Genomic DNA, 72,089 nt, shown 5'->3' on the forward strand with positions numbered 1-72,089 from the left:
ATGTGATTCTATTCAATCAACTTTCAAATCATTTAAATCAATGCTAGCATGCCTGAGAGTAATGTAATGCATTAATTAAGATATTTTTAAAACAACCCACCAATACACTTTAAAACTCCTTGAATGCCTTCATTTAAAGACATTTAATACATCAAACATCTTATGTAATTAAGAGCCAATATAAACTAAAATAATCACATAAACTTCAAATATTCAATAACTTATAGATTTTGAATCATAATATGAAAACCCATAAAATTCACCATTTGAAATTGAGTTGCTAGTTTAGGAAAATACTTGGACTCCATGGGTGGAAAAACCATGAATGAGACTCACATACCTTGGGGAATAAAGCCCTAATGCAGATTTGAAAGTGGAGACTTGAAGATCATGAGATGGAACCCTAGGCTTTGCTTGAGATGAAAGAGACTTTGGAATGAGCTTTGGGAGAGGAGGGTTTTGTGAATTTGGGACTAAGTGTGAGAATAAGGGGTGTGGAATAGCTTAGGGTCCTTAGATATGGTCAATTCAGTCCCCAAAATGACCACACTTTGATGTTAAAATATGGAAAAGGACTAAAATGCCCCTTTAAAAATTGGTCGAAACTGACCTTACGACTCTTTTTTATGAATCATAGAAGTACCTACAACTCGTCGGGAGGACTCGTCCTATAAGGTCTGAGAAATCTTTGAGGACTGAACCTCTGAAGTTCCACTATGACTTGTTCTTACGAGTCGTAAACACTTCTACAACTCGTAGAAGTAACTCATCATGTAGGGTCTAAGGTACCCTAGGGATTGAGTCTATGAACCTCTTTTACGACTCGTTCTTATGAGTCATCAACTTGAAGATGAGTCATAGACTATAGCCATTCTACAGGGTTTGGACAACCTATAAATCTATGCCTCTGAAGTTTCTTGACGAGTCATTTCTATGAGTCGTCTAGACTTTTACAAGTCGTAACCTTGACTCATAAACTTGCCCCTCACTTGGTACAATTTTCTTTCCCTCAGTACCCTCTCTACGAGTCATTCCTGCGACTCATAGAAGTAGCTATGACACATAGGTGGACTCGTAAACTTGGGGGTAGATCACTTTTCAAAGGTTTTTCCTTTGTTTCGACTCTTCAACTTATGGGTCTTATAGATATGGAAGATTGGGTTTACTTGAAGATTTCGTCCATGAAAAGAGTAATGTATTTTGGAAAGAAGGGGAAGCTTAATGCATTTTGGAAAGAAGGGGAAGCTTAGTTCCCGATATGTAAGCCCATATAGAATTATAAAGCGTATTGGTAAGTTGGCCTATGAACTTGATTTGTCGTTGGAGTTAGTCTTGGTTCATCCAGTATTAATGTATCAATGTTGAGGAAATGTGTTGGTGATCCCAATGTCATTGTACTTTTGGGTAATGTGAGTGTTGAAGAAAACTTGACTTATGAAAAGGTTGAGAAATAAGGAACTTGCATCCGTTAAAGTATTGTGGAGAAACTAAGAAGCTGAAAGTGCTACATGGTAAGCGAAAGAGGACATGATGAAATGATATCCTTATCTATTTCCTTCCACTTTGACCTAAGGTATTCAGTTCTTCCTACTTGAATCCTCCAAACTCGCACGTTCCAACCTCTCTATGTCTTATTACATGCATTCATGCTCATGAACTTGATTTTAAAAGGATATTTAAGAATTTTATTATTGCATTCATGTTGGGTTGTTAGCTATACACTCCACTCTATTCAAACTAGTTCCACCTCATTCAAGGATGAATGATCCCAAGGGGGAGATATTATAATATCCTGAGTATTTGATGGTTGAAATATGATACAATAATATTAATCATTGCAAAAATGGTTTCGGCGGATTTTTAAGACCTGTATTTTGAAAACAAATTCTAAGAAATTGCTTTTCTAGAAGGGTGTGTGATAGGTCCGTGTCGCCGACCTGCTCCCCCATAGTGTAAATTTTCCTCAAGTCAAAATCTGGCCAAAATCTCATTCACTCAAAATTGGCTTGTCAGGAAATAAGTCCGCGTTATGGACTTGGATTGGATTTTCTGTCTGAATTTAGTTTTTAAGTGGAGACCCTTTAGATATTTTCCTAACTATTAGTTAATGAACCTGGATGTTTTTAGGACCTAATTCGGTTCTATAAACTAATCAAAACCTCTAATTTCCTTCATTGTTCTACAATTCACCTATTCAAATAATTCTCTCTACAAAAGATCTCAAAGACTTCATTGAAGATTCTCAAAGAATTTTCTGAAGTTCTCCATTGAAAGTCCAAGTTTTCTCAAATTGCTTTGGTCTTCTCACTCAAGAAATGTGGGTATTTCATCCTATAGGGTACTTTTACTCATTAAGACCAATAAATTCTCTACTTTTTCAATCAATTAAAGAATGTATCTTTATGGGTTTATGATCCTTATCTCAATTGCATGAATTATGATTTTAAATCATGATTATAATCCTATTTTACTATGAATTGATGATTATTGCATTGAATTGAAGAATTTTTCTATGAATTTTACTACATTGATCTTTAGGGTTCATGATATAAATTATGAATATTATCAATCATACATCCAATTGATATTATTTTTATGAATTATGCATGGGTTTATATAAAGTATATGATAGAGCATGTTTTCAATCCAATTTAATGATTTTCAAGACAATTAATCATGTATGCATGTTTCTTCCTTAATTCCAAGTATAAGTCATGATCACGAATTTAAAGTATGCAAGCAAGTTTTATGAATAAGGGTGACTTAAGACCCTAATGATATTTTATGAAAAGGATTTGTAATGATGGAAGGCCTACACCCACATTACATGAATCATATGATGATGATCTATTCCTATGAACAAGTTATGAAGTATGATTATGAAAGGCTTATGATTTATGACAAGCATGATTTATGATTATGATATGAAATGTATTCCGTGAGATGTTGACTAAGCACCGATAGGACTTTGAGGTGAGGGCTTGACCTAAGTCTTAGTAGCAATATCTAGTCCCTTAAACTACGTTGCCACCGTAGGTTTGTCAATATGTCCTAGCTAGTAGATCCTCATATAGCACTCAATGATGATAATGTTGGACAGAGTCTACCTTGGCAAGTATCCTCCCCCCTTCTTGATGCGAGAATCATCAGATTCCATGTAATAGCTCGCATGATCTTATTGTCTATTACGGTTATCTCACATATATGTATGGTCCTTATGATGTTTTAAAAGACTATTCATATCCTTTATTTTTATATGATACCCTTATGGTCTATTGTGCACCGACTCTTCTTATGCCTATTTATGTTTTTACTACTTCTCTTATCATGCTATTTAAAAGGGTTATTTGCACAATATAATTTAATTATGCATTGCATTGCCTACATACTTAGCACATTCAAATGTACTAACACATACTTTATTACCTATATTATAGGGAAAGACGTTCCATCTTACTCTTGTGGCTAGTCGGTGATCTATTTGAAGAATTGAGTGGTGAGTCCTCATGTTTCGTAGGCAAACCGAGTTTATCTTTCATCTTATTGTCATGTCATTACTTTCAATTAAGGGTGAGCTAGGAACATGTTTTAATCCCCACCTATGTAGTCATGTAGAGGCATGTTGGCATATGTGTAAAGTCTATGTTGTCTTGATTCTCTCTCTATATGTTATATCTATTTGGACTTTTATGAATTTTCGCTTATTTTTTACCTTATGCATGCCTATGATATGCTAAGAGGCTTGATTGTGGTCTTTCTGGAAATTCTAATCGTCGTGTCACATCTAGGCCCTAGTTTGGATCGTGACATAAACTATAGCATAGATGATGGAATCTCTAGAATCTTGAAATGTAAGTTGTAATGTAATCTGCTATTCAGAGTTTGATAAAATCTCCACTTGAATATTTTCCTAGACAAACACCCAAATTTTACCATTCTGATTGTAATTAGCATATTGGATACCCAATTTTATTTTATACTTCTGAATGTGTATTATATGTTGAAAAGGCTCCATTAGTGCTATGAGGAAGAACTTGTGATGTTTGTTAAGCATTTGAACCCTATGAAAAACATGTTGGGTTCTTACTGATCTAATATTCCATACAAGTGCTTTCTGAATCATTTATAAATGGACCTAACACATTTTGTGTTATATTCCGTATTTTCATACATTGAGTTATTCACAAGAGAATCGACTCAAGTTAAAGAGGGGATCATTTTTGGACACGAAGTAAAAATCTTTAATTTCCAATTCTAATTAGAATATATTTTGGAGACTAGAAATTCATTTAATTGGGATTAGATGACTAGGTAAAAATTAGTGATTTATTAAACTAATTAACCTAGGTACTTGTGTGGTCCCCTCCTAAACCAGTTAATTAATAAAATGTGGATAGATTCTAGTTAATTAATAAAATAAATAGAAGACATGTAGAGGATGTCACGTGGAAGGCTAGGGGTTGCACATAAAAAGCATTCAAAGACTATACTTTAAGGGATAAAGGCTGAAAAATACATTCATTCCATTCTTTTTGACCAAATCAATTTAGAGAGAGAAGTGAGAAGTATAGAGAGGTAGAATCTCAGCCAATGTTAAGCTTGAAAGAGAAATTAAGGGGTTAAGGGTGGTGATTCTTCAAGGTTATGGCAGTAAGGAGGGAGTCTTTAGGGCAACAAAAATATTGATGAACTAAGCTGTCAAGTTCCAAGCAAGTTGTGTCACTATAACCTAAGGTAAGATTTTATCTCTTTTTTTCCTCATCTTGAAGGTAATTTAAACTTGTGTGAGTTGATAAATGAGTGATGAATGTATGAAATTATGGGTGTTGATGTTGAGGCATGGTAGAAGATGTTTGAGGTTGTTTGGTATGAAAATGATGAATTGATTTTATTTCATATTTGGTTGTTGTTATCATGAGTTATGTGAGGAGGATGAAGGAATTAAATGGTTAAAGTTGAGGTTGTAATTATTTGTGGGTTGTTGTAGAACTTGGTGTAACATTAATATAGTTTTCTTACATTTAAATAAGTGATGTTGCTTCCATGGGGCTGCTGCTATATGTCATTAAAATAGATGAAAAGATTTTATAAAATAACATATAAAAATTGGAGGTGGTTTTCTTGGCGTGTTGTAGGTGTTCATAAGGTTTTTGAGCATCTTTATGTGGTTAATTAGGGGCTGTTTTGGTATGTTGTTGTTGCTCTTGTTGAGCTTGGAATATTAATGATAGTTAAGATTATGTGTTGTGTTGTATGTTGGTTGGGTCATTGTAGCAATGTTTCGATGAAAATGTTAAGACTATGTTCATTAAAGATGACTTAAGATGTAATAGTTGTATGTGGATTTGGATGGTTGTCGGATGTTATGAATGTGGGCTGCCTTAATCTAGAAATAATATTATGATGAAGAGATTAACTTGTATTAGATGGAATTGGATGAAAGAAAACTCTATGTTTAGTATTGGTGTTGAAATGGATAGAATTGGAGTTGCTTGAATTACATTGGGATGATTGTTGTTGTTGCTATTGTTGTTATGGATTATGTGTTAAAAGTGAAGAGATTGTATATGTTAATGTTAAATCTTAGTTTAGGTCATGTTGGGGCTATTCTAAGCTAAGAATGGTGGATTAATTTCGATTAATGTTGTAGTTATTATTGTGGCTGATTATATTATGAAAATGAAAGAATTTGATATGTCAAGTTGGAGTTGTAATTGATTTAAGGATTGGTTGTAACTTGTGATTGCTTGTGTTGAATTGAAAGATAAAGTGTAGTTATGATTATGCATTATATGATTAATTTTTGGGTTATTATAAATCATTTCGATAAGGTGTGATGGCTGCAACCTATTAAGAGTAATTCGATAGCACCGTAATCATCATGTAGATAATTAATGAAAGTTGAATGTTATGTGGGTTATTCTGGGTATTTTTGAATATCATCTTGGCTTGTCTTGACATGGTATTTGAATGTGTGATTGTTGATGTTGCTTGGTAATTGTATGGCTGATTTGGAAGTGGAAAAAGTGAGCGGTATAGGGGAGGTGCTGTTCAATTTTTTAGAAATAACCTACTAATAATACAATACGTTTTATGCCTTTCCATAGCTTAACCGTAGTGCTTAACATTTTAATATAGGTTGAGAAAATATTGGACAGCATATACGTATTGTGTGCAAGTAAACGCTAAAGGTATGTAAAGCTAATCTTTCTTTCTTTTGGCATGATCCATATGAAACAAACGGACGACGAATGTATAAATTCCAAAGAAGCTCTTATTCTTAGATATACTAGGATGACTAATGTTCTTGATTTTCAGAATTTATATCGTTATGTCTTGACTCATGTATATGATTTCATCCATCCTAGTTGGTATAATTCATATTTTAGTATAATTCATATTTCGGTGTAATTCATATTTGGCATAACTCATAACGACAACCGAAGAGTACTAGAAATGACTATCGTCTTGATTTTCAAATGATAGTTTATTTTGATTATTCCATTACTCTCCAATAATGATCAAATTACACATGGTTGCTAATGATATCCTATTCATGAATATTATTATTGTATTATTCACCGAGTCCTACGATAGGCCAGGTATGTTATCATGTATGGATTCCACAACATTATTCACTGAGTCCCTTACTAGAGGGTTGGGTACGTAATATGGTAATACGATATTATGATGATATGATTATGGCACCGACTCCCATGACGGGCCAAGTACGGTATACGTGTACACAACTTTATTCATCGAGTCCCATAATGGGTCGGGTATGGCATATGATCACGATATGTATGACTTCATTTATAAAATACAGGTACAGTGATTTCTTGATTATTATACTTTTCTCCTGAATCTCTATTTCAGTTGTGATATCCTTTATAGTATTTTATGCTTTATATACTCGGTACATATTTGGTATTGACCCCTCTCTTCGGGGGGCTACATTTCATGCCCGTAGATATAGATACTCATTTTGGGAATCTGCCAGCTTAGGATTTTCACTCAGCTGTTTTGGAGTGCTCTATTATTCCGAAGCATAGACTTTTGGTACTGATCTCTTGATGTATATATTTGTTTGTTCAGGGGTACGACGGTGCCCTGTCCCGCCATATGCTACTGTTAATACTCTTAGAGGTCTGTAGACATGTGTGGGTTGTATATATATGTTATCCAGCTGTGCTAGTATGACTTATGTTTTGGGACGTTCCCATTCGTAGTAGCAGCCTTGTCGGCTTGCGTATGTACATGTTTATTTTGGAATGTGGTGTGTTGTGGCAGCTTTATCGGCTTGCGTTTAAGTATATAGTGGGACATTCCTACTTGTAATGACAACCTTGTCAGCTTACGTACTATGTTATCTTATATTTTGACAATGGTGATTCTCCAAGAGACAGGTGGTTTTGGTATGTATATATATATGTGACAGTTTTGAGACGATGCTTCATCCGTATAAATTCAATATCATGTTAGTGTTGATCGATTATAGATATCAGGTATGTATATGAGTGTCTAGTTTGGGCATCAGTCATGGTCTACGGGGTTGGATTGTGACATTGTATTTAGGAATAGTTCTTGTAGGCTTACTAGTTTCAATATTAACCCTATTTTCTTCCCTTTTGACTGAACATTTGAAGATAAATCTGCCACATTCATAACATGATTAAGATTGTGCTGATTTTGATCTTCATATGCTTTTTCCTTGCTTATTTCATTATTAATTATCACTTGCTTTTGTTCATTTATCTCATTTATATTGTGTGCAACAATGTCATGCAGGACCTTAATAGGAGAACTAACCATTGAAGCCACAATTGGATGTGGTATTGGTTCAATTTAGCCTTCTATATCCGTCTTTTTTTCCAAAATTTAATGCCATGATTGAGTTTTGTCTCCACCTTTGTCGACTAGCTCATTGTCTACTTCCGTATATGCATCTTCACCTTTATCTCCACCATTTTATTTATTTTACTGTCCTACAAATTATTTACATTATTGACCACATCTAGCTACTTCTGAATAGGTTTTAGATCACTTCTATTACTATCCTTTTCAACATTAATTACTTGTTGCTATTGCACATCATTCTGCAGGTTACTTTCTTCATTGGTATTCTCCAAGTTGTCAAATATTGTTTTTGTTGTTGATGTTGCACCTGCTCAGTATTCATTTTTTCATTGTTATGCACAAAATTATCATACCACATGTCACTATTTGCCTTGCTAAACTCATCAGCTCCCATCTCTATATTGTATGATGTTTGTTGCTAATTTTGTTGCTGTTGTTGCTCCTGTTCTTTGTCACTACAAATTGCTACAGTTATATCCTTACTCATAATAGTTACAACCTCTGTTGTATCAGTTGTATCATCTCCATATTTTCCTTGTCCTTTTGCTACACATGCTTCTCTCATACTTGGAACTATAACTTTCGAGCTGAGGGTCTTTCGAAAATAGCCACATTTTCCTTGTCCTTTTGCTACACATGCTTCTCTCATACTTGGAACTATGACTTTCGAGCTGAGGGTCTTTCGAAAATAGCCTCTCCATCTCCATGAGGTATTGGTAAGGTCTGCGTACATTCTACCCTCCCAGACCCCACTTATGGGATTCCATTGGGTTGTTGTTGTTTTGCTACACATGCTTTCCAATAGTGAGAGTCCCTTGCTGGTCACCACTTTCCTTCTTAGCATCTTGAGTTGGTGCTCTCCTCTTGTAAAAAGATTGATTAACCCAATTTTTTGTGGTATGTTTTTCCTTGTTACTTGTATTTATGTTATATGCTTCAAATAACTCAATCTTCTCTTTCTCTTCTGAATACTCTACTTTTTGTCCCATATCATCATCTTCAGGTAAAATCATCAAAAGGACTTTTAATGCTTATATAATCTTTTTTTGGCTCTCTTGCATTATCAATTTATAAAGTGAATCTTCTCTTAGTTGGATTTCGCCGTTGAAAAGTTCTTTATTGATTCCTGTGTACCTCTTTCACCTTTGTTGGACTACTTCTGTTGCCACCTCAATCTTATGTCCTTCAATTTAGGAAGCAAAACACTGCAATCATCTTCATTATGCCCTTGTAGTTTATACTTTTTGCAATATTTTGGTAAAATGTCACAAAGCACTTTAATTCTTTCCACTTTTGAAGATTGAGATATAAGATCCTCCATCTCCAATTCTACAAATTTGGGTAAATCAACAAGTAAGTCCACTTGAACTTTCACTCTAGCACAACCAGGTCATGTCTTATTTATTGTTGCCATATCCAAATAAATAGAATTCCCTACTACAGAGGACAATGAGAATAAAGATTTCTTAACCAAAAAAGTTGGCCATAAGTCAGAAAAGGAAATCCAAGCCATGACTTGAGTCATTTCCTCATCAACTTTAAAGTTTGCATTGTATATGAGGGGTCGCATTTGATATGCTGTACCATCCTTGCCAGTGATGTAATATGAATTCTTCGACATCATATTCACAAAATCTTCAAATAATTCAAATCTCATTAATATATGTTTATTTTTTAATAACCCAATATTACATCCACCTTTCACATTGTACTGTTTGGGAATTTGAATCAACAAATCATCTATCTCTGACCACCATAGGAAAACTTCCCTATCACCGCATATTGCAAGATTTCAATGGTGTTTATTCGCTTAACTTTAATTTCAGTCCATGTTATTCTTGGAATACCCTTGATATACGAAGGCTTCTTCATCGGAATAGGTGTAACAACAAGAGTTTTAATGTTTAAGATAGATTCATTGTATTAGGTTTAAGAAGATCAACATATTTGCCTCCTTTAGCAGATTCACAAACCAAATCACTAGGAAACTTTTAGGTTCGTTAGAAAAAATAGGATTATCCTCCATTTTAGTATCTTGATTGCTAATGGGAGTTGAATTGGAGTTTGATAGGGAAGGGAAGTGAGAACTAGAATTGAGAGAGATTTGCTGGCCAGCCGCCGACGCAGGCTGATCAGTATCCGGAATGACCATGATCGTTCTGATACTTTTATTTATTTATTTTGTGATTGTAATTTATTTTTTCAGAAAGTTTATTTTTGATGTCTACATATATATTTATTTTATATTTATAAATTTGTGCCAAATTTTTCATTGAAATGAATATGTAAAAATACCATTACACTAGTAGAAGAGAAAAAAAAAGGAAGAGAACGTGGACGGGAAGTTAGGCAGTTGAGTGGGCATTAAACCGTAGGGACATAAGTGTAAAAGTAGCGAGGCTAACGTTAGAAATAGAATATAGAATAAGGTAGCACACTAGCATTTACATTCGTCGTCGAAATCCTCGAAGAGAGGTGGGGAAAAAAATGGCTGGCAGTATGTGGCGCGCCACAGCCAAGCTGTTAGTGGGCACCACCGCCCTTGGTGGTGGAGCAGCGGCGGCCACAATTGCCAGCTCCGACGACCCAGCCATGGCCCTCAAGCTTTGCACAATTGTCCCTCTCCGCCTCTGCCGCGATTCCGTCACGGCTGCCACCATTGCGTTCGGTACGCTTCTGATTCAATCCTGAGAATCTGTAGTCCTTTTTTGTGTTTTTTCCCGTCCTTTGAAGTTTGTAGCCATGGCTAGAAAGGGACAACTTTATTTATATTAATTGATGCTGGATCTGCATATTCTTCTCTCTATATATCCACAGGATGGGGAAACATATGAGAAGAAAGACTTGTAAGTTATGTGGTTTTGAAAATTTGAAGCCCTGTTGCTTATGGATTGTGTTTGGTCAGTTGATCCTAACGTTTAAGAACGTGTGACTCTTAACTTCACTTATATTCAATTTTGGTACGATCTTGTTGAGCTAATTTATTTTTGTGGGTCTATAGTGCTTTGTTCCCTGCGACATTGGCCTAGTCATGAACAATTTTTTTTGAGTCTTGCGCATTGAAAGTCAGAAATTCTGTGAAACTGAATCAAAACGAATGGTGATTGTATAAAGGCTAGCACACTTTTAAAAAGTCCCACTTAATTCGCCTACGTGCTATATATCCCATCTATACAAATAGGCTTTGTAGCTTCTGCTTGTTCATGGGTTTTAGAGGTACCTTCCCCACTATCTTCAACTCTGTCAATGTCCCTTGCAAAACTCCACCATTGTGTGTGCTTCACACCAATACAGATCTCTATACATAAAACCCACATCTGCTATTTCAACAAATTTAGGGATCTCATCCAGAGAACCCTTTTTCTTGATCCGAGCCCTTATCAAATGATTTTTGAGGTTGGCTTCCTCCTTGATTTCCATCCAGCTACCACAATAATGGACAATTTCCTTCATAATATTGTGAGACCACCGATGAAGAGGGAGGCCAATGTCTCTGATCCAGGGCCAGTCTCGTTTCTTCCATGCCGACAAACACTCTCCAGTCGGAGACCATCATTTGAGATACCATGTTGCTGCCTTTATTCCACACCACTAACATAGTGTGTTCAGCCATTTTCCTTGTTGGAAACATAAAAAAAAGTTGAGAACCATACATTTCATAAATTTGAATCCCTCTTATATGACTCCATTTACTGCTGACCACCTCCCGACACCAGCGCTAGTGGGAATTCCTGTTTCATGATCGGAAAAAACCCCAACCACACACCTATTTAGCAGGTCTCTGTCTGAAACCTTTGATGAAACAACTACCACCACTTCTGATGTTATTGTTCTCATTACTACGTATTTTGTCAAATTTTTATCAAGTAAAATTTTACATTAATTGTTGGGCCAAAACAAAAGCGTTTGCATACAAGTATACCAAAAAAGTAAACCTATAGGAAAATACGGTCCTTATGAAAGACATCCAATCTTCTGTACAGTAAGGAACTTCATGGGTTCACCAAAAGAAAACTAAGAGAGAGGAGGCTACTACTCAACTGAACAAATGTCATCTCTACCTCTTCAAAAGCTCTTTTATTACTTCTCTCCAATCAACCCATGAGAGCTAAAGGAGCAAACCATGCCTCACCTTTTCCTCCTCCCACAATTCCAACTAAAGATAAGCTCTTTAATAGTACTTGGCATCACCCATGAGGTACCAAACCAACTAAAAATTTCCCACCATCTCGAGGCAAGACGACAATGCATAAGTAAATGATCCACATCTTCATTCCAACTTGCACATTAAAGCATGCACTAAATTACCCAAACAACCTTTTATTTCCTAATATTCTCAGTTGTCAAGAACGCCGCCCTAGCTGCTAACCAAGTGAAGAATATACCTTCTTCGGAACCTTCAGAATTGGAATTGAGATATATGGAAAAGCATCCTCCTCCTTTGTCAAAAGCTTTTCATAGAAAGACTTAACGAAAAAAACTATGTTATTCACCAACTGCGACCTCCACCTCCACCCTTCAAGGCTCTAGCGGTATGTATTAACTGTGGAGCAAAGCAAACAATCTATGGAGCTCAAACACCTCCCAGTCATGGAAATTCCTCCTAAATTTTAGGTCCTAGAAAACCGCTCCACCTCGTATCCTTCGAATTTGTTGGACTGGAAACTCCTTTTGGCAAGGTACTATGTAAGTGATTGGAAAATTATTTTCAACATGTTGTCCCCGCACCACCTATGTCCCCAAAAGCTAAATCTCCTTCCATCTCTTACAATCCCACTAACTTCTACCATACCTTCATAATGTTCCTCCATAACCCACAACCATATGGCATGTTGACATCCTTCGTTTTTTCCACCCCCTTTTCATGACCCTAATATTTATCTACAATCACCATTCTACAGAATGCTTGTTCCTTTGCTAGGAATCTGGATAATCATTTTTCTAACAATGCTTTGTTGAAACCCTTAAATCTTTAACTCCAAGCCCTCCTAACATGTAGGAGATGTCTCAATCCCCCACTGAACTAAGTGGAACTCCTACTTAGAATTCAAAACCTAAGCAAGCGTGACAATATCATCCACCTCGTGAACGGGTATAATCTCACACTTGCTGAGATTAGTTTTAAGGCCTGACACCACTTGAAACTAAGTTTGCACTTGCCTCATGTATTCCAGCTGGGTCCTATTTGCATCACAAAAATCAAAGTATCATCCGCAAACAAAAGATGAAAAACTGAAATGTTGCCGTGTCTGCCAACTGCTACATTGAAACCCCTTAATTATCCGCCCATTAAGGCTCTATCCTTCATCCCACTCAACACTTCCTCACTGAAGTGCAGAGCATATATGTATATTTTATCATGTACATATGCCATCGTTATCGCTTAATGGAAGTTCAGTTGCACCTTGTTCCACGAAGTTTTCCTTAAAAGACAAATTATCTCACCTGCCCATTATAAGCGAAACACTATCGACCGACAAGAAGAAGCGTATTAATTGACTTAATGAATCTTCTACCCAAGATAGTTGGGAGTCATCTTATAGGCTCCAAACTCAACTCATATCATGAATGATATTTGCACTTCATATAGACACGTTCAAACTTATTTCCAAATATTTATCGCAGAAGAGGATTCAGTTAATATCAAACACTTCATATTTTGAGCTTCAACTACTAAGTAAAGACATTTTCATTATCAGCCGGCTATCACATGTTCATTGTGAGCTAATTTTTCCCCCATATAAGGAAATAGTTACTTGGTTGCCAAGGGTAAATGGGATAGAATTTAGTATCAGAAGTATAGTGTTAACTCAGTAAATCCCACCTCTGTACCAAGATTATTTGTGCATTAATTGGTTAATGATGACTGTTAGAATCAAGCTATGCCATTGTAATTTTCATGAAACCAGTTGAATACAAAATCGAAGTTAAACTGCAAATAATGTATCAGTGTCCAAAATACCACGTGTAAATAGATTTAGATGCCAAAATTTGTTCTATCTGCTACAAGAAGAACGCTAGATTAAGCATTGAGCTTCAATGACACTCCATCGCCAATCAAAAAGTCTTTGCTACAAGGATGATCAAAATGATAGTCCAAATTTATAGCTCTCCACTTAACAACTTGAGCTAACCTTTTGGGTTCTCCTTTATTTGAAACTTATTGTGGATTTTTTAGTATATAATTTTTCACCCCTTTAATAACCTTTAGCATGAAAAGGGAAACTCAAAGGTACAATCTCATTACTTTCTTATATTCCTGATTCCTCTTAAGGCAGCGCAATACTCAATCTTGAGTTTAAGTGACCTAATATCCTGGTTTAGTGTATATCAGAAAGGGTTTGCATCCACACCTGTGAGAAACACCATTTAACCAAATGAAAGACACACCATATGAGCACACTCCCTGTTACAACCTTATATATATATAACGGGACCGACGGAAGATATAACAATCTTTCACAAGTTATTAAATTCTAGCTTCACAGAAATTCAACAAATTTTATGAAGCTAATGTGTTCCATAGTTGACTTTTATCTATTGACAAATTTCTCAAGAGAAAAAGTTTCAAAACTTACACTTCCTAAAGATTTCAATTAAGATTGATCAACAGGACAATTTAGTAGGACGGGAAGGGAGGGGGACACACTTAACAGGATAGGGGGATGGACTTAATGAGATAGGGGTCAGAACACTAGTCCCAACCCATCCCACTAAACTTATGGGATGGGGACCGTAGTGAGGTTTTTTTTTTAATTTGCATTAATTAAATATTTAAGCACTAAAAATTATAAAAAGATGATAGTGTGATACAAGACTACATGTAGGATGGTAGGGGCCGAGCTACAGTGTGTCAAGGGTGGTCAGGAGAACACCCTTCGTCGAAAAATCATTACACAAGTAAAATGTTTCTTGATATGGAGTATATTGTATTTTGAACACCTTGAACACAAGTTGATGAGGTAGCTCAGTGGTCAAAGTTGTTCAAGAAGAGCCAAGTTGCTACTGCGCACGTGTCGTAGGATAGATTCTCACTAGCCTGCTAATTTTTACTGTTATGTTTTGTTTAAAGAGAAACACGCAACTAACCTCACAAACTAACTCTTCCACTAGTAATAAATTAATAAGGATCAAAATTGATCCCTACATGTAAGCAATATTGTGCACGTAATAATTAATATGTTATTTATTGATAATCCTCAATTAGTTTTATGGTCTTTTAATAAGAAATTTTCATTTTAAGGCGTGGATTCAGATTTCCTTTAAGGCGTTATCTTACAACACGTTGAAGTTGTTCTTCAACAAATTGTGTTGTTTACTTTATTCAGCACATTAGAGAGTTCCTCTAAAATTTCTGCTGCATCAATTTGGTATCAAAGGCGGTTGATCAAGCTAGACTTGTTGTTATCTCTTGAAGGAAATATGCAACAAGCTATGGAGGATCTTACAACGAGGATGAACAAATTAGAAGGAAGATTGGATCAACAAAACGCTACTCTTCGTGAAGAACTCACTAAGAGGTTTGAAGAACTTATTGTATTAGTGAGAAACAATCAAGGAGGTGTTGCTGGAAATCAAGGAATCAACATCAACAGAGCAGAAAATCAACAACCACAACAAAGAGCAATGGATGTAAACGTCAATCAGAGACAACATCGAGCTCAAATGTGGAAGAGGAAGATGATGTGGAGGAGCATGATCTTTATGCACAACCAAGTAGAGGTTATGCAAATGGTGGAGATATGTACAAGATTAAGGAAGAAATCCCAACTTTCAATGGTAATGTAGACATCGAAGGGTTTCTTGATTGGATCTACGAGGTGGAGACATTCTTTGTGATTATGAATATCCCTCCAGAACGTTGAGTACCCTTGGTGGCATATAAATTGAAAGGAGGTGCTGGAGCTTGGTGGAGTCGTCATCAAGAAGAGCTTCGTTTTAGGGGTGAAAATCGCGTAAGATATTGGCCACAAATAAAAGTACTTCTAAAGGCTAGGTTCTTGCCAGCAGATTATGAACAACTCTTGTACCTTCAATTCTATAATTGTGATCAAGGCAATCAATCTATTTCTGATTATACGGAGGAGTCCTTAAGGTTACAAGTAAGGTGCAACATTTTTGAAAATGAAGATCAACAAGTTGCAAGGTATATCAATGGGCTAAGTGATTCTATCCAAGAACGTCTTGGCATACAACAAATTTGGTCTATAGATCAAGCCCAAAGTCTTGCCTTAAAGGCTGAGAGATCTATACAGACCAAGAAGCCTTATAGAGCCCTGTCTTATTCTCATCCTCAAAATATATCCAGAAATTCTCCATGCAGAGAGGGGGAGAAATCTATTCCATCTAAAGAGAAGAAGACCGATGAAGGACCATCTTCTAGCAGAAACCTTGATAAGCAACCATCTAATATAATCAAGTGCTATAAGTGTTGAAGAGGTGGAAGAATATGAAAGTGAAGGTGAGCCTGAACTATGTGAAGAAAAGGGAGAAGAAATTGTATGTGTGGTTAAGCACTTTCTATGCTCAACCATGCAACCAGAAGAGTCACATAGGAAGAGGATATTTGAAAGCAAATGTACTGTGAATGGGAAGGTATGCAAATTAGTAATTGATAGTTGTAGTTGTGAGAATTTAGTTTTTGAAAGCATGGTGAAACACTTAAATCTTGAGACTCATGATCACCCGAATCCATATACTATTGGATGGCTCAAGAAAGGAGTGAAGATCAGGATCACCAAACAATGTTGGTTACCACTTTCATTGGGTAGGCATTATCGCTCAAATGTTTTATGCGATGTGGTTGATATGGATGCAAGTCATGTTCTTCTGGAAGACCTTGGCAATTTGATGTGGACACCACACATAAAGGAAGAGACAATTGGTATTCTTTCATTTGGAACAAACGAAATATTATTATACTTCCGAACAAAACTCCTAATAATGCTTCTGAAGTAGATGAGAAAAGTATGCTAGCTATTACTCAAAATTCAAAAGGATTTGTTCAACATTTGAAGGAGTCAAATTATACGCCGCATTAGTTGTAAAAGGAGATGAGAAACCTGTGAAAGAAATTCCGGTGGAGATGCTAAGTCTGTTATCTGAATACCAAAGCATACTTGGGGAGCCTCAACATCTACCTTTTACGAGGAATATTCAACATCGAATTGACTTTGTTCCAGGTGCTAGTCTTCCTAATTTACCACATTACAGAATGAGCCCAAAAGAGCATGCTATTTTGAAGGAGAAAGTAGAAGAGTTATTGCAAAATGGGCATATTAGAGAAAGCATAAGTCCATGTACTGTACCAGCACTACTCACGCAAAGAAAGATGGGTCTTGGTGGATGTGTGTGGATAGTAGGGCTATCAATAAGATCACCACCAGATACAGATTTCCTATTCCACGTTTGGATGACATGCTTGACCAATTGAGTGGAGCAAAGGTGTTTTCGAAGCTTGATCTAAAAAGTGGGTATCATCAAATACGAATTAGGCCTGACGATGAATGGAAAACTGCGTTCAAGACAAAAGATGGGCTATATGAATGGCTAGTTATGCCATTTGGTCTTTCGAATGCTCCCAACACTTTCATGCACTTACTGAATCAGGTTCTTCGTCCATTCTTGTCACAATTTGTAGTTGTCTATTTTGATGATATACTGATTTATAGCAAGAATATGGAGGAACATTTTGAACATAATAAGAAGGTGATGGATGCATTGAAGGAGAATGAACTCTACGTCAACTTGAAGAAGTGCGTGTTCCTGAAACAAGGCTGGTTTTCTTGGGCTTTGTTATTTCAAGTGAGGGAGTTCAAGTTGATGAATCTAAATTAGAGGCAATAAAGGGCTGGCCAACTCCAAAGTGTATCTCTAAAGTGTGGAGTTTTCATGGTTTAGCCACTTTCTATAGAAGGTTCGTGAAAAACTTTAGTACTATCATGGCACCAATTACTGAATGTCTAAAGAAAGGGAAGTTTAAATGGGATGAAAAGGCCGAAGCTAGTTTCATGGAGATTAAAGAAAGGCTCTCACAAGCTCCTGTTTTAGCATTACCAAATTTCAACAAGATTTTTGAATTGGAATGTGATGCTAGTGGAGTAGGCATTGGGGGTGTTTTATCACAAGAAAGGAAACCCATTGCTTTCTTCAGTGAGAAACTAAGTGAAGCAAGAAAGAAATGGAGTACGTATCAACAAGAGTTGTATTCTGTTTACAGGGCATTGAAGACATGGGAGGTTTATTTATTGCCTAAGGAGTTCATTGTCTACACTGATCATCAATCTTTGAATCATTTTAGAAATCAAAAGCATGTGGATCGCATGTTGGCAAGGTGGGCAACCTACTTAGAGAGATTTAATTATCTTATTGTCTACAAGTCCGGAGAAATTAACCGGGTGCTTTAAGCCGACGTGTAAGTCTCATAGTTTCTTTTGAAGCTGAGTTACCGGAAGTAGATCAAATAAAAGAATTGTATGAAAATGATGGACTTTGGGGGAATCTGGATGAAAAACATGAAAGGGCTACCAACAAGGGAGAATTCAAGATCAGCTATGACCTTTGGTGACAACTATTCGGAATTATTTAAAGAGGTTCAAGATGTATTAGAAGCATCAAACAAGAAATACAAGCAGTTGGCAGAAAAGGAAAGGAGGCTAATGTCATTCCAAGTTGGTGACCAAGTAATGGTATACCTTAGAAAGGAGAGATTGCCTACTAGTGTTCATGGAAAACTAAGGCAAAAGAAATATGGCCCATACACTATTCTAAAGAAGATCAACGATAATGCCTATGTGGTAGATTTGCCAAGTGAGATGAATATTTCAAATACTTTTAATGTGGCTGACCTATCACTCTATCATCTAGAGCAAGCACTTTACAAAGAAAACTCGAGGTCGAGTTTCAAACACGTAGAGGAGAGTGATGAGGAACATCAAATTCCTTAAAATCCAAGTCATGAATATTCAAGAATCAAAAATCCATTTTGTTACTTCAAGAAAGAGAAAGCCAATTTGAATTTTGCTACTAGTTGTCAAGTTTATCTTTTACATAACTCTAGAATACTTAGCTATTAAGAAAATGAGTTGTCAATGAGTTGTGTATGAGTTGTCATTAAGTTGTACAAGGCTTTTGAAGCCTATAAATAGAGGCAATGACCTCTAGCTAGGTAGTTTTTAGTTTAATCTTCTACTAATGAAACTTTGAGTTTTCTTTTAAGATGGATTAGATCTTGTGTTTTAAGGGTTTTGGATTAAGATCTTGTTTTCCGTGGATTTGGATTGCCTTTAAGGCGTTATCTTACAACACGTTGAAGTTGTTCCTTCAACAAATTGTGTTGTTTACTTTATTCAGCACATTAGAGAGTTCCTCTAAAATTTCTGCTGCATCAGTAAAGAATAGTTGAAATGTTTTTCTTATTTCTGTGTTGTGTTGTTTACTGATTAATGTTAGGAAAGTTTCTGGGTTCCTAACACTGCCCCTTTATGTGATAATATAGGATTTTTTAAATAAGTGCATTTCGATAAACTAAGAGATGATCCAATTGTGATTTGTTGTTAGATTATGAATACTCACTCTGGGGACTGCCAGAAGGTAGCACAGAGAGAGCAAAAGCGAAACATGAAGTTCACATGAGGGGTGCACGCAGGCTAGAAGAACTTTGTTTCAGAAATGGTGGAATTTACATTAAGCTTGGTCAACATTTAGGACAGCTGGTTTGCATCTTCTCTCCTTGGGTTATTGTATAGATAATTGTGTCATATTTATATTTATTCTAAGGTACAAGAAGGCCCTCACTTCTACAAGTAATTGCCCAACACTTTTGGGCTTATCCAACTTGACCTTTGGTTTTGCTCAGGAGTACTTAGTACCTGAAGAGTATGTTTGTATAATGAGGGAATCAATGTTAAATAGATGTCCTCATTCTTCTTATGATCAAGTGCATGAGGTTGTCAAGAAAGAGCTTGGAGGTGTACCTGATGAAGTATGTTTTAATTTGATGGATTCTCCTCAAAAGCAATGTTTTGGTTTAATATAGCAGCACAGTCAATTTGATGAATATATGGCTTGCATATTCTTGGACTTGGTTGCTTTTTTGTGCACTCAATTGAATTAAAACTTTTGTCTGCAGATCTTTGATGAATTTGATCCCGTACCAATAGCAAGTGCTTCTCTTGCTCAAGTCCATGTTGCTCGAACACATGATGGTCAAAAAGTAGCTGTCAAGGTCCTAAATGTTGATATTGTTATAAATTGGGAGTGGAGAATTTTACAAAACTTATAGGTCTCTCATTTTGGTTAATTGCAGGTTCAGCACACACACATGACGGATACTGCTGCAGCAGATTATGCAACTGTGGAGTTGATAGTGAACACATTGCATCGATTTTTTCCTTCCTTTGATTACAGGTTAGAAATATTCTCCTTTTTCACCATGTTTCATGAACTCGTAATATATTTTTTCCAGAAAGAGTTTTTTCTTTTATAATAACTGGTAATACTCACGAGCCAGTGAGGCACGGTTCAAAAATCGGTGGATAATGTTCCCTACTACTACTTTTCCCCAGGAGAGTATTAAGAACTTAGCATCATGTATATCAATCAATCAATATCAATTAACTACTCCTCAATCCCAAATTAGTTGTGGTCTGGTATCTGAATCCTCTCATATACATTCTACTCTATTTAGGTCTATCTCACCAATATTTATTAAAAATGGTCCATTTTACTCCGTACCAAATAAATGTCTTTTAAGGAAAATTAGAGTTTCTCTAAAATTAGTGTTTGTCTATGGCTCAAACTTTTCCCTATAGGGACATCCAAGTCTCTTTAGAATAAAAGGACTCCTGATAAATACTTGACACAATGTAACTGTAACAACCACAATGACTAGTCACTAGTTATTTGAAATATTGATCCTTTGTGTCCCGTTATGTTCCATGATTTGATAAGTCCGCATCATTTTGAGTTTTAAGGTCTGTTAGGATACCATTTCTTTATGTGCTTTTCACATTCACCATGTACCTTTTATCGCCTTCAACTATGTATTATACGGTTTTCTCAGATGTCTTCTCTCATTTGATCATCGATGCATGCTAATTGCATCCTCTATAAAATGTAATCTTGTTGTACATTCATCCGAACATGTGCATTTATGTGACATTTATATTGTTGATACGTTACAGCCTAATAGGCCTAACATTCACCCCGAAACAACATTTTTGGTCTTACTACCGATATGTTAACCTAGTTTCACTTAGTTAGGTGTATGCATATCGCATTGCATTCCCATATCACATTAATTTTGGCGCTATTATTTGAATTCCACTTGTTATATTGTCATATCATGCCATGAATTGTCTACATTCAGGCACAACAATCCCATTAAATCTCATTTCGGCTTCATTCGTCTTAAGGAGCTAAATTTGCACCGAATATTTTATGCCTTTCAGCTCCTCCATTTCAACTATCTTTAATTCTATGCGTTATTCTTTATCATTTTTGAAAATTCAAACGTAGATGTCAAGATTGTCTGTATTTAGACTCACTTCATGTGCATCTTCTTATAGGGGCTAAGTTTACCATTACATATTTTTTCCTATGAGTATTACTTTTTTTTTGATAAAGTTAACGGGTATTATAAACAAAGTAGTACCCAATAGTGAACTCGTGTAGTAATTACATCAAAAGTATAGAGGGAAAGTCAAAAAGAAACTAAACACCTATCTCTCTCATAAACTATCTAAAAATAGGGTGATGTCCCCTGGATCCTTAGGTACATCGTGGATACACCAAAAATAAAAGGTCACTTGGCAATTCAATTTAATGCTTTGGAATGGGATGCTCTTGTTCTCATAACATTTCTAATTCCTTTCCTTCCATATAGTTCACCAGATGCAGGCAGGGACAATCTTCCATCTCTCTTTGTGTTCTGACGGATTTCCATCTCTTTTCCAACATGCTAGAACTTCTGTATAGTATTCCTAGGCATGGTCCATCTAATACCCCTCATGTTAATGAAAAAATTCCATAGTTTCTTAGTCACTCTACAGTGCAAAAAAAGATGGTTTATTGTCTGTCTCAGATTCACAAAAAGAAACATGTAGAGCATAACTGTCTTCCCCTTTTCATTAAGTTGTTGTGAGACATACAGATTGTCTTGCAACAAGCCATGTGAAACAGACCACCTTATGTGGTATCTTCCCTTTCCAGATCATCTTTCAAGGCCACATCTCCTTGGCTTTGGTTGAAATGTCTAGTAGTTTGTAGGCTGATTTCACCTTGAAACTGCCATCTTTATCGAGCTTCCATGTCAATTTGTCTTCCTCATATGTGAAGTTCTTGGTTTGTTCCAAGATGCTGTAGAATTGAATCATTCTCTCCACTTCCCAGTCATTGAGGAACCTTCTAAAGGTCAGGTTCCAGCCTTGTTCATTTCTGACTTCTAGAATTGTAGCTATTTTCTGCTGATTGAGAATGCAGATGTCTGGAAACTGTTGTCTCAGAGGTGTTTGTCCCACCCATATATCATTCCAGAATAAGGTTTTCCTCCCATTTCCCACATTGATAGCAGAATTACTCCACATTCTTGGCCAATGATTTCTGATAGTTCTCCATAAATCCACACTATAAGGAATATTGACCTCCTTAGTAGTCCAAAATCCTTCCTTACCATATCTTGCAATGATGATTTCCTTCCACAAGCCATGATCATCCGTTGCTAGTCTCCAAAAGCCATTTTAATAGAAAGTTCTTATTATGGGCTTTTAGATTCTTAAGTCCTAAACCTCTCTGTTTTTTGTTGGTTATGCAAGTTATTGTTTTTGTCTTGTAAATTTTGTATTGCATTTTATTTTTATTTTTATTTCTAATTTTATATTTATTTATTTATTATTTTTTAATTTTTTATTTATGCTATATATATTGTTTTTCTTTTCTCGTACTTGAAACTGTGACTTTCAAGCCGAGGGTCTTTGAGAAACAACCTCTCTATCTCCATGAGGTAGTAGTAAGGTCTGCGTACATTCTACCCTCCCCAGACCCCACTTGTGGGATTTCACTGGGTTGTTGTTGTTGTTGTTGTTGTATGCAAGTATCCCAATTGACCAAGTGAAATTTCTTTCCCCCTTCTCCATTACCTTGCCAGAAATTCCTTCTCATGGCATCCAACTTTTCAATGATCTTCCTAGGCATAGGGAAAAGGGACATCATATAAGTTGGCATGGCCTCAAGAACACTGTTGATCAGTGTGACTCTACTACCCAGGGATAAGTATTGACTTTTCCAATTAACCAATTTCTTTTCACATTTTTCCACCACTGAGTTCCAGATGCTCAAGGATTTACTCTTTGCTCCCAAAGGCATGCCAAGATAGGTAGTGGGAAGCTCTCCTATCTTTCCCCCTAGAATGTTTGCCAGTGAATACTTCATTCACAGGATAAATAAAACACTTTCCTCAATTTATATGAAGTCCAGATATTGCTTCAAACAAAGTGAAAATATCCCTTAGGTGTTTCAGTTGTTCACTCTCTGCATCGTAGAACACTAATGTGTCATCAACATATTGTAAATGGGATATAGACACTCCCAGTGAATCCCCCTCACTCACCTTGAAACCCCTAATTCTGTTGTTAGCTTGAGCAGTCTTCAACATATCACTTAGACCTCCCATAGCTAGGATAAATAGAAAAGGAGAAAGGGGATCCCCTCATCTCAATCCTCTCTCAGAGGAAAAAAACCAGATGGTGAACCATTGATCAAAATAGAGAACTTCATTGTGGTCACACAAATCCTTATCCATTTTATCTAGGTATACTCCACAAATATTCCCAGTTCAAATGATCATAAGTTTTCTCTCTGTCTTGCTTACAAAGATTTCCTGGGACATTGGATCTGTTTCTCACATCTACACATTCATTGGCCACCAAAATGGCGTGCATAATTTGCCTACCCTTTATGAAGGCCATTTGTTGATCATCAACTAACTTTGGCATAACTGGCATAACCTTCTTTAGTCATTTTGTTAGGATCTTTGATATGATATTGTAGAAGCTCCCAATTAGGCTAATTGGCCTGAAATCTTTCAATTCAGATGCTCCCACTTTCTTGAGGATTAGAGCTATGAAAGTAGCATTAAAGCTTTTTTCAAATTAGCCCTGATCATGGAAATTCTGGATGGCAGCTACCACTTCCTCAATCACATCCCAACACTGTATGTAAAAGGCCATTGAGAAACCATCAGAGACTGGGGCCTTATCCCCTGCACATGAGAACACACTGACTTTGATTTCCTGTTCTTCCAATTGACCTTGCACTGCTATATTATTTTTCTCTATTTTTGCCTTGAATGCTGATAATGCTTATATATCTCCCCTTGTTAAAATTTCTTGCACAAAATAAATTTGTAACATGCTCCTGTCTTCTTCATCTTCTGACTGCGTTTCCTTTCACCTTCGATGCCTCCTTTAGGATCGAGCAGATCAATTCCATCGACTTCTGACTGAAGCTTGCTCTGCTCGTCATATTTCTTCCTCTCTCAGTCCAGTCGTACCACATCTCTGCTCGTGATACATCTCTTGCTATGTCATAGGACTTGAAACCTATTGCAAAGAAAATCATATCATCCTCCATTGATAAGGAATAGGAATAAATGAAAATAAAAGGGGTATATCTGAGGGAAAGAAAGAAAGGAGAGAGTGAGGATTCCGGTGACAGAAAACTTTCTTGTATTCCTAGATATTATATTTTATTCTTCTCCATTCCATCCAGCAAAACTAAGAAGCTTGAGAATCTAACCTATTACTAGTTTACTATGTTTCTATGTCAGTTTCAACTTTTAGTTGCCATCCTTTTTTCATCAATTTACGAAATATTGCATGTTCTATAGAACCTTGTGTTAAATTGGTTACTTATCCATCATGAGGGTAAACAAGTATAGACTAGCAGATGCTGTGTAGTGTGTAAAGCTACAGTCATGGACAATTCTTCTAATATCTCCTCCTACATTCTCACACTTGTGACCCCATACTTGTACTTCATCCTTATGGTGTACATATTTTGATATGAATTCCTTTTTCTCATGTGCCGACTAATGAACTTTTCTTGGTACTCCATCATACTTCCTGTCTAGGTCGATAAGTATCATTTGAAATCTTTCTTCCTTTCCCTATACATCTCATCCATATTCATAGCAAAAATATAACCTATGTTTTAGATTTACCAGCATAAGTTCAATATGGTGCCTTGTCAACTTTGTAATATTTCAAGTCTATACTTTATCAGTCTTATTCAAAGTTGCGTTGTATGACTCACAAGTTCAATACTATATTAACTCGTACAACTTTGAATATCCTCTTTATTTTTGTATATTGGAATCAAGAGTCTTTCTTCCGTCGTGTGACATCTTAACTACTTTATATACTAATCTATATTTTATTAAACGCATGAAGGTCCTTAGAAATGTTGACTGAACGAAGGACTCTACAATAGACAAAATTATCATTTACTATTTTCCTCAAATTATTAATTGATTATCTTTATAATATTTAAAATTATGAAGTTTTTTATATTTATGGTTAGAGGTTTTAGGAGAATTAATAATCAAGCAATCCTAAAATATATGGTTGGAGGATTCATTTGGGTTCTACTCTACTTATTCACAATTTCGTCGTCAAAAAAAAAATATATGGTAGGAGGAAAATATATGGTAAGAGGCATATGGAGAATTAATAATTAAGGAGTACTAAAATATATGGTAAGAGGAAAATATATTTTAAATATTAAGGAATCCTAAAATATATGGTAAATACCAACATAATTTTGACTTTTGATATCAATGAAGAAATTTTGTTCACTACATTTAGTTTTGTCCATAAGGTGAGGATGGTCAAGGACCTATAAAGAGGCAACACTCCATTTTCTCAACCAATTTGAGATAGTCAACCATCGCACGCCAAGGACTGAATATTTGGATCTGTGGATAACATTAAATGAGGCTGCAACTTTGTGTAAACCAAGAGTGCGAATGGGTCTATGATAAGAATCGAGTTACTTGAATAAAAAAGAAACTGATGCGGAAGTGAAAATAAATAGATTAAAGTCAAGAATTAAAAGATATAATATTTTGGAGAAGAAAATCCTCAAATTCACAAGATGTGCTAAGAACCCTAATTGATCTTAGTATTTAAAAGTTAGTTTTCTAAAGCTAATTTATGTACTAATAGAGCCAATTCAAGAACTTAGATAAAAAAAGTGATCTAGACCCCTATTTCAAAGAAACTAGAGACAGTAATTAGTATAAGACTAATTACCTTCTTTAATTTATGAATAAGAACCAAATATATCAAGTTAAAGAATTAATCTTACCTTCTAAGAATTGTTCTTAGGGAAAATGTCCTGATATACCCCTCAACTTTGCCATTAGAGCTGATATACCCACTGTTATGAAAGTGACTCATATATACCCCTACCTTACGCATATGGCTCACATATATCCCACCTTTACAAAAATTGCTCACATATAACCTCCACCGTTACAAAAATAGCTCACATATACCCTTTTCATCTCAAGGAAGTGAAAAAATATTTTTTTGATTTTTAATTTCAAAAATAATTCATGTATGGGGTTTATATTTTTTTGAGAAAGTAAAAATAAAATAAAATATATATATACCCATACATGTGATTTTTTTTAGCAAAGTTTAAGGGGTATATATAATCTTTTTTACGCATGAATTATTTTTTGACTTCTTTGATTATCATTATTTGAGTTTTTAATTCTTATTTTATTTTTATTTTTTCATTCTTTGGTGTAAATATAAGAGAAATTAAAAAAAGTGTGAATGGAAAAAGAGAAAAATTTAAAGTTATTTTTTGCAGCTATATTGTAATTTAAAATTAATTTTTTTGCTGCTATATTGTAATTTAGTTTTTGCATCTATAAAAAATATTTAGGGCATGTGTAATAAAATTTACAATAAAAGTGGTGAGAAAATAAATTTGACCATCAAAATAATAAATTCAAATTAGTCGTTGTATCAAAAAAGTCAAAATAATAAATTATGTGTGAGAAGGATCAAATATATCCCTATATGTATTATTTTTCTAATAAAAAACTTCAAAAAAATAAATTTAAAATTAAGGTTTTCACTTCCGTTAGAAGAAAAAGGTATATGTGAGCAATTTTTGTAACAATAGGGGTATATATGAGACACTTTCATAATGAGGGGTATATCTGCTCTAAATGACAAAGTTAAGGGGTATATCAGACCCTTTTTCCTTGTTCTTATAAGGTTGTAAGATAAATCCCAAGTAGCCACACACAAAAGTGTAAAGAAGAGAAACTCTCAATTAATAATAATTTGTCTCCTCAAAATAATAAAACCCACTTCTATATATAGGGAAAAAACTATCCCAAATAGAATGGGATTAGAATCTACTTTTATGAAAATAATAAATAAAACCTAACTAGGAAAGCATATAAAAATAATACCAAAAATTCTCCCCTAAGGAAATAAGAAAAAATTTCCAACTTTGACCAAAATATGTGGGCCCTTCCCAAGTCACTTGCACGTGACTTTTTCTCCTTTTTAGGTGAGGATTTTAAGCTCCATTTTTGGGCAGAAATTCAGTCCCATGTGGGCCCTAATCTTCTTTCATTTGGACTCTGACTTGAATCATAAAATATGTGTAGTACTTGGTCCATTCTTCACTACAATTCTTAGACTCGTTCTTGGGCTTTTCTTCCGTGATAAGCATCTTCTTGAGTTCCCATTGAAGCCCAAAAATCTTGGCTTGCAACTCCTTATCTGGGAGACCTTGATGATTATCTTCTTAGGGCTTCTATAGCATCATCCTTATCCATGGAGCTATCATCCCCCTCTTCTTGAAAAGAATTCGTCCTCGAATTTGACCCTACATCAAACAAGGACAAGTCAGCAACATTGAAAGTAGCACTTGATACTCACCGGGCAAATCCAATTTGTAAGCATTTTCTCCAATTCGCTCGAGAATTTCGAAGGGTCCATCGCCTCTAGGATGCAATTTAGACTTCCTTTTGGAAGGAAACTGTTCTTTGTGCATGCTAAATCTATTATAAGCAAATTTCACCCAAGGCAAGTGATCCTCCCAAGAAGTTAATTTACCTTTCAAAACAGCCCTCAACATGTTACCTAAAGTTCTATTCACCACCTCAGTTTATCCATCCGTTTGTGGGTGACAAGAAGTAGAAAACAACAATTTGGTTCCTAACCTTCCCCAAAGAACACACCAAAAGTGGCTTAAAAAAACTTAACATCCCTATCACTAACAATAGTTGTAAGTATGCGATGTAATTTCACAACTCTTTAACAAACAAATCAGCCACATGAGAAACATCATTAGTTTTCAAGCATGGAATGAAACGAGCCATCTTGGAGAATCTAGCCACCACAACAAAGACACTATCCTTGCCATACTTCGGTTTTGGTAAACCTAAGACAAAATCCATAGATATATCTATCCAAGGTGAAATTGTAACAGGCAAGGGAGTATACAAGCCATGTGGTAAAACCCTAGATTTAGCATGTTTACATTCTAAACATTGTGCACAAAATTTTTCTACATCCTTGTGGATGCCAGCCCAAAAGAAATTTTCAGCAAGTATATCTAAGGTTTTTGGCACTCGAAAGTGTCACATAAGACCCCCACAATGTGCTTCTCTTACAAAAACATCATGCAATGAACATATTAGCGCACACAACTTATTTTCCTTGAAAAGGAACCCATCACACAGAGTGAACTTCTCAAAAGGTCCCTTCAAACATGCAACATAAGCAATCCCAAAGTCTGAATTATTAGCATACAAAGTTTCAATGTGATCAAATCCCATCAACTTAGAAGTAAGAGTAGAAACAAGAGCATATCTTCGGGACAATGCACCAGCCACCACGTTATCCTTACCTTGTTTGTATGAAATCACATAAGGAAACGTCTCAATGAACTCTACCCACTTGGCATGTTGTTTACATAACTTAGCTGGGCTTTTCAAGTACCTTAATAATTCATGGTCAATCTTTATCACAAACTCATGCAACCACACGTAATGTTGCCAAGTAGCCAAAGCCCTTACCAAGCCATACATTTCACGATCATAAGTAGAATAATTCAATGTAGCTCCACTCAATTTCTCACTAAAATATGCAATAGGCTTTGAATCTTATATTAAAACAACCCCTATATCTTTTCCACTAGCATCACATTCAACTTCAAAAGCGTTGGAAAAATCAGGTGATTGTAACAAAGAAGAAGAACTAAACTTATCTTTCAAGACATTAAATGCATGCTCTTGTTCTTTTCCCTAATTAAACACCTTATCCTTTTAGACTTTTGTTAATGGTGCAGCAATTGTACTAAAATCCCTCACAAATCTCCTATAAAAGCTAGCAAGTCCATGAAAACTCCTAACTTTAGTCACACTCTTAGGGATAGGCCATTCTTTTATTGCTTTAATTTTATCCTTATCAAGTTCAACACCATTCGAGCTAACAACAAAACCAACAAAGAGGACTTTATCAACACAAAACGTGCACTTTGATAGATTAGCATACAATTGTTGCTCCCTAAGCACATCAAAAACTAACCTCAAGTGTTCCACATGTTCTTCAAGAGATGTAGAGAAGATCAGAATATCATCAAAATATACCAAAACAAATTTGCCATGAAAATCCTTAAAGATATGGTTCATTAGCCTCTTGAAAGTACTAGGTGCGTTAGTTAAGCCAAATGGCATCACTAACCACTCATACAATCCATACTTAGTTTAAAAGCAATTTTCTACTCATCTCCAAGATTCATTCGAATTTGGTGGTATCCACTTTTTAAATCAATTTTAGAAAATTTTAGAGCCATGCAATTGGTCAAGCATGTCATCTAGGCGGTGAATAGGATGTCAAATACTTTACCGTTATTTTGTTGATGGCACGACATTCCACACACATCCTCCAAGTTCCATCTTTCTTTGGAACCAAGAGCACGGGAACAGAACATGGGCTCATACTTTCTCTCACAAAGCCCTTTTCAAGTAATTCCTCTACTTGACTTTGTAGTTCTCTTGTTTCATCGGGATTGCTCCTATAACAAGGCCTATTCGGAAGGTGAGATCCAGGAACAAAGTCAATTTAATGTTCTATTTCTCTCAAAGGAGGTAGTCCCTTAGGGGTCGTTTGGTTGGGATACAAGTTATGATGAGATTAGTTATGATAGGATAAGTTATGCTTGGATAAGTTATGATGGGATTAGTTATGCTAAGAGTAGTTTTTATTGCTTGTTTGGTTTGCCATATTCAAAATTATACTCATTGCATAAATCTAAGAATAAGTTGTTAGTTTACATAAATATCCTCCATCTTATTTAATTTTTTTTTCATTTACTTAGCATGCTTTTAGTTATTCATTCTTAAAAATAAAATTTTCATTTTATTTAACTAGAATATTTTTGTGTATGCATTTCCATGGTTGTGCCGTGTTGTTTTAACATTAAACTTTCATCTTATTTAGCTTAAAAATATAACTTCTATTTTATTTAGGTTTAAATAAAATTTCCATCTTATTTAATTTAAAAATAAAACTTTCATCTTATTTAGCTTAAAAATAAAACTTTCATTTTAAGTTTGTTAAAGTAAAATAAGTTTTATTATTAAAGTTATCTACATTTTAAAGTATTTATATTTTAATTGATATATAAAATATAATTTTAAGTGAGTAATAAACTACTTAATTAAAATACGTAATTTAGTAGTGAAGTGAATATTTTAAGAGAAATCAAAATATAAATAAACATAGGAATTAGACAAATAAGTTCAACTTATAATATATTCATAAATAGAAATTTTATTTATAAAATATAATTTTTTAAAAGAAAAATATATTATCATAAAAACTACGATTAATTAAGTTTGTGAATGTTATTATAAATGTTGTTAAAAATTATGCTAATATACAACGACAACCACAACAACCACCCAGTGAAATCCCACAACGTGGAGTCTGGGGAGGGTAGAGTGTACGCAGACCTTACTCCTACCAAGGTAGGACGGCTGTTTCCGAGAGACCCTCGGCTCAAAAAAGACATAAAAAGGGGGTCAGATAAGGTTAAGAAATTCAAAGCGCTATAGGAAAATAAATAACGAAGGCATCACAGATAAAATAGAGTAATCACAAGTACTGAAAGTAATAAATAGTAACAGAAATAGCAGAAATGAGAGCACAAGGAATTGTAATGTGCTAATGCGCCTACGAATAGGGAAGAATAATGAGACTATGTACTAGCCTTCTACCCTAATGTGGGTTCTCCACACCCTCCTATCTAAGGTCATGTCCTCGGTAAGCTGTAACTGAGCCATGTCCTGTCTAATCACCTCTCCCCAATACTTCTTCGGCCTACCCCTACCTCTTCTGTAACCATCCATGGACAACCTCTCACACCTGCTCACTGGGTCATCTGTGTCTCTCCTCTTCACATGCCCAAACCATCTCAGTCGCATTTCCCGCATCTTGTCTTCCACCGAGGCCACTCCTACCTTGTCCCGAATAGCCTCATTTCTAATCCTGTCACTCCTGGTGTGACCACACATCCATCTCAACATTCTCATCTCGGCAACTTTCATCTTTTGAATGTGAGAGATCTTAACTGGCCAACACTCTGCCCATACAACATAGCCGGTCTAACCACCACTTTGTAGAACTTGCCCTTAAGTTGTGGTGGCACCTTCTTGTCGCATAGCACTCCGGAAGCGAGCCTCCATTTCATCCACCCTACCCCAATACGATGTGTGACATCATCGTCAATCTCCCCGCTGCCTTGCATGATAGACCCAAGATACTTGAAACTACTTCTCTTTTGAATGGCTTGGGCACCAAGCTTAACTTCCACACCAACCTCCTGAGGTGTCTCACTGAACTTGCACTCTAAGTACTCTGTCTTGGTCCTACTCAGCTTAAACCCTTTAGACTCCAAGGTATGTCTCCAATCCTCCAGCTTAGCATTAACTCCACTACGAGTCTCATCAATCAGGACTATGTCATCCGTGAAAAGCATACACCATGGCACCTCACCTTGAATTTGTCGCGTCAATGCATCCATCACCAAGACAAATAAAAATGGACTAAGAGCTGATCCTTGATGCAACCCCATCCCAATTGGGAAATTCTCTGAGTCCCCTCCTACTGTCCTTACCCTGGTTTTGGCTCCCTCATACATATCCTTGATCACCCTAATGTATGCCACAGGTACATCTTTAGCCTCCAAACATTTCCATAGTATCTCTCTTGGAACTTTATCGTAGGCCTTTTCTAAGTCGATGAATACCATATGCAAGTCCCTCTTCCTCTCCTTATATTGCTCCACCAGTCTCCTCATAAGATGGATGGCTTCTGTAGTTGAGCGTCCCGGCATAAATCCGAACTGGTTCTCTGAAATAGACACGCCTCTCCTCACCCTCATCTCCACCACTCTTTCCCATACTTTCATAGTGTGGCTTAGTAACTTGATACCTCTATAGTTGTTGCAACTCTGGATATCCCCTTTGTTTTTGTATAGAGGGATCATTACGCTCGACCTCCATTCTTCGGGCATCGTTGCCGTTTTAAAGATGACATTAAATAACCTAGTCAGCCACTCCAAACCTACCGAGCTGGCGCTCTTCCAAAATTCCCCAGGAATCTCGTCAGGTCCGGTTGCTCTTCCCCAGCGCATCCTATGAACAACACCCTTAACCTCTTCGACCTTAATACTCCTGCAATTTCCAAAATTTGCAACGCCTCTCTGTATGTTCCAAATCTCCCAACACAAAGTCTCTGTTCCCTACGTCATTCAAAAGTTTATGGAAGTATGATTGCCACCTCTGTTTAATGAGAGTCTCTTCTACCAATACTTTTCCATGCTCGTCCTTAATGCACTTCACTTGATCCACATCGCGTTCCCTTCTCTCCCGCGCCCTGGCTAGCTTGAACAATTTCTTATCCCCACCTTTTTCTTCTAGTTCAGCATAAAGGCGTTCAAAAGCTACCGTTTTTGCCGTCGAAACAGCCGACTTCGCCTCCTTCTTCGCTGTCTTATAAAGTTCCTTATTCGTCCACTTCTCCACCTCATCCGTGCTTTCTATCAACTTCGCGTACGCCATTTTCTTTGCTTCCACCTTCCCTTGCACTTCCCCATTCCACCACCAGTCCCCTTGATGTCGACTACGACTACCTGTCGAGACTCCCAACACTTCCCTTGCTACAACCCTAATACAACTAGTCGTCCTATCCCACATACTGTTCGCATACCCACTACTATCCCAGGCCCCCATGTCCTTCAATTTCTCTCCCATCTCCAGGGCACTAGCCGTGGTCAAACTCCCCCATCTGATCCTAGGTCGATCATTCCCGACCCTCTTCTTCCTCGTCATCTTGATCCCTAAATCCATTACCAAGAGCTTATGTCGAGTTGTAAGGTTGTCTATCGGAATGACCTTGCAGTCTTTGCACAGACCTTTATCATCCTTCCTAAGGAGTAAAAAGTCTATCTGAGTCTTAGCCACCGAACTACTGAAGGTTATCAAGTGGTCCTCCTTTTTTGGGAAATTCGAATTAGCTATCACCAACCCAAAAGCTATTGCGAACTCCAAAAGTGAAACTCCTCCTCCATTTCTGTCCCCGAAGCCAAAGCCTCCATGCACATCGTCATACCCTCCCGAAATAGACCCGATGTGCCCATTGAAGTCCCCTCCCACGTAAAGCTTCTCAGTAGGCGGTATGCTTCCCACTAACTCGTCCAAATCCTCCCAAAAGCGCCTCTTCTCCTCCTCTGCTAAGCCCGCTTGCGGCGCATAAGCACTAATAATGTTCAAAGTGGTCCCTTCAACGACCACCTTAATCGACATCATCCTATCAGTGATTCTCCTAACCTCCACCACCTGATCCCTTAGATCACTGTCTACTAAAATGCCTACCCCATTCCTATACTTTGATCTACCAGAGAACCAAAGCTTATACCCGTCTACCTCCTTAGCTTTAGTACCTACCCATTTGGTCTCTTGGACACAAGCTATATTAATCTTCCTTTTCTTAAGAATCTTAACTAGCTCAATTATGCTAATATACATTAATGTAAAAAAGTGGTGTGTATAAGAGAGTTTAATGGGGTATTTTAGTTATTTAATAAACCTTATCTCATGATAACTTATCTTGGGATTACTATTCCATCCCCAGAAAGGGATTACTATTCCATCCCCAGAAAGGGATAACTTATCCCAGTACTAATTGTTAATCTTGGGATAAGTTATCCCATCCTTTAGAACCAAATGAGGAATTGAAGGACACTTAAAAATTATCCTGGGATTAACCCCTTTTATCTATCACGCCAAACGACCCCTTAGGGATATCAAGAGGAAATATATCGCCAAAATCCTGCTAAAGTTTTGAGACAACACTAGGCAAAGGAGGAGTTAAATTGTTAGTGTTAATCATAACGTTCCTATAAGTAAGGACAATGGGCAGCCCCTCTTTTTTTTGCAAGTAAACACTCTTTGACTTTTGCAACACTCATTATTTTTTCACACTTAGCCTCTTTCCTCTCACCTATTCTTTATTTTTTATCACTCTTTCCCATCTTTTCTTTTCTCTCATTGCTGCCCTCTATCTCTCCTCATGCCTCACTTGATTTTTTTCCTCTCATTTTTTTCACTCTTTTTTTTGATCCCTCCCCATAATTCCGCACTATTTCTTTTAGTCCTTGTTGGTGTTCATACACTTGAGAAGGGGATAAGGGTGCAAGAATATACTTCTTCCCCTTATATTCAAGAGAGTACTTATTTCTCCTCCCATCGTGAAAGGTATATCTATCATATCGCCAGGGTCGGCCCAACATAATATAACAAACTTGCATTGGTACAACATCACAGAGAACATCAGAATACTCCCCAAGAGATAAGGAAATCATGCATTGTTTACTCACTTTGAGTTCCCCACATTCATTCAACCATTGAAGCTTGTAATTGGCCTTACGTTTCATGCATGAAATCCCTAGTTTCTCCACCGCGTATGAGCTCACCACATTAGCACAACTACCATTATCAATAATCATAGAGCAAGTTTGTCACGACCCAAACTAGGGCCTACATGTGACACGATGATTAGGATTCCCGAAGAAACCCCAACCAAGCCTCTTAGCATATCATAAGTATACATAAGGTAACAAACTCGTAAAAGTCCAAGAAACATAGTATAGCTAGAATGAAGTAAGACGACATAGACTCCATACACATGTCCAACATGCCTCTATATGACTACATAGGCGGGGACTAGGACATGTTCCTAGCTCACCCTTAAAAGAAAGACAATGACATAACATGAAATAGTCTCAAAACATCATCATAGTCTAGAAGTGACGATAAGAAGAAAGATAGACTTGGTTTTCCCTCGGAGCATGAGGACTCACCACACTAATCTTCAATAGATCACCAACTAGCCACGGGAGGAGGATGGAGGGTCCGTCCCTACATTGTGATATAATGTAGGCAATGAAGTATGCGTTAGTACGTTTGAATGTACTAAGTATATGTAGGCAATGCAAAATAAAATCATGTTGTGCAAATGACCATTTTAAATAGCATGATAAAAAATGTAGTAAAATCATAAGTAGACATAAAAAGTATCAATGCCCAATAAACCATAAGAATATCATATAAAAGTAAAGGATAAGATTAGTCATTTAATATTGCAAGCTTTTGTAGTCGGTAAATATGTCTACATGCATCCCATAAAGATAGTAACGCCAAATTTTCAACGCGAAAATAACTGCCGCCAATTCAAGATCATGAGTTGGATATATTTGTTTGTGCACCTTTTGTTGACGAGAGGCATATGCTATGACCTTGCCATGTTACATCAGAACACAACCCAATTCAACCGGTGAGACATCACAATATACAACAAACCCATCTGAACCTTCCGGCAATGTCAAAATAGGAGCCGACGTAAGACGATCCTTCAATGTTTAGAAGCTTCTTTCATAGTCATCCGACTATTGGAACTTCACCTTCTTTTGGTTCATCTTAGTCAAAGGCGAGACAATTGATGAAACTCATTCTACAAACCTTCTATAATATCTGGACAAACCCAAGAAGCTACGAATATCAGAAGGAGACAATGGTCTAAGCCAATTCTTTACCGCCTCCGTTTTCTTTGGATCAACCATGATACCATCACCGGAAACAATGTGACCAAGAAATGCTATAGACCTCAACCAAAATTCACATTTACTAAACTTGGCAAATAGTTGCTTGTCTCTCAATATTTGCAACACAATTCTCAAGTGACCCATATTCTCTTCTTCATCTCGAGAATAAATCAATATATCATCCATAAAAACCACCACAAACATGTCTAGGTACGGTTTGAAAATCCGATTCATCAAGTCCATGAAAATAGTGGGAGCATTAGTCAATCTGAATGACATAACCAACAGCGCAAAATGGCCATACCTTGTTCGAAATGCCGTCTTGGGAATGTCACACTCCCTCACCCTCAATTGGTGATAACCGGACCGGAGATCAATTTTGTAGAAGTAACTTGCACCTTAGGGTTGATCAAATAAATCATCTATTCTTGGAATGATTTTTTTTTCTTTATGGTGACCTTATTCAATTACCGGTAGTCTATATACATGCGAAGTGACTCATCTTTCTTTCTAACAAACAACACGGGAGCACCCCATGGTGAAATACTTGGCCTTATGAAATCATTATCTAACAAATCTTTCAATTGTTCCTTCAACTCTTTTAAGTTCCGTCGTGGCCATACGGTAAGGAGGAATATAGATGAGTTGGGTGTCGGGAAGAAGATCTATATTGAAATTGATTTCCCTTTCAGGAGGAATACTGGGCAAATCATTGGGAAATAGATCGGGGAATTCACTTACAATGGGAACCAACTCAATAGTAGGAGCTTCAAAATTTGTATCCCTAACTCGTACTAAATGGTAGATACACCCCTTAGAAATCATTTTTCGGACTTCTAGGCACGATATGAACCGACCCCTAAATACTGAATCATTACCCTTCCACTCAAGAACTGGCTTATTAGGAAATTGGAATTTGACCATACAGGTTCTACAATCAATAGAGGCATAAGAAGCATGTAACCCATCCATTCCAAGAATGACATCAAAATCAGTCATGTCAAGTTCAACAAGATCACATGGGATTATTTTATGCAAGACCAACGCGGGGCAATTTCTATAGACTTTCTTGGCTAGTTACGAATCACCAACGGGGGTATAAACCAAAAAAAGCTCTAGCAAGATTTCGGGACATATATCAAATCTTATTGTAAGGTAAGGAGTAACAAAAGACAATGTGGTACCCGGATCAAGTAAATCATAAACATCAAAGTCAAAGACTCACAACATACCCGTAACCACATCGAGAGACTCCTCAATGTCTTGTCTAGCTTGGGTGCATAGAACCTATTTTGGCGTGGGCCACCACATTGTTGAACTTGTCCACCTTGAGTAGCTTTTGAGGACGTCCTTCTCTCCCCTTATTTGCATCATTAGGGCATTCGAAAACCTTGTGCCCCATTTTACCACATCCAAAATGAGCACTCGTACCAACCAAGCATTTGCCTCCATGGTTTCTCCCACACTTGGAGCACTTAGGAGTAGTAGACCCACTAACACCACCACGTTGGGACTTAGGGTTGAGCACCCTTTCTTTGTCAAATCTTTGGCCCAAAACTTGTGAAGAACCTTGGCCTTGTTGGAAACGGCCATTACCACCCCTGGATTTGGATTGAGGAAACCCACCTCCAAATCGAGCCCTCTTGAACTCCCTCACCTTTCTCTCCTTAAGCTTCTCCCCTTCTATTTGTTCGGCTTATGTCATGAGCCTAGAAATGTCCATTTCTTTGATGAGCATAGCGGTACGACATTCTTTTATCACCAAGTCCGACACACCAAAAATAAACTTACTCCTTCGGGCACCGGAGTCGGCTACCAAAGGAGATACTTGGACAACTTTGTGAACTTGAGGGCATATTCTCTCACTCGTATTACCTTGTTTGAGATTGATGAACTTAACATTTTCGCCTCCCTTAATTCAAGTGTGAAGAAGCAGTCAAGAAATGCTACCTTGAAGTTCTCCCAACCTATAGGACCTCCTTCAACCCTTTCGGGCTTCCATTGATTGAACCACACTTGAGCAACACCCTTGAGTTAGTAGGCCCCCAACTACGCCTTCTCCTCCGAAGACACCCCATAATAGCAACAATCTTATGCACCTCATCAACAAAATCTTGGGGATCTTCATTAACCTTGGAAATATGAAACTCAGGAGGGTTCATCCCTATAAAGTCCCTAGGTGGGGACTAGGACATGTTTCTAGTTCACCCTCAAAAGAAAGACAATGACATAACATGAAATAGTCTCAAAACATCATCATAGTCTAGAAGTGACAATAAGAGGAAAGATAGACTCGGTTTGCCCTTCGAGCATGAGGACTCACTACACTAATCTTCAATAGATCACCATCTAGCCACGGGAGGAGGATGGAGCTTCCCTACATTGTGATATAATGTAGGCAATGAAGTATGTGTTAGTACTTTTGGATGTACTAAGTATGTAGGCAATGCAAAATAAAATCATATTGTGCAAATGACCATTTTAAATAGCATGATAAAAGTAGTAAAATCATAAGTAGACATAAAAGGATCAATGCCCAATAAACCATAAAGAGCATCATATAAAAGTAAAAGATATGATTAGTCATTTAAAACATCATGAGCACCGTACATATGTGGGAGATAACCGTAACCGACAATAAAACCATGCGAGCTATTATATGGAATTCCGATGTAAATCACACATCGAGGAAGAGAAAGGCTACTTACCAAGGTAGACTCCGTATCATCATCATCAAGTGCTATATGTGGATCCACTGGCTAGGCCATAAAAACAACCTATGGTGGCAACGTAGTTTAAGGGATTAGAGGTTTCTACTAAGGCTTGGGTCGAGCCCTCACCTCAAAGTCCTCTCGGTGCTAAGTCAACATCCCACGGGATACATATCTTTGTTATAAATCATAAGCTTTTTCATAAATCATACTTCATAAAACTTGTTCATAAGAATAGCTTATTATCATATGATTCATGTAATGTGGGTGTAGACCTTCTATCATTATGAATTCTTTTTCATAAAAGCGTTATTAGGGTCTTAAGTCACCCTCTTTCATAAAACCTTGAAACATCATTAGTACATCATTCAAAACCTTTCATGAGTCGTTCATAATCATTTATTGAAAATTCCTTGAAATTCATGATCAACACTTATACTTGAAAATAAGGTGAAAACATGAGTATATGATCAATTGGCTTGGAAATCATGAAATTGGGTAAAAAACATGCATGATCATATACTTTATATCAACTCATACATAATTCAACAACAATAACAACAACATACCCAGTGAAATCCCACAAGTGGGGTCTGGAGAGGGTTGGATGTACGCAGACCTTACCACTACCTCATGGAGATAGAGAGGCCGTTTTCGAAAGACCCTCGGCTCAAAAGTCACAACCCCAAGTAAGAGAGAAAAACAATATATATAGCATAATGAAAAAAAATGAAAAGCGATGCAAATTTTACATGACAAGAACAATAAAAAAAGCAAAGTAATGTGAAAATCAAATGCAATAACAACACAACTATAATGGCACGCCTAGACCTACGACCAACCCTAAATCGGCACAAGGCAAGACACCATTCTATCCCTACTAGCCTTCCACCCTAATCTGCGACCTCCACTTCTTTCTATCTAAGGTCATGTTCTCGGTGATATAGAGTAGCACCATATCTTGTCTAATCACCTCTCCCCAATATTTTTTCGGTCCACCCCTACCCCTCCGCATAACCCCCAAATCCAACCGCTCTCACCTCCTAACTGGGGCGTCGACACCTTTCCTCTGCACATGCCTAAACCATCTCAGTCTCGATTCTCTCATCTTGTTTGCCACAGAGACCACTCCCACCTTCTCCCGAATAACCTCATTCCTAATCTTTATCACTCCTAGTGTGTCCACACATCCATCTCAATATCCTCATCTCTACAACATGCATCTTCTAAACATGAGAGTTCTTTACTAGCCAACACTCCACTCCATATAACAATGCCGGTCTAACCACCATACAGTGGAAATTAGTCTCGAAAATAGTGTGACCCATATAAATCCATGGAATAAAAGAGCATCGTGGAGTTAAGATTCCAATTTAGACCCGAAAAAAGGTGTAAAACAATTTAGCGAGACCGCCTCCTATCCATTATTGTCATTAGTGGTACCCAAACCATAATCCTTTGAATTGGCACAATATTAGACATTTCCAGAGTTAATTAGAAGCTTTTCATTTATCAATGGTGTTTTATTCGCAAGCACAAAATTTAACCAGGATTAACTTATCAATCATAAAGAAAAGGGGAAAGTTTAAGATACCTCTGCATTCGTTTCAGTACTTGGCGTTGTTCTTTGGAAGGAACAAAATCATTTGCTTTGAGATGGATGGTGTAAGATGGACAGCATGTCTTTTCCATCTCAGGTTTGTATAAGAAACAACCAGATCTTCTCCATCCTCTATCTAGAAGAGCTACGAAATGGAAAACCAATATACAACAATATAACAAAATAGATAAGGAAATTCATCAAATCCAAAGCATGCACCAGAATCACATGAGAAAGACAGACTGTAGCGTCTATGAAATATACATGGGAGAGTGTCATTCTCAACAAGAAGAGATGCTGTGTCTGCATATGCTACAAAGTCTTTAAATAGCTTATGGAACTTAAATTACAGCATACAAATTCTAAATTCAATAAGTACTGTAATATGGGTATCCATAAAGAAGGCAATGACATAACGTAAAGCAGCATATGGTGTCATTATATTCTGTTAGAAAGAAAACAAGTTACCTAATGGCCCAGAACTAAGCGTCCCACTAGTGTCAATGCCTTAGCTATCATTGAGGGAAAGGACAAGGTAAATTAATAATATCAGGTTAGTAATTAGCAGCCATTCATACTGCATAGATAATTCATGAAAACAATATCAATGTGATGTATAATTGAAAAAATACCCATAATCCATATCATGAACCCTAAAGATCCATGTAGAAAAATTCATAGAAAAACTCTTCAATTCTATGCAATAACCATTAATTCATATTAAAAAAGATTCATAATCATAATTTGAATCGTAATTCATGTAATTGAAATAGAAATCATACAACCCATAAAAATACATATTTGAATCTATAAAAAAGATGAGAATTTGTTGGGATCCATGGGTTGAAAGGTACCCTTGGATGAATGCCCACATACCTCGAATAAGAAGATCAAAGAAACTTGAAGAAATTTGGACTTTTGATGGAGAACGTCTTCAATGGAGCTTTTGAGAGCCTTTGGAGAGAGAATTATTTTAATAAATGAATTGTGGTAGAATGAAGAAGAATAGGGGTTTAGGTTAGTTTATAGGGTCGAATTAGGTCCTAAAAACGTTCAGGTTCAATAACTAATAGTTAGGAAAATGTTTAAAGTGTCCCTACTTAAAAACTGAAATCGGACGGGAAATCTAACCCAAGTTCACGATGCAGACTTGTTCTCTGACAGACCAATTTTGAGCGAACCAGAATTTGGCCAGTTTTGACTTGGGCGAAAAATGTCACAGTGGGGGAGCAGATCCGCGACGCGGACCTGTCGCACACCCTACTGGAAATGCAATTTTTTGGAAAATTTTATCTTTCGAAATACTTGACCTAAAAATTCACTGAGGCTATTTTTGCAATGTTTAACCTTGTTATATCATATTCCAACCTTCAAACGTCTGGTATATTACAAAATTCTACCCTTTATCCTACATCGTGTATAAGAAGTATTTTCTCTTTATGCCTCATTAAACTCTCCCATATTAATGTTCATAAGACCCCTAACTCCAAAAATGTCCCTCATTATGAGGAGCCATGTCTCTCTCGCCCTCACTCCTAACACCCTCTTCTTCTTCCCCTCACTTTTTTCACTCTCATATTCCCCATTATCTTTAATTAAGCCAACTTTATTTGGACATTCGAACACCATATGTCCCCTCCATTGACACTTGTGACATTGTATAGCACTAGATGGTGTAGAAGGTTTTGTGTTGAAAGTTTTACCTCCATCTTTGGCCTCCCATTTACCTTTGCCCTTATCATCTTGTGATTTAGGCATAAATTTCTCGTCATGTGTTGGCCATGACTTCCTTGGAGTTGTAGTAGATCGATTCTTCCATGAGCTAGCTTGTTTCTTTCTTTTATTTTGTTTTTCTACTTTTATAGCAAACTCTACTAATTCTTCTAAATTCACATATTGTTGCAATTCTATTACATCAACTATTTCTCTATTTAAACTATTAAGAAACCTTGGCATAGTGGCTTCCTCGTCCTCATTGCAATTTGCTTGGATCATAGCCATATCCATAGCCTTAAAAAAATCATCCACAGACATTGATCCTTGCTTCAGAGTTTGAAAGCGGTTTGCAAATCTTTTTGGAAATGTGATGGCACAAAATGCTTTCTCATAACCCTCTTCATCTCGGCCCATGTCGCAATGAGCGGTTCTCCATTGTCTATTCTTTCTCTACAAAATTTCTTCCACCAATTAGCAGCGTAATCAGAAAATTCAACCACATCAAGTTTAACCTTCTTACCTTCAGAGTAGTTATGACAGTCAAAATTGGCGTCCTCTTTTCTCTCCAATCAAGGTATAAGTCTGAATCTCGTGTCCCTTTGAAATTAGGAATCTTCAGCTTAATGTTACTAAGATTGTCATCCTCAGCCCTAACTCGTGGTTCCCTCCTTTCGTTTCTTCTTTGGTAAGCTTCCTCAAATTTGTCCTCATAGTTGCCAAACTGATCCTCTGTTTGATGGACTTGAGGAACTCGAACAACTTGTCTCCTAACTTGTGGCATCAAATTTTGATTGATTCTCCTCACATCGGCCATGTTCACTGGATTAGGTGGGTTTTGGGCATACTCTAACGCATCAAGTCGAGCCGTAATCATTTGGAGCACCTCGGTTAAGTCGTTGTTTTGAGTCTTAGTGTCATCATCCTTTCTTGTTAAAGACATCTCAATTTTTTTTTCAAGAAATAGATATCTCTCGGTTTGACTTCTTTTTATTTCTGTCTATTGATTTCACCTTGCTTGCCTTCTTCCACTCAAATTACAACCTTTGGCTAATTTCTTTAGGATTTATATATAAACCATACTAGTAACAATCCTTTTAGATGTAAGATGTAGAAAAAAAAATTACCAACTCCCAGACAGATTGGGTTTGGTGGGACAATAAAAAAAATCAATTTGTAAAATTAAAAATAAAATTCTAAAGTTCCCCTGTTCTTGGTTTTCCTTTTTGATGTTGGAAAAAAAAGAAACACAATAATTTTGGAACTTCTTAATCCACTAATTTTTTTTTCGGGCTGCTATGTAGCTTTACCTTTTAAGCTACAGAAAAGAAGAACAACATTTTTTTTGGCTATGAAACTCCCAAGATTATCAAGAACAAAACCTTGATAGATACACTTGATAAGAATTGAGTTACTTGAATAAACAAGAAATTAATGCGGAAGCTAAAATAAATAGATTAAAGACAAGAATTGAAAGATATGCAAAATTGGAGAAGAAAATTTCCAAATTTACAAGATGTGCTTAGAACCCTAATTGATCTTAATATTCAAAAATTAGCAGATTAAAGCTAATTTATGATACTAATAGAGACAATTTAAGGACTTGGATCAAAAAAGTGATCTAGACTCCTATTTCAAAGAAACTAGAGACAATAATTAGTATAAGACTAATTACTTTCTTTAATTTATGAATAAGACCCAAAGATATCAAGTTAAAGAATTAATTTTACCTCCTAAGAATTGTTCTTATAAGGTTGTAAGATAAATCCCAAGTAGCCACAAACAAAGGTGTAAAGAAGAGAAACTCTCAATTCATAATAATGTTGTCTCCTCAAAACAATAAAACCTACCTCTATATATAGGGGAAAAACTATCCCAAATAGAATGGGATTAAAATCTACTTTTATGAAAATAATAAATAAAAACTAACTAGGAAACTTTAAACTAGGAAAGCATATAAAAATAATACCAAATATTCTTCCCTAAGCCAATAAGGAAAATTTTCCAATAAGGAAAAGTTTTCACCTTTGACCAAAATATGTGGGCCATTCCCAAATCACTTGCACGTGACTTTAACTCCTTTTGGGTGAGGATTTTAAGCTCCTTTTTTGGGCAGAAATCAGCCCCATGTGGGCTCCAATCTTTTTTCATTTGAACTTGGACTTGAACCATAAAATGTGTAGTACTTAGTCCATTCTTCATCACAATTCTTGGGCTCGTTCTTGGGCTTTTCTTCCATAATAAGCATCTTCTTGAGTTTTCATTGAAGCCCAAAAATCTTGGCTTGCAACTCTTTATCTTGAGTCCTTGATGATAGTCTTCTAGAGGTTTCTATAGCATCATCTGGAGCTATCAGTCTACCTTTGATACTGTGATAAATAATGAATCTTGGCATGACTTAACCTCAAAAGCTAACTCATGAGATGAGTACGGTCCAAACCATATTAGGAGACAACAATTCATTCCTGTAACTAATGAGGGGTAACACCTAGTCACATCCAATGTTGAACATTACAACATAGACAACATAGCATGGGGACCCACGATCAGGTAAACCACTAATACAAGTAGGTGATGAACTTTGAGTCTAACTCAATCTCAAAAGCTAACTCATGAGGTGAGTATTACCCAAAATCATATAAGGAGACAATATCTCATTCCCTAAATCGTGTGATAGTCTAACAATCTTCACATTTTTCATGGCATTCATTACTTCAGTGTAATTCTATGCACGTAATTTGGATACGTGTTTATAATTAATGTATGAAGATCTATAAAGTTATTCTCATTTGTTAAGAAATTAATCAACGTCTTCATCTCTCTTTCATCTCACTATTTCCTCTTAAGAACTCGTTGATATTAATACAGTTAGTTTTTCTCGGTTCTTTACCCCTCTTCTCTCTTAAGTGTTAGCTGATACATTTCTTTCTCTCCTTTTTATGTTTGTATTTTTTAGTATAAGAATTTTAAAGCTTACTTCAGGATTCATGTATTGCCTTTTTAGCTTCTATATTCGGCCTCTTCGACAACAACAACAACATACCTGGTGTAAGCACACAAAGTGGGTCTGGAGAAGGTAGGATGTACGCAGACCTTAACCCTACCTTTATGGGGTAGTGATGCTGCTCCGGTAGACCCCCAACTCAAAAATTATATCTGACATAGATAAATAATCTATTAGAATCTATTAAGCAAAAGAAATTGTGATTTAGAACCCATAAACTAAAATTCTGGTTCCGCCTCTGGGACCACCCTCCACCTCTCCTCACCCAAAAAAGGAAACCTTATATGGAGAGAAAAAGAAGATATCTAGATAACATAAATCATTAAGAAAGTTCTATCTTCACTTTCTTATACTCTTCACATGCTTCTCTATCTTTTGCTATTGGTAAGTTTCTAACCTCTCCTGATTCACTTGAGTAAATCTTTGTGTGTCCTCATTTTAACACCACGACTCTTGTGCTTAAAGCCCTAGACCTAACTTGACATGTTACCTTCTTAATATAACATGCCATTGTCTTCCACGGGCTATATCTGTTAGCTTCCAAGTCAAGGTCCACCAAATTGTTGGTTGCATATAACTTTTCTATTTTTCCACTCTAGTTTCTCACTTCACATCGAGGTTATGCAACGAGTCAATGTTCCAGTTCCAATCTGAATTTGACTCATTTGTATATATATATGTATTGTATACACCAATATCTACCTCCTTCGGTCGATATATAATACTGTTTAATTTTTCCTTCAATTGCATATAGTAATATAGTATGTTGCATTTATCAGATTTGTGCTTCAAAGTAAAAACTAAACCCTTAATTATAAAGGGGTTCAAGAACACTCATGATGCAATGCCTAGTTCCTATTTAAGTTTCTCTGGTCTAGCTTTGGTTTCTGATCAAGCTTCTTGAAGAATGCAGGTGGTTGATTGCTGAAGTTCGTGAAAGTATACCTAAGGTAGCTACTGAAACTTAGTCAAATCGTCCTAGTATCAATTTTTGACTGCTCTCCATTTCTCTTATCCATGATGGGTGCTCAATTCTGTGAGCACTCCATGTTTCTAGGACAGACGCTTTATTAAGTCTCCAACTTCTAATGTATCTTTTAGCTCCTTTGATCTCAATGTCGTCTAAACCTGCATCTTGAGAAAGCATTGAGAACGCTTGTCCCCATGTACTGGAATGTTTTTGTTTCTTGAACATTTTGGTGCGGTCAGTAGTTCCTATATACATATGATTGCTCCTTTTCAAAGTCATATTTGTCGAAGACTTTTATAATTTTGTACAGATTGTACATGGGATTTCCCCTTCTCCTGTACATATGGAGAAAGTATACTCCTAGCTGGTGCTTTGTTTCAGTATTTAAATTTCTCCACATTGAAAAGAAAATTTTCTTTGGTAGGTCCTCTTAAAGTAAATTAGAGACATTTGGATAAAGTTTTGAAAACTTTTTTTGGAAAAAGTGTTTGTGGACGCAGCAAATGTGTTTAGATATCGGTAGCTTCCTTGAAGATGTGTGATTGTTTTGTCCATGAGAGTCTTTTGAAAAAGATTCTTGGGGAAACACTCAAAGCACAACTACTACTTTTGTTTCCATAAGCAAAAGATAACACTCTCAAATCACAAATTAATGAAGCAAAACAGTTTGTGAAAGCTTTCTGCCAAATACGCTTCTGAGAACTTATTCAATTTACTTCTCTAATATATGTCCTACAAACTTAAACTATCAGTTGAACTGCTTGGAGTTTTAACATGCTGAAAGTAGGCATAATCCTTGAAATATGCATGACAATCTATGCAAAACATATTAGTAGTTAATAACGATTATTACAATTTTTGTAAGCTGAGAATGTGAGTCCATTTTGGCTGCAGAAATGGTTTTTTGAAAAATCACTGTGTTTCTTTAAGAGATTACAGATTAAACTTATCAAAATTGTATTTCACTTATTCCCTGAAAGTTGTCAGAGAACATCCATTTTCATGCTTATTGTTACAAATATACAAGACTTCGAATTCTCATCTTATGAGGTCTTGAACTTTTGTAGACCAAGCCGATGCTGTACTTTTCTTTCTATCATCTGCTTGCACAAAAGTTAATCTAGCATGTGTTCACGGATTAGTTGACCATTCATAGTTGCAAGGAAAGCTTGTGACAACATGTAAAATCTGTTGTGATGCTATATGAACTTAGCGGACTTCTTTAGTCTGGTTGGTGATTGCAGATGCTATCTCCATGTTAGCTGAATCTGCAAATATTCAGCAAACCATCCTGTTTTCTGCCACTCATGTCTCTTAAACTCTCTCTTTTAATCCTCTTGTACTTATTGTCAATAATCTGTTTTATACATTAAGAAATTTTGAAGATTTGTTTCCCCTTTGAAGGTACTGCTGTTCATTATTTTCTGTATTTTTGAGGCATTATTTTCTTTTATTTTGATATTAATGTTGGTCATACATTTTATTTTCATGAAGAGTTGTTCTTACAGGTTTAGACAAAATCTTGATAAGCTATATGATGTCTATCAGGAACTGGATTTTTTGGTTGAGGCCAAAAACAGCGTAAAATGTATGGATAATTTTCGGAAGCTGTCTCCTCATATCACAGACTATGTTTATGCCCCAAGGGTATATTGGAATTTAAGCACTTCAAAGCTGTTAACCATGGAATATATGGAGGCTGCGCAAGTAAATGACTTGAAGAGCATCCAAAGACTTGGAATTCAGCCAAGTGATGTTGTAAAGTTGGTAAGTTGTTTGCTTCCACATACTGACATAATGTGATAATGACAAGCTTTCATGGTATCCTTGGTCAAGATGGTTTATAGCTTTCATTTCTGGCATATGCAATATGGATATTGGTCATGTTTTTTTGAATGCTTAATGTCCCAAGGTTATAGCCCACCTTATCAGCAGGGGTGGAGCCAACTGGGGGCAAGGGGGTTCAATGGCGGAAAATTACACTCTATATAGAAGGTTAGCATAATGAGTGAGTTTAGCTTCAAGAGGTACCTGTATTGACTTTTTCACTCATTTAGGCTATCATGCTATTTCACATTTCAGCCTTACTGGGGTATTTCATGATTTGACACAAGGACCATGCTGGTTAATCATTACACAACATTCCATTTGATTTCTGTTGTTTTTGCATAGATGTTTATCTAAAGACATTCTTTTAAAAAATGTGAATAAATAGGTAGTAGTTTCTCTGATAGAGTTTTATACTTTTCAATTGAAGTAATGATTAAATGATCATTATACCACCTATGTAGGTTAGTGAGACTTTTGCTGAAATGATGTTCAAACATGGTTTTGTGCATTGTGATCCACATGCTGCGAACTTGCTTGTCCGCCCTTTGCCTTCTGGTCGTAGGAGCATTTTTGGTAATCCTTTCATCTCTATTGTAATATTTTATGTTTCTTGCTAGAGTTGGATGGTAATACCTACTGTCTCTTCAAGGAATTTCAAGTTAAATTTCGATATTGCTGAAAGTTGTCTTTGTTTTCTTCTTTAGTGGAAAGTCTGTAATTCAATTATCCCATGTTGAAATATCTTATGTGTATCATGTTTTAAAGTTGCGTTCCAAGTCTATAGGTAAATCGCTTGCAGTTGTTGGTTTATATCAGTTATACCATACTTCAAAAGGTAAATAATTTTCTGTTTTGTGTGACTGCCTTCATATAGGTTAGGAAGGTAAAGCTATGTCCAGTGTTTTGAGAAGCGAGAAGCGGAAAAAAGCGATAGGGGCTCGCTTCACAGAAGCGAGAAGCGTGAAACGAAGCGCATGCTTTTTTCAGAAAAAACGCTATTTAGTATAAAAATATAAAATATAAAATATGCATAGATAATAAAATATGCCCCATTGGCATATTCACTTCAACTTCATCATCCATTTCATCATCATCAACAAGATTAACCATGGATGCTTCAGGATTCATTTGAGTTTTAAATTTATTTTTTTTCGTAAAATACTCTTTTATTTCTTCCGCACACGCTATTCGGGACCTTTGGACACACTTTAACATCTTTATAACCACCAATAAGATGCTTCTTTTGACGAAATATTCCGCCATTATATGTCATATCACAAAAAACACATTTGATTTTTGTGTTACTTCCCATGGCAATTCCATATGCCCAAGCTGGATTTCTTTTTTGTGCCATTAAGAAAATACAACTTACTACAAAGAAAAAATAGAATAATAATTCAGTCACACAAGTCAAATTGTCAAAACAATAACAGAGCAGCTGCAGCAAAATTAAAAGAGCAACTGTAGCAAAATTAAAAAAAAAATAATAAAACAGCCAGACTATGTGGAAAAAAATAGAGCATATGCTTTATCTTCAAAAAAAAATGGCCAAACTGCTGAATAAAACTTGAAAAAAATAATTCTTCGCAGACGGCAGTTACGCAGAAATAGAAAAAGAAGAAGAGATGAAGAGAAGAACATCGCAGCAGTTGCGCAGATGACAAAACTGCTGAATGGAAATAAAAATAGAGAGAGAAGAAGAGAAGAAGAGAAGAAGAGAAGAAGAGAAGAAGAGAAACTAATCTGGTTGAACTGTCGAAGTTGAAGAAGAAGTCGCTGCAGCTTGGAACAATTAATTATAAGTTTTACAGATTTTTTTTTTTTAAAAAAAACCCTAGTGCCGCTTTTTCAAAAAAAGCGAGCTTTTTTCTCGCTTCTAGATGAAGCGTGCTTCTCGCTTCTCCCATGAAGCGCACGCTTTTTTGAAATCGCTTCGCTTCACGGTGTTGAAGCGCTAGTGCCTCGCCTCGCTTCGCTTCACGCTTAAAGCGAGCGCTTCAGCGCTTTTTCACAACACTGGCTATGTCAGGTTGATGCAGAGCCATCTTGAAGGATGGAAATAACGTGGGCATGGATGGGTGTACTGTAGAGGGGGACCTATCTCCAGCCACCGGCAACCACTGCCTATTGGATATATTTCACCTAATAAAAAATGCAATTGTTATAGGTCAAGATATAGTTCGAATGTGAAGCTAAATATGGTTCCATTTGAATTTTGTTGTGGGATTTTCTTGGAAAGAATTGATCTTGGATTTGGTTTCCAGAAACAATTGTGTGTGTTTGGATTTAGTATTAAAACAATTTGGATTTGAAAAACTTTTGTATTTAGGTTTGTGTCATAAACTTTTGAAAAATTATGACTGAAGATGTTGGTTAAAATTCACGAGAAATATCATCTGAACATCTTTATGTGCAACCAACTTAGTCAAAAAACAAAAAAGAATCTATTTGTTGATCATATGAATTGAATAGAAGGGTAGGGGAGGGGAAAGGAACTGCCCAGCCATAAAGTCTGGACAACTGGTAGGAAAAATTAGTTAAAGATCACTTGAGAAATGTAGGGAGCTAAATGGAAAAAAAGGTTCTGTTTTTATTTGGGGGGGGGGGGATCAAATTTCTGGAAATAAAAATCTGTACCCAAAATTAGCTGTTGAGCGGATACCCAAAACCTGAGCAATCTACCAAAATGGGTTGGTTAACCCCCAAAAGTTTGTTTTTTGTTTGTTCAAAAGCTTTTTGAATTACTTGGGAGATAAGTTAAAAGGAAATAAAAACATCAGTGAAAAGAGGTCTTGATCCTGATATTTTCTGTTTGTTTTTGGAGCATAATTCTTGTTCCAACTTGAACTTGAATGAATGATGTATGAGCATCATGAATAGGAACTCTTAACCTTTTTTGTCTCTTATGTGGCTGTATCCTTTTGGTCCCTTTAGTTTAGTAAAACACTTTAATCTTACGTAAAAAGATTATGTGTATTTTCATGCATGTATGCCGTCTATTTTCTTTTCCTTTGCCCTGAAAGTGTTCGGGTTAGGAGCATTTCCAATTTAGGATCCAAAATTCTCCTTTTTCCTCAGTAATGGGCCCTTGGTTCTTCAGAATCCACTCTCCAGTTGTGTGTTGTAACTGTCTTTCCTCTCTTCTAATCAGTCCTGAGATGAACACATCTACTAGTTGCCAAAAAAATTTGAATGTTTGCTTGAGAAATGAAGATGACATTCTGTAGTTTCTTTCTCTTAATATTTATCCACTTGCATAGGAAGGAGAAAACCTCAGTTGATACTTTTGGACCATGGGTTATACAAAGAACTTGATTACAACACCAGAATAAACTATGCTGCACTGTGGAAGGTGATTTTCACATCCTTGCTAAGTTGTAAATTCAGCTATTGGTTTACTCGTTCTATTAACATTACGATCCGGTATGTACTGCAGGCTTTAGTATATTCTGATGCAGACGGAATAAAGGAAAACTGTGTAAAACTGGGTGCTGGAGACGATCTATATGCATTGTTTGCTGGGATTCTCACAATGAGGCCTTGGAATAAAGTGATAGATCCTTCAATTGATCATCTTGTTGTCAAAGGCACAGCCAGTGACCGGTCAGAACTGCAGGTGACTTATTCTATGACAGTATGGAGCTAAGTTAAGATTATGAATCTGTTAAGCATCTCGTCCTAGATTCAGGGAGAGTGTTTATTTCTCCTTAGCTTTATTATCTAGCAATTATTTCCTTAATTCCTTTTACCTTTTGTGGATTATCTACATGGAGTGTTTTCAGAAATAAGTACTATGGGTTTTAGAGAAATCTGTCTTGAGCAGGCTGATCATTTAGCTTTAGCTGTAACTTTTGGGGTAACATTATCATGTATCATGTAACTTCTTCCTGCCTGTGCTCCTCCTGTGTTGGATCTATGTTGAAACAAAAAAAGAAGAGAAAATGATTTGTGACAGAGAAGTCTTTTTTTTACCTTGTAAATAACTTTCTCTTATATATTTAACTTTTTCTATTAAGTTTTCTCTCAATGAAGGTTCGAATCACTTCTGATTTCATTTGCTTTTGTCAACTATTTATGTTATACAGATGTATGCTTCTCAATATTTTCCGCAAATCACTGAACTTCTGAGGAGATTGCCCCGGGTTATTCTTCTAATGCTCAAGACAAATGACTGCTTACGAGCAGTTAATGGGTCGTTGGTATGAGTTTATTTTTGCTATTATTCATATGGTTATACTAGCATGAAAATCTTACGAACTCTGATAATCCTCTTTTATCGGATTCATCAACCAACTTATTCAAATAAGAAATTTGATGCTTGTGGACCCTTATTGTTTAGACATTTAGTTAACTGTCTACCATCCTGAGCCAGCAAATAGAGGAAAAAACTTCCTGCCGTTATCCAAAAGGTTTATTTTTTTTATTTTGATATGGTAAAGTCCATTCCCCAAAACCCTGAGCCCAAAATGGCATGTTTTCACTTTGTTCCTTGGTGAGAACCTTAGAGGTGGAAGATCCTGACCTCTAAGCAATTCCCTCCCTCCTCTTCCAAAAGGTTTTATTTTAATTTTATGTTATAAGTATCTCAGTCATATTAGTTGTGATACATTGAAGTATCCAAAATAGCTGTTTTTTAAGAAACTAATAGATGAAAATATTTCCGAATTGTTTTTCCTATCTTGAAAGGATTTGTTCCATTTCTGTTCTTGTTGGTGGTCCTGTATGTCACATGAAGCATCCTGTGAATTCTTCTAACGTGACTTCAGCAATGATCAACTGATATTTCTTTCATTCGTTATCAACAGATTCAAGGGCCTTCTCTTGAGTCATTCTTGATCATTGGAAGGGTTTCATCTGAAGCCGTTCTTGAGTCTGTGTTGTTGCAAAAGAGATCGTTATTATCATGGATCAATTTTTGGGTACAGAAGATCTTGTTGGAAGGCCGTCTTTGCGTAATGCATATAGCAGTGTGGTTTTTGCAATTTCAGAAAGCATTGACATTGGGAAAGCAAGTATAGTTCCAATTTTATTGGATGTCCCAGAACGAACTGACATAGTGAAAGCAACTAAAATGAGGCGATATTAAATATGGAATTTTGTTAAAACTTTATGCATTGATTTTTTTGCAACTCATCCTTTCAGCCTGATCTCTCATTATAGCAGACCAAGAGCCTGGAAGATAGCAATTCTTTCGTAATAAGCTGCATTTACATTTTTGTAGCAGAATGATCCTCTTAGAGTAGGCAAGGGAAACAAAAATGATTATTAATAGAATAAGCTGCTTCTGGTTGTAAAATAATCCTAGGATGACCGCATATTCATTGGGATATTATTGTAAGGTGGCCATAAATTGTGCAATTTTCCTTGAGTCACATAATTAACTTGTGTATAGACAAGCTTTATAGATTTCTCGCTTATCCTAGTAAGATGCTTTGCTTTAATATTTTTCTATCGATTTATAAATTGGGGGAAATGCTTCATAGTGAGTTAGCATTCCTTGTGCAACAAAATTTGGTGAGAAAATGATCTCCATGCACACTTATAATTTGAATAGAACAAAATATTACTACAAAATTGTGTTACTATTATATGTCCTATGTATTTTTAAACTCATTTCCAGTGAAAAGGTCATAGCTAAAATGACACTCGTAATGGACTATTAGATTAAATAAATCACGAAGACATGCACTTTTGATGAAAAGAACTTCCACTCTACAGATGTATATTTTGGAAGCTAAATGTTTGATGTTTGTAACTTTTGGCAGCATCTTGGGGCAATCAAAGTCTAAAGTAAAGATGTTTGATATTTGCGTGAGGTTCTGCAAAGGTTTAATTTGAGGCTTATTGAATAAAAACTTTAGCTCCCGTTCCTTCCCATCTCCGAGGGATGCACTAATCTGTGACTTGTCATCGTATGAGTAAAAAAGAAGTGTAAATTCATGTCCGAGTTTTTCTTTTGTTAGAAACTTGGGTGAACTTTTATTATTTCAAGGTAAAATGGTATGATGGACTCTTATACTTGTATTGATTTGTATTCTGGATCCTTCTACTTAACCCTTTGTCAATTGTACCCCTGAACCCAATTTGTAAACACTTTTTTGACTACTTAGTTGTGCGTGTAACACAATCGCTGACACATATTTTAAAAAGAAATATAAAATGACATGTACGGAATGAACCAAAATCTTGCATCTTCTCATTCTTCTCTCATTGCTCATCTAGACATTTGTACTTTTTCTTTTTCATTTTTCCTTTCTTTCCCATGAAATTATTCAAGTGTTCTTGTTCGCTCTGTTTGATTTTGATTTTCAAGTTATCTATGTAATTTTTCCAACTTATGGTCGTATTTATTTGTTGTTTCATTTGGATTTTCAAGTTTCTATTTATTTGTATGCATCTGTATTTGGTTTTAGAGTCGATTTACAATGATTTTTTTAAAACTTTTTTTGGGAGTTTGTTTTATTTCACGCCCAATGTTAGTATAAGATATTTTTGTAGTAGGGTTATGACTTCAATAGCATATTTTGCTTAGATTCTAAAATTTATTCGTAAAATCACAAGTTAGACTGAAACTAAAATTTTTTTTGTCAATTATTTTAGATATTGAATCTATTAGTGGTCCATTGATTTATATCAGACATGTATAGAAGAATCTTGTGTAACACCCCAAAATATTCTAACTTAGATCAGTCTAGAAGAATCCTAGAGAGAGTGAAAAATTTGTGAACCACATGCAGTACTTACTAATTATAGGTGATGCTACAGGTTGTAGGTAAGGGCTCGTAGTTCACTCCCAAGCTTAAAAAAACCTAAGTCGTTCTTCAAATTCCTATGGATGACTTCTACGAACCGTAGGTGGTACCCTTAGGAGAAGTTTAGAGACTTAGAATCTCAAGTGTGCAAGAGAAGGGCTTCTACAACCCTTAAAAGGGTCTACAATTTGTAGAAGGTTTGTAGACCAAAGTCCTGCATACCTAGCTCAAACCCCTTCCTACGACCAGGGCATACGACCCATAGAAGGGTCTACAGACCTAGGAGGTTCCGTAGACCCAAGCCCCTAAAATTTCAGTTATTCCAGTAGCTCAAGTTAGTATCTACGAGAGGGTTTCTACGGCCCATAGAAGCTTCTACGGACCGTAGAAGGTACCCAGAGATGGCTATGTCAGTTTTTAATGAAGGTTATTTTTGTCCTTTCCCACCCTTTTCAAGTCAAAACCTTGACATTTTGGGACTAAAGTTCTCATAATCACTTCTATGACTTAGAGCAAGGATTCAAGAGGAGAAAAAGCTAGGGTTCAAACGTCTTCTTCGAGTTCTTTAAGTTTCGCCAAGAACATCATTCTTCCAGGTATGTAAGACTACTCAGATTGTTGGACTAAGTTCATCCTCACACTTTACATCTAAATTCAGTAAGTAAAAGGTTAACTTAGGGTTCTAACCCAAGTTTCTTTGAGTTCTTGAATTGAGATTGCATTCGTTCTATTAAATTTTGAGTATTATTATTACTATTGAGTATATGTTTATTCATATGAAATTCTGTTTTTCTTGGATAATAGTTCATGATTATTCCTCACATGAACCCCACGTTAGTTGAGAAGTTAAAATAGTTGCATTGCTTTAAATTATGCATGATTTTTAGAGTTTGAACTAACTAAAATATTATGCATTACTTTATCTTGGAAATAAATTTGAGAAACACGAGAAATTTTTAAATGCATTTACTGAGTTTGAGAAAGTATATTTTTGTAACACCCCGTACCATTCTAACTTAGATCGATCCCGAAGAACCAAGAGAAAAATTGAGAAAATGAGATGTCAGTGACACCACTTGCCCCTCCACGAGCCGTGGAACTGATCCATGAACCCCATTTTTTCTCAGTCACCTTCTACGGTGCCTCTCACGAGCTGTGGAAATGACCCATGAATCCAGCCCTTTTGAGACAGTTGCCATTACCATTTTCACGAATAGCTTCACAGGTCATGAAGGGTTGTACAGTCCGTGAAAGGGCAACCATAAGAAGCTTCGCCCAGTGTTAATGAAGGGCATTTCTGTCTTTTCCCACCTTTCCATAACTGACATCATGACGTTTTGGAACAAAAATTAACCCCTTATCAGTAACCAACGAGGTTTTTCTCTCATTAACACTTAGAATATTTTGAGAGTGAGGATTGAAAATCAGAGGAAAAGCTAAGGTTCAAGAGTTCAAGCAAGATCTTCGAGTTTCACTTAGATAATCATTGTTCTAGGTATGTAATTCTAATCAAAACATTGGACTTAGTTCATCTTCATTCGCTATATCTTTATTCAATTGAGTTTAGTTTTTGAGTTTGAGTTTCAATCCGTTAAATTGAGCTCTTGAGTTATCTATATAATTCCTTAGTGAATGCTTTGTATATATTAATATATTATGATGATTACCATGAATTGGGTTCTTAAATTATCCTTAATGTCTATATTCACATGAACTCTAGATGAGAAAGTTGCATTAATTAAGTTATTCATTCTTTTGAGATAAAATCATGATATATTTTATCTTATAATTTAGAAAGAGTTTGAGCATGAGTCTGTGTTATACCCCGTACTTTTATACATCGAAAGGTTTTTTAAGCTCTTCTAAAGTATCCATATGATCCATGTTATCCATGATGTTACTAAATAATCCGAAGGAGGGAAGGATGTAATGCCCTATATTTTGCATAGACTAGTTCTATGTGAGTAGTGATGGTTGGAAATAGGTTTGGAAGGATTTAAAAGGAGTTTGAGGACAAATAATGTGTCATGGTAATCGACCTACTTGCTTAAGCTACTGGTTTGGATGTCTTACATAATTAAGCTACTTGAGTACATGTTGAGATTAAGTAGCAAGGATCACTCAGGTTCTTAAGGTAATACTAGATTACGAACCTAATAAAAAGAGTAAGTAGGTGATGCACCTACTTCAAGTAGGTGATACACCTACTTAGAATATATGGGCTGCATTTTATGAAAATGGCAAGTAGGTGATGCAACTACTTACAAACTTGTGACATGAATTAAGTGGGGATTAGTAATTAATTATGATTAATTCAGTTAATTAAACTAAACTACTAAGTGGGCCCCACCAAGACACGTGGCAGCAGTTGGTTGGTGCATAGATGGAAAGGACACGTGTAGGAGCTGGACATGTGCCATCCTTGGGGGCTAGACACGTGTAGGGGCTAGAAACATGTCATCTTTAGGGGATGGACATGTGTTACTCTTAAGGGCTATGTATATAAGCCTAAAGTAATGACCAAGAGCTCATTTTTAACTCGTTCTTCTTCTTCCTAACTTAGAGAAAAATAGAGAAAGAGAGGGTGAGAGTTTATGCCATGGCTGCAGCAAATAAGCTCCTAAATTATGGTCCCTAAGTTAATTATCTAAGGTAATTTCGACCTGTTGGGAGGTGATTAAGAATGTGGGATTCATCTTAGGGCAGCAAGGAGGTTCAATGTGAACCTACAAATTTCAGCAAGTTTAAGAAGCCCACTTGTTAAGGTAAGGTTTGATCCCCTTTACACATGTTTTTGTAAGGATTTAAACATGTTGTGGATGTATAAATGTGAACTGGAAATATGAAATTATACACGCTACTGTTGAAGGTTATTGAAGCCGTGTAGGGGTTGTTTTGAAGTAAAAAAGGGTGAATCAATTTTAACTAACATCGTGGTTATTGTTGTTATATGAGGATGAAGGAATTAAATGAAATTAAAAGTGAGAAAACCCCATAATTAAGTGTTGGTGTTGAAACGGGCAGAATCGAAATTGCGTAAACTAAATTGGGTTGATTGTTGTTTTGCTATTATGGTTATGGATTTTGTGTTAAAAGTAAAGAGAATTGTATATGTTAATGTTAACTTTCCATTTGGGCCATGTTGGGGACTGTTTTGGTATGTTGTTATTCTTGTTGAGCTCGGAAGATTAATAATAGCTAAAGTTACACATTGTGTTGCATGTTGGCCGAGCTGTTGTGTTAAAGGGTTATGATTAAATGTCATGTGTGGGATGATTCGGCATTGCATGCAGGCTGTCCGATGTGTTTTTGAGTCTTGTCTCGAATAGCCTCGATATGATATAGTACATGAATGTGTGGGTATTAATGTTGGCTTAGTTGTTAAAAAGTTGATTTGAATATAAGGAAAACCTCGCCTAATTTTCCAGAAAGGAGTTACTAACATTAGAATACATTTTGGACCTCCACGTAACCTAAGCATAGTTCTTGACATCCTATTATAGGTTGAGACCCTTCGGGCAGCGTATACGTGTCATGTTGCGAATAAGCGCTAAAGGTATGTAAAGCTATCCCTCCTTTCTTTTGGAATGTCTTAGATATAAGTGATACGAGGTTTGGGGGGTAATTCCATTCATAAGCTCCACGTATGATTCATGACTCTTACTCACTTCTTGACGGTAAAACTCTTAAAGTAGTTGAGCTATTTCCCTCGAGCCTTCTATATGTTGAATCATAAATGGATGTATAAGCTCCTATTCCTAAGGACTCTACGATGACAAATGTCTCTAATTCCATAAGCTGTTTAGCATTATCTTGATACATGTCTATGATTCCTGAGGCTCCATTTGATATGGTTGATAGTTACATTCAAAGGGTATTTAATATGATTATCGCTTTTAATACTCAAGTGCAAATTTATTCTACTTATTCTATTGAGTCTCAGATGATGATTTAATTTGTATATGGTTACTCACTACTCTGCTCGTGCATACTGTTATTACTTCTTTCACCAAGTCCCAGGCTGGGTATGTTATCACGCGCAATTTACTACATTATCCACCGAGTCTCTTACTAGAGGGACAGGTACGCTATAGTATGATATGATGATTCAATGATATGGTTATGGCACCGAGTCCCATAATAGGCCGGGTATGGTATAAATGTACACGACTTCATTCACCGAGTCTCTTACTAGAGGGCCGAGTACGGCAAATGTATATGATGATATGATAATATAATGTTACGATTATGGTATCGAGTCCCATAATGGGCCGGGTATGGTATATGATAATGATATGCATGATTTGTTTCGTAAGGCACATGTACAGTGATTTCTTGATTATTATACTTGTCTCCTAGACTCTCTACTTCAGTTATGATACTGTTGGTACTCTTAGAGGTTCGTAGACATATGTGTGGGTAGTATATAGATGATGTTCAGATGTGCTAGTATGACTTATGTTTTGTGACGTTCCCTTTCGTAGTGGCAGCCTTTTCGGCTCGCATATATATATATATATATAACGGGGACGACCCCGCATGCTATGGAAGCCTCGTCGGCTTATGTAATGTGTTACCTTTTGATAGGTTGTAAGTCCTCAGGAGATATGTTGTGTTAATATATGAATATATGATAGTTTTGAGATAACATTCTATTTTCTTAAGTTCTAAATTATGCGTGGTTTGATTATAGTTAATAGGGGTGTACGCGAGCGTCCAATTTGGACACCAGTCATGGCCTACATGGTTGGGTTGTGATAAAAGTTGTATAAAAGTAGTTCATCCTTAGAGTGTCTACATACTGTGTCTAGTAGAGTCTTGTTTATCGATGTGCTGTGCACCACATCTATAAACAGGAGGCTACAAGATATTTAGAATGCTATCTTTCCTTTTATTTTAAATTTTATGATAGAGCTGTATTATCAGGGCAATTCCTCCCTAATGGATTATTATTTTTACAGCGATGCCTTCAAGGAAAGCGACATCTGTCCAGAAGGGAAAATCAGTAGCGGGAGAAACTAGCCAGACTCCGAGACTTACTAGGGCCCATACCATTCTATGCCGGAGGTTGTGCTTCAGCCGGCGAGCTCTACTATGCTGCCACCAATAGAGGAGCTTAGAGAAGAAGCAGCTATAACTACAGATCAGGGGGAGGCTTCACCGCCAGCTCTAGAGGTTCTAGTGCCTGAGCCTCCAAGTCCCCATCCAGGGGCGGAGGATAGGGCCATGAGAGACGCAGTTCAGTTACTGACAAGATTAATGGTAGGGCAGGCTCATATGCATGGGCTAGGAATAGATTATGCGGATAAACATAATAGTTTGAGGGCTCGTGACTTTTTGATTTGTAACCCTCCAGAGTTCTATGGGTCGAGGCCTGCGGATGACCCGTAGGTATTTATCCTATAGGTGCATCATACATTAAGGATAATTAGGGCTTATGAGACTGTGTCTGTTGAGTTAGCTTCATATCAGTTACGTGATGTAGCTGTTAATTGGTATGAATCCTGGGAGTTATCTAGGGGTGAGGGTGCTCCTCCAGCTATATGGGATGAGTTTTTAGAGGGCTTCCTTAGTCACTTTCTACCTCCGGAGATGAGACGAGTCAAAGTTGATAGATTCTTACATTTGAGGCAGAATGAAAGGAGTGTTCGAGATTATAGTCTTGAGTTTGACTCGTTGGTGAGATATACTCCTAATATTATAGCTGATAGAGTGCATCGTTATGTGATAGGGATGGATCGTTATTTAATTAATGGCAGTATGTCAATGGCTTCTCAACCAGGTATGGATATTGCTCGGGTACAGGCATATGCACAGGGGGTAGAGGACCGACACAGAGGGCATTAGCCTAATAGAAATCATGACAGACGCCAACATAAGAGGGCTAGATCAACTAGTTATTCAGGTGAGTTTCGAGAAGGGTAGCCTCAACAGTATAGTAGATATCCTTCTCAGCCAACCCAGAGTGCACCCCCACAGTTCATAGGTAGGATATTCGATAGAAAAGGATATTCAAGAGCCGATTAGAGCTCCAGGGTTTTGGGTTTACAGATGAGCAGGGGTTTGCGCCAGTCAAGGCCACCTTTACCTCGGTGTTTCCATTGTGGTAGGCCCCATTTTAGGGAATGCCATTTTGTTACAAATGCTTGTTTTACTTGCGGACGTCAAGGCCATGTTTTGAATGAGTGTCCATTCAGGGCCAGTCTAGGAGGTACAATTCAGCCTACTGGGTCAGTTGCTGGTTCATCTTCTTCTGTGGCTATGCGCCCTATTGGGTAGGGTATTCAGACACCTACAGGCCATGGTGGAGCTTCCAGTTCTAGTAGCCCTTCGAATCGCATATATGCCTTGGCTAGTAGACAGGACCAGGAGGCGTCACCAAACGTGGTTACAGGTATATTATCGATTTTCTCTCAGGACGTATATGCATTGATAGATCCAGGATCCACCTTATCATATATATCTCCCTTTGTTGCTAGTAGGATCGAAATAAAACCTGAGTTAATAGAACCATTTATGGTAGCCACACCGGTAGGAGACTCTGTTATAGTAAAGCAAATATATAGAAATTGCTCGGTGGATGTATATAGTCGTTATACCTTGACTGATTTAATAGAGTTAGATATGATGGAGTTTGATGTTATTATGGGTATGGACTGGTTAGCTTCTTATTATGCTAATGTTGATTATAGAAATAAAATAGTTCGGTTCTAGTTCTTAGATGAGCCAATTACCAAATGGTTGGGGAATATGGCATCGCCGAAGGGTAAATTTATTTCATACCTCAAGCCAAAAAAGATGGTTAGAAAGGGTTATATTTATCATCTGTTTCGTGTGCATAACTTAGAAGTAGAGGTATCGACTCTTCAGTCAGTGCCAGTAGTCAATAAATATCCAAATGTATTCCCGGATGAACTCGCAGGTCTTCTTCCTGAATGGGAGATAGAGTTCACGATAGATGTGTTACCAGATACTTATCCCATATTTCTCCCTCCCTACAGAATGACACCCACAGAGTTGAAAGAGTTGAAGGAGAAACTGAGAGATCTATTAGAAAAAGGCTTCATTAGGCCCAGCACATCACTATGGGGAGCACCGGTACTATTTGTGAGAAAGAAAGATGGGTCACAGCGAATGTGTATTGATTATAGGCAGCTAAATAAGGTAACAATAAAGAATAAATATCCCCTCCCCAAGATTGATGATTTATTTGACCAGTTGTAGGTTGCTAAGTATTTCTCGAAGATAGACCTACGATCAGGCTATTATCAGGTATAGGTAAAGGAAGAAGATATTCCAAAGATTGTGTTCAGAACCCGATACGGACATTATGAGTTTAAAGTAATGTCTTTTGGGCTGACCAATGCTTCAGCAGTGTTTAGGAACCTAATAAACCGGGTGTTCATGCCATTCCTACACCTGTTCGGGATTGTATTTATTGATTATATTCTAGTCTATTCACAATCGGAGAAGGATCATGCAGATCATTTGAGGACGGTACTCGGGGTGCTCTAACATCAAAAGTTGTACGCTAAGTTCTCTAAATATGAATTCTAGTTGACTTCTGTAGCATTCTTGGGGAATGTTATTAGAGCTGATGGTATTCAAGTAGATATATAGAAAATTGAGGTCGTAAAGACTTGGCCTAGACCTATGACACCAACCTGGGGCTAGCAGGATACTACAACAGTTTCTTAGAGAAGTTTTCTTCTATTTCAGTGCCTTTAACAAGGCTAACTCAGAAGGCGACTAAGTTCCAATAGACCAATGTTTGTGACGAAACTTTCGGTTGCTGACAGATAAGTTGACGACGACCCCTATTCTAACTCTTCCCGAAGGACCAGATGGCTACATTATTTATTATGATGATTCCGGTGTTGGCCTAGGTTTTGTACTGATGCAACATGGTAGAGTCATAGCCTATGCCTCTCGGTAGCTCAAGAAGCACAAAAGAAATTATCCTACTCATGATCTGAAGTTAGAAACAATAATTCATGCTTTGAAAATATGGAGACATTATCTATATGGCGTGCATGTTGATATTTACATGGACCACAAAAGTCTCCAATACATCTTCAAGCAAAAGGAGCTAAATTTAAGGCAAAGAAGGTGGCAAGAGTTGCTGAAAGATTATGATGTTGACATCCTATACCACCCCGGGAAAGAGACAATAATTCATGCTTAAGAAATATTACCCTCCGAGATTGACCATGAGCAGAATATAGTATGAATATAATGAGGATCATCATGGAAGTACGTAGGGCCTAGTAATGAAGTAACTAAAAAATGTGATTGTGGGTAAGATTAAGAGTCAGCATCGAGTACACGATAAGGATGAAAGTACATGAAGTAGAAAGGGGTATTGTGTGTATGTACCTCCACCATGGAAAATAGTAAGACCCCTCAAGGATGAGGGAGGTAGCTTTGCAAGACCATTGATGCATTGCGAGTCCATTAAGAGGAACAAGTGGTATTCACTAGGATGAAGATAGTATTATAGCAAAGCTAGAAATACATGTCATCAGAGTATAAGTGCCCCCGAATGGAGAATCAGACGCCATTATAAGCACTAGTGACGTACTGATTGGGATGAAGGAAATACGGCTTTGACTAAGCTACTATATTAGTTATATGACTCGAGTACCAATACTTAGACTAGATTGTGTACTATTTATCGAGAATTCTAAGCACCTCATGGTTGTATTAAGGTTTCTTACAGGGGAAACCTAAGGTATAGATGAGTTAACAGAAGGTGTAGACATGGTGCAGTATGTCAAATATGTTGGAACATAATCATATGCGTATGAACAGTTGAAAATAAATAGAGGATGAAATGGGTACGCCTTAAAGGGGGGAAGTGGATGAGAGAAATACACACGTGAGATGAAATCAACTGGCACTATCACATATTGACAAGAACACTTAAATTTCAAGCGAGATCCCATACTTTCACAAGTTAGCAGGAGTTCAAGGCCAACAATAAACAGATAGGAGCCGCGGTATCTGAGACTGTGCGATGAATCATTGGTAGAACCCTAAGGGATGGGTGCCTCCCACAAGGGGTGAATACAATAAGAGAGTAGGACTGAGCAAACTAAGGACTGTGTAAAGGGTAGTATGGCCGTGTTTGGGTAAAGATTAAGATATAGAAACAACGTCATTGGCCGCTGATATGGTGTCATACGAGTAGCAAGGAGAAAGAATAGAAAACCTCCTATGGTAGGAAATGAGGAGACTAAGGAGTATGTAAAGAAAGAAAAGAAAGAAGTAGGACAAAATAGCGTTAGTACGAGCAAGTCCTAGTGTGAAGTCGATATGTAAAGAAAGACAGACCAGGAGACAAAAAGACTGTGTTTACCTCATAACAGTGGTATAAGAGTAGTTGTACAACCTATGAATAGTTATATACAGCATAAGACCAAGCAGAGGAGTACATGATGAAAATGAGTTATGATATTTTGGAGACGTTATAGAGGAATACGAAGAGAAGTTAAATCAAAAGGCCAAAAAGGACATAGTCATGGTTGAATTAAAGATCTACCCCGACACCGACGCTAAGGTAAATCTTGGGCTACGATGAGTGTCTTCACACATTATTGCAAGGATGGCAATGGAACATGACACGAGTCCTAGGGGGGTCACCCATCCTAGTACTTCTCTCACCCAAGCACATTTAACTTCAGAATTCTGGTGGCTTGATAATGGTAAAACGCGACTAATGAGCCCAGGCGTGGTTCAATAAGCCGTCGAGAAGGTAAAGCTTATTTAGGAGAGAGTGTTAGCAGCCCAGAGTCGACAAAAGTCATACGTAGGTAATCGATATCGACTTCTAGAGTTTCAAGTTAATGATTAGGCATTTCCTAAGGTACCCCCACAGAGAAAGTAATGAGATCCATCAGGAAAGGGGACCTTAGTCCCAGATTCATTGACCTTATCAAATCCTCCACCAAATAGGAAAGGTTGCCTATGAGCTGGACTTACCAGCGAATCTAGAAGCGGTATATCCAGTCTTCCAAGCATCAATACTTTGCAAGTATGTTGGTAATCTAACCCGGGCATATCTGTAGAGGGTATCTAGGTCACAGAGGATTTATCCTACGAGAAACAACCTATCGCCATCCTGGGTTAGCAAAGTAGAAGATTGTGAACTAAGGACGTAGCTTCCGTCAAAGTCTTATGGCAAAATGAGAGTCATGAAGAAATGACCTGGGGAGTTGAAAGGGAAATGAAGCACAAGTATCCGTATCTATTCTCTTTGTCTACAGGTAATCCCAACCTTTGGAACTCTGATATTGATTGCTTGGTGAAAGTATGTGTTATTGCGATAGAACAGAGAAACTCTCTATATAGTCGGTATAAGATCTTGAGGAGGGTTTTGGTTCACATTCAAGGATGAATTTTCTAAAGGGGGTAAGGATATTACACCCCGTACTTTTGTACCTTGGAAGGTTCTTAAGCTTCTTAAGTATCTTAAAAGGTTATTAAGTTTTTGGAGGGATTCTTAAGTTCCTTAAAGCTTCTTAAAGCTTTTCAATCTTCTTAGAAGTTACCATGGGAGCCGGATAGCCCATAACACTATCAAACAACTCTAAGAAAGGGAGAATATGACACCTCATGATAGGAAAGATTGGAAATAGCGTTGTAAGAATCCGAAAAAAGTTGGAGACCAAATAATGAGTCATAGCACTCGACTTATTACATAAGCTACCAACTGGGAAATCTTACATACTTAAGCTACTTGAGTGCATACCACGCTTACGTAGAAAGGATTACATAGGTTCATAAAGTAAGACGAAATTACGAACCCACGAGGAGGAAAAGAGAGTAAAATGTGGTTGCATGAGGGAGTGCCATGTGGAAGCAGCTAGTAGTGCCATGTGGAAGCAGATGAAGCAAGGGGGTGGGACCCCACCTGCCATGTGGCAGACCCTAGTTGGAGGAGGGGGTGTGTTGGCCCTATGAGGGCTTGACACACGTCACCAATTAGGGGTTGACATGTGTCACCCCTAAAGTAGCCTATATATATAAGTTTTATGATCATCCTTATCCAAAAATTCATTCTTATCTTCAAAATTCTAGAAAACTCTAGAGAAAAAAAAGAAGAGAAGAAACTCTAGCTAAAAGAGAAAGAGAGCCACGATTTTGGGAGGAAAAAAGAGGTAAGTTCTCCGATATCGTTCTGTGAATTAGTTATCTAGGGTATACCACAATGTTATGAAGATGTTAGTAATGTAAATTTATGGTTTTTTGCAGCACCAAAACGTTAGCAAGCAGCCACAAAGTTTTAGTCGTGTTAAAGGAACTTCCGAGGTAAGTTTTGACGAGTTTGATAAGTTTCGGGCAAGGTAAGGGCTTACCTTTCAAGTTGGAGTTTATGATGTTTTTATGAGGTATATTACATGTCTTTAATAAGGTTGTAAGTGGAAAAATTGCATAACGATGCTTGACGTTAGAAACAAACTAAATTAAAGTGGTTATACCTAAATTGAAGTCGAGTAGTGGGTTGTCGTTGTGGTGCTGTCGGTGAAGATGGTTCGGTTGAGTGTTGCAGGGCTTTAAACTGTTTTAAAAATGGTGTGGGTTCTTCTGTTTGCATCCACACGACCCTCCGTTTGGTATGGTTAAAGATTTTGTGAAATAAAGATTAAAAACTCTATTTTCGTATCGTAGTTTTGAGCTAAACATTAACACGTGGCACCCCCTAAATTAGCCTATATATATAAGTTTTATGATCATATTTATCCAACAATTCATTCTTATCTTCAAAATTCTAGAAAACTCTAGAGAAAAAAAAGAAGAGAAGAAAGTCTAGCTACAAGAGAAAGAGAGCCACGATTTTGGGCGGAAAAAAGAGGTAAGTTCTCCGAATTTATTCTGTGAATTAGTTATCTAGGATATACCACGATGTTATGAAGATGTTATTAATGTAAATTTATGGTTTGGAGCAACATCAAAACGTTAGCAAGCAGCCACAAAGTTTTAGTCGTGCTGAAGGAACTTCTGAGGCAAGTTTCGACGAGTTTGATGAGTTTCAGGCAAGGTAAGGGCATCCCTTTAAAGTTGGACTTTATGATGTTGTTATGAGGTATATTAAATGTCTTAAATAAGGTTGGAAGTGGAACAATTGCATAAGGATGCTTGATGTTAGAAATAAACTAAATTGAAGTGGTTATAGCTAGATCGAAGTCGAGTAGTGGGTTGTCGTTGTGGTGCTGCAGGTCAAGCTGGTTGGGTTGCATGTTGCATGGATTTAAAGTGTTTTAAAAAGGGTTTGGGTGCTTCTGTTTGCATCCACACGACCCTCCATTTGGTATGGTTAAAGATTTTGTGAAATAAAGATTAAAAACTCTATTTTCGTATCGTAGTTTTGAGCTAGTTGTTTGGAGTTGTATTGTGTAATGTTGAGGTGGTTTACTTTTATATATGCTTATGATTTTTTTTTTTGGTATGGTTGTTGACACTGTGGCTGAGTTGAAACCTCGGGGATGTTGAAGTTACAAGGAAAATGCTGCCCGATTTTTGGTAGCATTGGAACTAGTAACAAACTAGTCGAGGGTAATGGATAAGGAAATGACTCCTATTAGTACTTGGTTGTAGAGTGGGATATTGGAAATTGAAAGGCTATTAATCTTAGAATTTCATGTCAAATAGGTTAAGGAGGTAGTAAGGCAAGCCGAATTTCAATTAATCCCGAAAAAGGTATGTGAAGCTTTCTTTTGACATATCTTAGCCTTAAGTGATTGATATACGAAATGTGGGGATAATTCCATTCATATAACCCCAAGCATGACTCATAAGTCTTATTCAGTTCTCGATGGTAGAATTCCTATACTAGTTGAGTTATTTTCTCTCAAGGCTTCTATATGATGGAGAGTAGTAAGTATGTGAAGTTATCTCCTTTTTCTTGACATGTTTTGGCATAAGTACGTAGAGCTATCCTTCTTTCCTCTTGATATGTATTTGAAATAAGTGTGGTGCTATGATGGTAAGGTAATGCAATAATAAGGTTATGATACCGAGCCCATGATGTGCCGAGTATGATATATGTAATAATGACTCCTTGAGGAAAAGTAGAGACTAGGTAAAGCTTATTCTTTCTCTTCCTTTGGCAGGTCCTAATTGTAAGTAAAATGTGATACGAGCTCTGGAGTAACTCCACTTTTAAGTCCTAAATGAAATCCGTATCTCTTATTCACTTTTGAATGTCAAAATCTGGTAGTAAGTTGAACTACTTTCCTTGAACACCATAGGTTGAGAAGTACTGGGTGCATAAGCTCCTAGTCCTAAGGACTATGTGACGATAGGTATCCCTGATTCTATGAACTGTTAGTATTACTTTAGTACATGTCTACAGTCTCCGAGATCTTAAGTGATATAGGCCTCAGTGGCATTTAGAAGGCACTCGAGATGGCTACACTACTATTCTGGCCCTCGGACGATAGCTTAATCTTCTTACATTATCGAGTCTCTGATAATGATTGTGATTGTATATGGTTACTCTCTACTTGATTCGTGTATACTGTAATATATCTTTCATCGAGTCCTGGGTCGGCTATAATATCATTATTATTATATGATATGTAGATCGTACCGAACATTCCATGACATTCCTATATGATATGTGGATCAGACCGAACTTTCCTCGATATTACTATATGATACGTGGATTAGACCGAACTTTCCTTGGCATTACTATATGATATGTGGATCGGACTGAACATTCCTTGGCATTATTATATGATATGTAGATCGGACCAAACGTTCTTTGGCATTACTATATAATATGTAGATCGGGTTGTCGTTCTTCGGTATTATTATACAATGTGCAGATCGGGCTATACATTCCACAGCGCTAATAATATATACGTACATATGATGACAGAATGATGTAGATGGTTCACCGAGTCCCCAAAATAGGCCGGGCATAGTACGTGATAGTAATATGTATGACTTTATTTTATAGGATGCGAGTACGGTAAATGGTTAAATTTTATACTTGCCCCCTACATCGCTACGCCAACTGTAATTTCCTTATGATGTCTATGCTTTACATACATAATACATATGTCTTATGACCCCCCTTTCTCAAAGGGGTTGCGTTCATGCCCGCAAGTACAAATACACACTTTGGGGATCCGTTAGTGTAGGAGTTCCACTCAGCAGTTCAGAAGTGCTTCATTGTGCCAGAGCCTAGTTTTGGTATTAACCCTCAATGTATATATTTATTTGTTCATAGGTACAACGGGGGACCTATCCCGCCTTATGTTACTGTACTTACTCTTAGAGGTCTGTGGACATGTATGTGGGTTATATATGGGTTGTATATGCATGTATGTATAATGATGCCTATGATAAGCCTCGTCGGCTTTATATGTTATCCTGCCTGTTGATATGCTATAACTTAAACAGGGGATAAATTTACTTATAGATAGCAGGGATATACGCAAGTTCCCAATTTGAGCACCCATCATAGCCTACGAGGTTGGGTCGTGACACAAATCATCTGAAGGAGGGGAGGATGTAGTTCCCCATATTTTGTATAGACTAGTTCTATGTGAGTAGTGATGATTGAAAATAGGTTTGGAAGGATTTGAAAGAATTTTGAGGCCAAATAATGTTTCATGGTAATCGACCTACTTGCTTAAGCTATCAGTTTGGATGTCTTACATAATTAAGCTACTTGAGTACATGTCAAGCTTAAGTAGAAAGGATCACACAGGTTCTCAAGGTAAGACTAGATTACGAACTTACTAAAAAGAGTAAGTAGGTGATGCACCTACTTCAAGTAGGTGATGCACCTACTTAGAATGTATGGGCTATATTTTATGAAAAGGGCAAGTAGGTGATGCAACTACTTACAAATTTGTGGCTTGAATTAAGTGGAAATTAGTAATTAATTATGATTAATTTAGTTAATTAAACTAAAATGCTAAGTGGGCCCCACCAAGACACGTTGCAACAGTTGGTTGGTGCATGGATGGAAAAGACACATTCACCCTTGGGGGATAAACATGTGCAGGGGCTAGAAATATGTCACTGTTAGGGGCTGGATATGTGTTACTCTTAAGTTCTGTGTATATAAGCCTAAATAAATGACTAAGAGCTCATTTTTAGCTCATTCTTCTTCTTCCTAACTTAGAAAAAAATAGAGAAAGAAAGGATGAGAGCTTCTGCCATAGAAGCAACAAATAAACTCCTAAATTTTGGTCCCTAAATTAATTTTCTAAGGTAATTTCAACCCATTGTATGGTGATTAGCAATGTGGGATTCATCGTTAGGGTAGCAAGGAGGTTCAATGTGAACCTACAAATTTCAGCAAGTTCAAGAAGCCCACTTGTTAAGGTAAGGTTTGATCCCCTTTTCAGATATTTTAGTAAGGATTTAAACATGTTGTGGGTGTATAAATTTGGACTGGAAATATGAAATTATACACGCTACTGTTGAAAGGTGTTGAAGCCGTGTAGGGGCTATTTTAATGTAAGGTTTGATCCCCTTTTAAGATGTTTTAGTAAGGATTTAAACATGTTGTGGGTGTGTAAATTTGGACTGGAAATATGAAATTATACACGCTACTGTTGAAGGGTGTTGAAGTCGTGTAGGGGCTGTTTTGAAGTAAAAAGGGTGAATCAATTTTTACTAATGTCGTGGTTATTGCTATTATATGAGGATGAAGGAATTAAATGAAATTAAAAGTGAAAAACCCCATAATTAAGTGTTGGTGTTGAAACGGGCTGAATCAGAATTACGTAAACTAAATTGGGTTGATTGTTGTTTTGTTAATATGGTTATGGATTATGTGTTAAAAGTAAAGGAAATTATATGTGTTAATGTTAACTTTCCATTTGGGCCGTGTTGGGGACTGTTTTGGTATGTTGTTATTCTTGTTGAGCTCGAAAGATTAATAATAGCTAAAGTTACACGTTGTGTTGCATGTTGGCCGAGCTATTGTGTTAAAGGGTTATGATCAAATGTCATGTGTGGGCTGATTTGACATAGCATGCGGGCTGTTCGGCGTATTTTTGAGTCTTATCTCGAATAGCCATGATATGATATAGTACATGAACATATAGGTATTAATATTGGCTTAGTTGTTATGAAGTTGATTTGAATATAAGAGAAACCTCGCCTAATTTTCTAGAAAGGAGTTACTAACGTTAGAATACATTTTGGACCTTCACGTAACCTAAGCATAGTTTTTGACATCCTAATATAGGCTGAGACCCTTCGGGCAGCGTATACGTGTTGTGTTGCGAATAAGCGCTAAAGGTATGTAAAGCTATTCCTTGTTTCTTTTGGAATGTCTTAGATATAAGTGATATGAGATTTGGGGGGTAATTCCATTCATAAGCTCCACGTATGATTCATGACTCTTACTCACTTCTTGACGGTAAAACTCTTAAAGTAGTTGAGCTATTGCCCTCGAGCCTTCTATATGTTGAATCATAAATGGATGTATAAGCTCCTATTCCTAAGGACTCTATGATGACAAATGTCTCTGATTCTATAAGCTGTTTAGCATTATCTTGATACATGTCTATGATTCCTGACGCCCCATTTGATATGGTTGATAGTTACATTCAAAGGGTATTTAATATGATTATCTCCTTTAAAACTGAAGTATGAGTTTATTCTACTTATTTTATTGAGTCTTAGATGATGATTTAATTTGCATATGGTTACTCACTACTCTACTCATGCATACTGTTATTACTTCTTTTACCGAATCCCGAGTTGGGTATGCTATCATGCACAATTTACTATATTATCCACCGAGTCCCTCAGTAGAGTGTCGGGTATGCTATAGGATAATATGATGATGCAATGATATGGTTATGACACCAAGTCTCATAAAGGGCCGAGTATGGTAAACGTGTACACGGCCTCATTCACCGAGTCCCTTACTAGAGGATCGAGTACGATATATATATATGATGATATGATAATATAATGATACAATTATGATACCGAGTCCCATAATGGGCTGGGTATGGTATATGATAATAATATGCACGATTTTTTTCGTAAGACAAAGGTACAGTGAGTTCTTGATTATTATACTTATCTCCTGGACTCTTTACTTCATTTATGTTCTCTCCTATTGTATTTCATGCTTTATATACTCAGTATATATCATGTACTAACCCCTTCCTCAGGGGGGTGCTGCATTTCATGCCCACAGCTATATGTACTAGCTTCGGTGATCCTCCAGCTTATGATTCTTACTCAGCTATCTTGGGGTGCTCTTTTGTGTCAGAGCCTAGACTTGTGGTATAAATCCCTTTTTGATGTATACATATGTTTATTCAAGGGTACGATGGGGACCTGTCCCTCTATATGATACTGTTGGTACTCTTCGAGGTCCGTAGACATATGTGTGGGTTATGTATAGATGATGTTCAGTTGTGCTAGTATGACTTATGTTTTGGGATGTTCCCTTTCTTAGTGGCATCCTTGT

At 36.8% G+C, this 72,089-nt stretch overlaps 1 protein-coding gene across 2 annotated transcripts; it reads left to right on the forward strand.

Annotated features, from left to right (window-relative positions):
- Positions 1-10,261: 10,261 nt before the first annotated feature.
- Positions 10,262-53,299, forward strand: LOC129900350 (putative ABC1 protein At2g40090). 2 transcript variants are annotated; one of them, XM_055975310.1, is made up of 12 exons: positions 10,262-10,525; positions 19,417-19,571; positions 19,715-19,840; positions 19,988-20,083; positions 20,165-20,265; positions 45,996-46,032; positions 47,601-47,819; positions 48,344-48,455; positions 51,143-51,234; positions 51,319-51,498; positions 51,968-52,081; positions 52,688-53,299. In XM_055975310.1, exons 1-12 carry the CDS (start codon positions 10,345-10,347, stop codon positions 52,898-52,900), a joined length of 1,626 nt encoding a protein of 541 aa, XP_055831285.1. In that variant the 5' UTR covers positions 10,262-10,344; the 3' UTR covers positions 52,901-53,299. The 2 variants fall into 2 exon arrangements, with proteins under 2 accessions (XP_055831285.1, XP_055831286.1); XM_055975311.1 differs by lacking the exon at positions 19,715-19,840.
- Positions 53,300-72,089: the final 18,790 nt, after the last annotated feature.

This window comes from Solanum dulcamara, chromosome 8 (assembly GCF_947179165.1).
Source record: "Solanum dulcamara chromosome 8, daSolDulc1.2, whole genome shotgun sequence".
Classification (NCBI taxonomy): Eukaryota; Viridiplantae; Streptophyta; class Magnoliopsida; order Solanales; family Solanaceae; genus Solanum; species Solanum dulcamara.

Bases quoted from the DNA above. Each gene is read 5' to 3' on its own strand.
- LOC129900350 (XM_055975310.1), top strand. From the start codon at position 10,345: ATGGCTGGCAGTATGTGGCGCGCCACAGCCAAGCTGTTAGTGGGCACC. The intron at 46,033-47,600 runs GTAGCTACTGAA...GATGTCTATCAG, and splicing joins TTCGTGAAAGTATACCTAAG to GAACTGGATTTTTTGGTTGA. The intron at 51,499-51,967 runs GTGACTTATTCT...TATGTTATACAG, and splicing joins GTGACCGGTCAGAACTGCAG to ATGTATGCTTCTCAATATTT.